The 72,089-nt window shown below is 36.2% G+C and overlaps 3 protein-coding genes and 1 non-coding gene across 4 annotated transcripts; 1 reads left to right on the forward strand and 3 right to left on the reverse strand.

The window, feature by feature from the left end:
• Positions 1 to 8,486: 8,486 nt before the first annotated feature.
• On the forward strand, positions 8,487 to 8,957 carry LOC110903171 (dehydration-responsive element-binding protein 1D). The gene has a single exon (XM_022149310.2). The coding sequence runs from the start codon at positions 8,487 to 8,489 to the stop codon at positions 8,955 to 8,957; it is 471 nt and encodes a 156-aa protein (XP_022005002.1).
• A 6,134-nt stretch (positions 8,958 to 15,091) lies between these two features.
• LOC118490023 lies at positions 15,092 to 15,199 on the reverse strand. Its single transcript, XR_004888033.1, has one exon. It is a non-coding gene; the product is annotated as a small nucleolar RNA R71 (small nucleolar RNA).
• A 21,625-nt stretch (positions 15,200 to 36,824) lies between these two features.
• LOC110888426 lies at positions 36,825 to 37,708 on the reverse strand. Its single transcript, XM_022135952.1, has 3 exons — positions 37,393 to 37,708; positions 37,044 to 37,294; positions 36,825 to 36,974 (listed from the first exon to the last, which is right to left on the reverse strand). The coding sequence occupies exons 1-3, from the start codon at positions 37,706 to 37,708 to the stop codon at positions 36,825 to 36,827; spliced, it is 717 nt and encodes a 238-aa protein (XP_021991644.1).
• A 50-nt stretch (positions 37,709 to 37,758) lies between these two features.
• Positions 37,759 to 42,213, reverse strand: LOC110888417. Its single transcript, XM_022135946.1, has 8 exons — positions 42,141 to 42,213; positions 41,826 to 42,035; positions 41,731 to 41,733; positions 41,426 to 41,680; positions 40,905 to 41,343; positions 39,889 to 40,820; positions 38,572 to 39,789; positions 37,759 to 38,477 (listed from the first exon to the last, which is right to left on the reverse strand). The coding sequence occupies exons 1-8, from the start codon at positions 42,211 to 42,213 to the stop codon at positions 37,759 to 37,761; spliced, it is 3,849 nt and encodes a 1,282-aa protein (XP_021991638.1).
• Positions 42,214 to 72,089: the final 29,876 nt, after the last annotated feature.

Genomic DNA, 72,089 nt, shown 5'->3' on the forward strand with positions numbered 1-72,089 from the left:
TTAACATCAAAATTTTGAACGATTGCTGATCCATGTTGATTATATCTATAAATATGAATCATAGAACTTAATCATGTTTATTCAATTATAATATAAATATAGATACTAAGTTTGAGATACTTATTTGTTGGTATGATTTTCTTTGAGGGTGAAGATAAAGCCATGATTCCCGTTATGGTACCTTGTCTTGATGGATCACACTAGAGAGAATTTTTATTATTGGTGTTCTTCGTCAGTTTTTTATCTTATCATCAATATATATAGATCAATGAATAAAGGTCATTAACAGTGATCCATTATAAAAACTCTATGTATTCACTATTAGTGATACCAAAAGGGAAATCATAATTGCCCCTTGAACTAATCATAATCTTCGTGCAAGATCCGGACGAATCCACCAATTCGGCTTGGTGTTTTGAAACCAACTTGAGCGCCATGGTGTTTAAGCAAAGATGAAGGAGCTGTGTGGTTTTTGTTTGTTAATTTAGGGAATTAGGTATTTAATACTAACACGATAAGGCATATGGTCCAGTAGTTAGACCATGCGTAGTGGTAAGAGTGGATAATACCCCCACCCATCAGCGTTTTCCGCCATGTGTCATCCTAGTCAGCAAATCAGCATTTTTCACAAATGGGCGTAACGGTGATGATGTCCAATAATGCCCCGTCAATCATTATACAATTATTATTTTATTTAATTAAAACTAATAAAATTCATTAATTTAAAACATTATATTCTTAAAAAACCCGAAATAAAAAAAATTAAAATCCTAAAAAAATAAAAAACCGAAACAAATAAATAAAAAACTATTAAGCTGGAATCCGTATTTTTGACGGATTTGTTGTCGATGCATTTGAGCTAGGATCAACGCGTCGCTGGTGAGATGGTCGATGGGTTTAGACAAAAATTCGATATCTTTCTCCATTTGTCTCGATTCTTGTATCGCGGCAAACTTTTTGTTTTCGGCATTTCTTTCCTCCATAGTTTGTAAACGCCTATGACCGAGATCTCGAATGTCCTGAAGGCGTCGATTCATCTCTTCGAAATCTTGCTTCAATATTTCAGGATTAGAAGAAGAGGACTCCGCTTTTTTTCCCTTATTTTTGGCATTTCTTCTATCCGACGGTCGTTCCAATTCCAAATTCTCGTCGTCATCTAAAATAATATTTAAATCGACGTTACGAGCATCTGAGGTAGGTGTGTCCGGGTCAGCCGACGATGATGTTTTGAACAGCTTTGATTTACGTCTAACGCTAGACATCATCGTAGGTACGTTTGAAGATTTGGGACTTCCTCGTAAAAGCTCCCAACATCTTAAATACTTGAAACTGCCTTTTGTAGCATTGTATTCTTCCAACGCTTTTGTTATAATATTACCATCATTTTGGCCGTTTCCTAGTTGTCCCGATTGCGTTGGAAGACCTCTTCAAACTAATGACATTTCCAGTTGATATCGGTCGATTGTATCCATTGAGCAAATATAGGTTCGATTAAGATTTGCTTCTCCGGAGTACCAAAGGCAAGCATGACATCATTATGAACGCTCAAGATAGAATACTTATCTCGATATTCATCTTTCCCCATAGCTTTAAAGAACGTTTCACGAATTTTTTGCCAAAAAACCGGTAATGTTTGATAATTTGCTACAAAGAAAAATAAAAAATTTTATTGTTATATTTTACAAAAAAAAATAATAATAAATGGGCTGATTTATGTAAAAAGATAACTTTTAAAAACACTTACCAACATCAGGGGCCTCCGATATATTTAGCCACGCATGTGCCAACGCGTACTCCTCGTCTTTCATCCATGCTTGGTAGTTTCCTTTTCGACGAGGAACGGTTGGATCTTTCTTTTTGTGAGACCTTTTCCCACGTTTGGATCCCTCGAAAACGGGCTCGGGTTGTGCCTCTAGTAGCGTTTCTCTCTCCGGATCGGTATCTTGAGTAGACGGTTGCGAACCGCCCATAGTTGGAAAGGTTTGCGAAGCTTGAAAGTATGGTTACGAACCGCCCGATGCTAGTATTTGGGCGTACGCAAATACATTAGGATCCATGTCTTGTAGGTTGATGCTCGGTTGCGGTGGCGTGGTGTTCGACCGATATGCATTGGGGTTATCGGGTCTCGATGGCACACCGAATGGGGGTCGAAAGGGATTCATGATTGTGAGTGAAAAGTGGAGAAATTTTTATAAAAATAGAGAATGTGGGTGAAAAGTTTATAAAACATGAGGTGTAAAGTGGGATTTAAATAGGGTAAAAGTTGAAATAAAAAAATTAATTTTTAATGAATTGTACCGTTGTTCAACGGCAAAGTTTTGAAATTCGTGCAGTGCTTGAGCATTTTTAAAACAACGTTTTTGATTTTTTTTTTTTTTGTTCACAAATGCCCCGGGGGCGTATGTGGGCGTGGTTGGGCATGGATTTGTAAAAAAAACGCCCGAAAATTGGACGCTACGATGTGTCATTGTGGGAGGCAGGTTTTTTAACCTGGGCGTGGCGGAGACCTGGTTTCGAGTCTCTTCTCTTGCCCAACACCCCTTTTTTAACTTATTTTCTTTTTACAATATGTTTCACTTCTTTACACATTTGCCCGCTTCACTTTATAACCTAACTTAATCACTTATTCCCTTTACAATATCTAACCGAAACTATCAAAGTTCTTTTAAGAGTTAAATGCAGTTTTAGTCTCTGTTGGGTCATTTTGTCAGTTTAGTCCAAAGGATTCATTTTTCACCTGTGGATCCAAAAAAGGTTTTACCATTGCCATTTTAGTCCACTGGGTTAACTTCATCCATTTTTTTTGTTAACGAGAAGGACAATCCAGTCATTTTATATGTAATTCTGTTAACTAAAAAGACAATTTAGCCATATAAAATGATCGAATTGCACTTCTCGTTAATAGAAAAAATGGATAAAGTTAACCCATTGGACTAAAATGGCAACGATGAAACCTTTTTGGACCCACATGCGAAAAATGAAACCTTTGAACTAAACTGATAAAATAGCCCAAACAATAGGGACTATAATGGCATTTAACTCTTCTATTAATTAATGTTATATAACTTTAAATACATTTAATTTAAAAATGATATTAAATGGAAAAGTTAATAATTAATTAAATCGATTTCTTTATTATAGCTCTTGAAAAATTTTGGTTTACAAGGGTTTGGATCTAATTTTCAAAATGGGTCGGATTTTCCTAGTACCCGTTTTGGTGGATGTTACAATCATGTTGTACGATGAGATCTTAGGAAGCATAACGTTGTAGGATGAGATCTTATCTTGCGATGACAAAGGAGTAGGAAAATTTTGAATGTTAAATCTTTTGGTTTATAAGGGGATTTTGGTTCTCAATGTAGATCGAGGGCGGTTGGTTACTGAAAATAAATGATGTAGTTTGGGTTGGTCTAAGTTGGAGGGTTCAAGAAGCTGTTGGTATGGTGTTAGTTACCATTTTTTGAATAAAGTCGAGAATAACCTCTGGGGTTTTGATTGTTAACTTGGGAAAAACCTTTATTAACATAAATTTATTTCAAAACTATCAAAAAAATATATAAACTCAATGTTTTATAAACTCAAAAATTTTACATTAAAAGAAATTATTTGTGAATACTAGAAATGAGGGGTCACGTTAAAGAAAATGAACATTTGATATTGCAAATAGTTATTGGTTGGTTGTATACGAAAATCATTTTGAGGTTAAAACATTTGATGAAATTAGAAGGAGAAAGACGTAAACATATTGGATAAAGTAGATGTGTAAGGGAAAATACAAACGAATGGTTTTCAAATCTTTGATACAAAATAGAATATGAAATGATGGAAAATGGAACATAAGATACACGATAATAAGTTATTCATTAAATTGAAATGTCTTACAAGAATGTTAAAATAAACAAATAGTGAAATGTAAAGAAGTAGTTGACTAATCAAGACACCGGGTTCGTACCATGCGTGAGAAGACGTGCTTTAGCTTATAAGTGAACACTCAGTCCGAGAATTCACAGGATAGCATGATTGATCTGTTTGTTGATTCAGATTATACTTTCCTAACCAGAAAACCCAGTCTACATGAATTCATCCTTTTAGATTGCACATGCTCTTAACATCGCATGGCCCTTTAATCTTGATTTGAGTTTGGGGATTGGGTTTTGCAACCCAAGAGTTGGATTCCGTAGAACTTATCATCCTTTTTCTCTTCTTGGTAGGTTGTCGAGTCTCACAAGGCTCCGAGTCTCTTGAGATGATGTTGATGTCACGACGTTTGCTAGCAGCGTCTGAAACGAGTTCTGAATCAGTGGTATTCTCCTTGGTATGATGAATGGGGTTGGTATCCGATGAGATCGTGATGATGTCCCCGTTTTACGAATAATCTAATCTTGGGTCTTGGTAGCGTTGACAAACGCTTTCCATTGCTCGTCACTTAAAAGATTATATTCGTACTACATGACATAATTTATGTTTAGAAACAAGTTAAACACAAGAACACATAAGTTGTTTAGGTTAAGGGTCACTTAGGGTTATACTCTAGGTCATGTGTCTAATAACCTAAATCTCTATAATCGTGGCTCTGATACCAATTTGTAACACCCCAACCGATGACGGATAACACCCCAACCGATGGCGGAACCATCATTGCATCACTTTGGTAAATTGTTCAATAGCTCATGGAAACTAAAATTTAAATATTATTAATAACTTGAATTATCCATTACAACGAAAATATAAAAAGTTCAAGCAAGTAAACAAATAAGTCCATATTAAAAATTAAATTAAGTCTAGTAACATCCTTTTTTATAGCAGTCTTATAAATCATCTTCACGAGTTATTTCCTGTAACATGTGCAAAACAAATGTTAACTAGGAAGAGCTGGTGAGCATATAGGGTGAATACATATAGTAAGTAAAATCATAATTCATGGTATAGCAAGTATCATAAAGCAATTGTATAACTCAAACAAGCAAATAAGTTTTACATTTGAATCTTTGTTGACTTGTGTTAAAATCAGTTTCTATCATTATTAAATAACTTGAATTATCCATTACAACGAAAATATAAAGAGTTCAAGCAACTAAATAAATAAGTCCACATTAAAAATTAAATTAAGTTTAGTAATATCCTATTTGATAGCAGTCTTATAAATCATCTTCAAGAGTTATTTCCTGTAATATGCGCAAAATAAATGTTAACTACGAAGAGCTGGTGAGCACATAGGGTGAATACATATAGTAAGTAAATTTATAATTCACGGTATAGCAAGTATCATAAGCAATTGCATAACTCAAATAAGAAAATAAGTTGTACATTCGAACCTTTGTTGACTTGTATTAAAATCAATTTATATCATTCCCAGAGGTCTCCTCGTAAATGGCCAATGATTGAGAATGGGGTGTCAGGTTAATAGATCTATCATATACTCCCGTTCGGCTTATACGTAGTTAATGAATGTATGTTAGTATGTAGGTAGTTAGCAAGGAAGCACACAATAGCACCTAAGATGAAAAATAACCATGAAGTTGGATTATGCAAGTAGGTATGAAAAAATAGTAGTGTGGGTGTTTTGGTATAAGCACATGTAACATCCCAAAAGTATGTAAAAAAACAGTAAAGTGAGAACTATGAACTCACCTGGATAAAGCTTAGAAAATAGAAATAATTTATACGTTGATGCACATGGTTGGAAATTCCAAGATATTATCCTAATCAAATTATGAGATATGATTTTAATAAATGGACTTGGATTGCGTGAAGAGATTTTAGAAATAAGAGGAAATATTAGGAAATTTGGATAATATTTGTGAATTTATATGGAGGTTTAATTAACTAAATAATTGATTAATTGTATTAAGAATTTAAGAAGATAAATAAGACTATAAATTCACCTAATTTTAATTAATCAAATAAATTTAATGGACCAAAATTCAAATAACTATTTAATGGTATAATTTACAAAAGTTTAAATAACTTTTATAGAATAAGTGTAGATTTATAAAAATGTAAGTAGAACTTTATAGAAATAACTTTTATATAGTTAAAATAGTGTTTTCGACTTCTAGGAACAATAAAACACTTTAAAGTTTACTATATATACCTCTTAAATTTACATATAACATAATTGTTTTTAAAACACTTTTAAACTTTAAGTTAGGATTTACAAAAATAAACGAATCAGTATTTTAATTACAGTTTTTATTTAATAAAATAGTTGCGTATTGTTATTAAATGGATTTATAATAAACAAAATACATTCAATTTTTTCGTAGGGGTATTGAAAAGTTACAGGTAAACGATTAGCGTATGATAATGTATTCATGAAACCTTGACCAATATACCTTGCAGCTCGTACTGTTTACAGAGAATTTGTTAACAGAACAAAAAAAAAAAAAACCTTACAACAATACACTACAATAAAACCGAGTAATACCGGCTACGTTACTAGCCGCGACGCCGTGCAATAGTGGCGATTGCTTTACCAGTCGTCGCTATTGCACGGCGTCGCGGCTATTGGCGTTGCCGGTAATAACTTGATTTGTGTACTGCAACAAACATTCTTGGCCCTTGATTGAAACATGATCCAACGGGTGTTGTCTTCCCCCTCAAACAAACATAATTCAAATGCACATCCATCTTCTTTTTCCCCAAACAAACACAAGTGTCGTGGCCATCTGCTTCTTCATCACCGTAGCATCTTCTCCGGCCGCCAAGTTAACGACCAACATTCTTCACTAAAGCACCTTGTTCTACACCGGAGCACCTTGTTCGTCAGCGGTGCACCTTCTCTATAAACCACCACCGTAACTGACCACCTTCTCCGTCAACCACCACCGTAACTGAGCATCTTCTTCGTCACCCGAGTACCTTCTCCGTCACCGGAGCATCTTCTCCGTCACTGGAGCACCATCTCCGTCAACCACCACCGTAATTGAGCACCTTCTTCGTCAAGCTCCGGCTTGTTTTTTAGTTTTATGCAGAAACTGTGTAATGTAATTTTATGTAGAAAGCTTTGTTTGAGTTTTGTTTGAGTTTTTGGATTAAATATATGAGATTTGAATGATCATATAATGCTCCTTTGTCTTCCATCTTTGTTTGAGGTTTTGGATAACCAGTTTATTACTTCCATCTTTCCATGGACGGTAGATAATCGAGCATCAACGACCTGTAAAACTCGTCTCCGGTGAAGCTTTAGGCAAAACTCCGGCTAAAGCATTAGCAGCGACATGTACCAATAGCGGCGACATATGGGGTAATACTGGCCAACCTTTATCGGCGACATAAGGGGTCTTTAGCGACGACATCTATCGCCCCCTATTGCCCCGTATTCTTGTAGTGATAGAAAAGAAAAAAATGGCTAGGAAGATGTACTTTTGAGTTTTGATTATTTGTTCATTATCACGACAGTTAGTTTTAAATAAAACTTTCAATAAAACGTAGATAAAAGTGATCACATCGTTACGGTATGCTCGAAGAAGTTTATAAAACAACAAACTATAAAAAAGTGTTGTTAGTGTGACACATGCTATCTTACAGTTGGTTGGGAAAATGGAAGTGAAAAAACATATAACAGATTAATTGACTACAAAGTTTAAGTGGCATATTTGTTAGGATCGAAATTATTGAGTAAATTGCCATTTTAGTCTAGGAGTTTTTGTCCAAATTGTCATTTTAGTTCAAATAGTTTTTTTTCTCCTTTGGGTCCCTGATTTTTCCTTTTTCTTGACATTTTGATTACATTGTCTAATTTAGTCTAAAAACAAGGTTATAATCAGGGATATTTTTGGCATTAAATTATTATGATGTTTATAAATTATGTTGTAAACTATGTCTAGTTATCTCTACACAAAAGTTATGCACCCTTGTTTATAATTAGATTTTTAGACGGACTTAGGCAATGTGATCAAAATGGCAAGAAAGTAGAAAAGTCAAGGACGCAGGGTAGAAAAAAAAAACTATTTAAACTAAAATGACAATTTATACCAAATCTCAGCGATTAAAATGGCAATTTACATGAAATTATTATAAAAAGTTCATGTGTTGATGATGCTTGTAATCCATGCATTAGCACTTGTTAAAAACCTTAGTGTTTTCTCGAGAGAGTTAAAAAATTAATAACTACCATGCATCATGCATGCACAATGGGAGCTACACGTGTCAGACAGCAACCACTTGGTTATCCACTTATATTTCTCTCTTTCTACTTACCATCCTTATTATTTATTTATTTATTATTTATTTTGAACACTTAAAGCCAAACAGCAACCACTTGGTTATCACTTATCATTCTCTTTTTCTACTTACCATCCTTATTTTGTATCCTACAACCGCACCACAAACACTCTTTAGTCTTTACTGCTGTCCGCACACGCATACAAAAACCTATATATACTTCATCGTTTAGATATTTCACACTTAAATCTAAACCAAAACAATTCACTCACAACTAGCAAACTGTAACTACCAACTGAAAACAAATTAGTAATCAGATTATGGACACCTCTTCAGCTTCTGAATGTAGCAGCAGCACCGGAGAACTAATGCTGGCTTCGCGAACCCCGAAGAAGAGAGCCGGAAGGAAAAAGTTCAAGGAGACTCGACACCCGGTTTGCCATGGAGTGAGGAGAAGAAACCCCGGCAAGTGGGTGTGTGAAGTGAGAGAACCAAATAATCAATCAAGAGTGTGGCTGGGGACATATCCGACAGCAGAAATGGCGGCCCGGGCACACGATGTGGCGGTTTTGGCCATGAGGGGGCGGTCGGCTTGTTTAAATCTTGCCGACTCAGTTTGGCGGCTGCCTGTACCGGAGTCTAACAATGTAAAGGATATACAAAAGGCAGCGGCTGAGGCTGCAGTGGCGTTTAGGCAGACGGAAGACGCCATGGAGTTGTTTAGACAGACGGAGGATGCGGTGGTGGGAGCGAATGAATTGCCGGAAGTAGTGGTCTACGCCGATGTCTAGACTTTTATTGATTAGTTGTTTAAAAAAAGATCTTTGTTAAATGTTTATGATGATTTACCAATTTAGTTATTAGCAAAGAGGCGCCTTTGTTTGTTAGTCAATTAACAAATTCCTACAATGATGGCTTAAAATTCTTAGTTTGTATCTGGTGCAGAGATCATGGCTTAAAAAAGATGGATTTTTTCAAGTGTTTTTTTGGGGTGCCGCTAAATAAACAAAAATGTTTGACGTAATCTGTGTGTGCTGGTGCAAATGAGATCATTACTTTATGAAACATGACATTTATGAACGGTTAGATTGACCGTTGTGGGGTAGCGTCTTGTGCCACATTGACATAAAGTGACCACGATACCGTCCCAAGCTTGCTTAATAGGGCGCTATCAATGGGTTCGTGAGGCTGTTGGCAAGTGCCAACGCATGATGAGAGAATTGAATGTTGTTTTGACCGTTGTTGAACCGTAACATTTAAAAAAATTATTTTTGTTTAATATAAAAAAGATAGGTTTATCTTTTGTTATCATGGGGATGGCTTAAACTTTCTGTATACAAGCCAATCAAGTATATATATCATGTATCAAAGCCAATTCAAATATAAACATATATTCTATATAAAATTAGAATTATGAACGATTGGTGTTCAATGCCTTTAATAATTTACTTTAATGGATTATGTTAAATCAGAGCTGATTTTCCATATTCACGATGAATATGGATTGGATGGGATCTACTTGTTTGCCTAGGTTTGCACCATTTACTCATCTTTGTTAACCGAACTTGAACTTTACTGTTGTGGTTCTTCGAGTGACAGGTTTACTTCAGAACGAGAGATGGTGGGTATAGGTTTACCCAACGTTGTCTTCAATCGTAAACGTATGTGGTCACATTTTGCAATTGGGTTATCCTATGTAACCGTGTATTATTCATTAGTTGTTAAAAAAAATCATCTTTACTAAAAAGTTATGGTGATTTACCAATTAAGCTTATCAACAAGGTGGCGCCTTTGTGTGTCAGTCAATCAACAAATTCCAATTAACTAATTCCAACAACAATGGTTTTAAAATTCTGCTCATTGTATCTGGTGCATACATTAATGCAAGGTAAATGATAACCTCAGAATACAAGATAGATCTTCCTAGTGTTTTTTTCGCATGACGTGACCCCAACACCGTCCCAAGCTTGCTAAAGGGGGCGCTATCAATATGTTCACGTGATGAGAGAATTGAATGTTGTTTTGACCGTTGTTGAATCATACCATTTCAAAAAATGTTTAATATAAAAACATACCACACCATATAAACATATATACCTAACCATGTCACCGCATCTAGCCCTAATCACTTGATTTTTGCTCAACGTCAAGCAATGGACACCTAGAACCCGTACCGAAGGAACCTACAAACGGGTAAAGTAAAGTACCATCCGATCATACCTTCTTCACTATCCCCACAAATGTCGATACCCGGTTTCATGTTTTACTCGCAAATGCCAAATTCGGCTCAAAATTCTCCATGATCCCCGTTTTCGCCACAATCTTCTGTGATGCTTCGTGATTAGGATTAGGATGCGTTCTGATGCAACGCGAAAAAGTAATTGCCTATACATCCAGACAGCTGAAGAAGCACGAGGAGAATTATACAAGAGTTAGGAGCAATAATTTTGCCTTTAAAATTTGGAGACATTATTTGTATGGTAGTAAGTTTACCATGTTTATAGATTATAAGAGCTTAAGGTATATTTTTGGGAAAAAGGAATTAAACATGAGACAAATGAGATAGATGGAAATTCTATGTGACTATGACTGTGATATCCAATATCACGAATGTAAAGTTAAGGTAGTAGCTGATGCCTTAAGTCGTAAGTATCATGATATGCCAAAACGAGTACGTACTCTCAGATTAAATCTGCAGATAGATTTAATAGAACAATTGAAGAATACCCAAGAAACAGCAATCAAGGATGATGTTGGAGGAATGAAAGGAATGATAAAAGAATTAGAACAAGGAACTGATGGAATTTGGAGATTCTATAAGAAAAGAATTTGGGTACCTATATAAGGAAATATATGAGATAGAATTTTAGAGGAATCCCATAAATCTAGGTATACGATGCATCCTGGTAGTAACAAGATGTATCAAGATTTGAGGAATAATTTCTGGTGGATAGGAATGAAAAAGACATAGATAGTTACGTTTCTAAGTGTTTAATTTGTTCACAAGTTAAAACTGAACATCAGAAGCCTTCAGGTTTACTTCAGCAATTAGAAATGCCAGTATAGAAATGAGAATTAATAACAATGGATTTTGTTACTAAGTTACCTAGAACCAGGAAAGGTAACCACATAATCTGGGTGATTGTGGATCCATTAACCAAATCAACTCATTTCCTACCAATGAAGGAAACCTTTAGTATGGAGAGACTAGCAAAGCTATATGTGGATGAGATATTGTCAATACACGGAATTCCGCTATCCATTGTATCTGATAGAGATAGTCGTTTCACTTCTCACTTTTGGAAAAAGTTTCCAAAAAGCTATGGGAACACGATTAAACCTAAGTACATGTTATCACCCACAAACAGACAGATAAAGTGAAAGGACAATCCAAACCTTAGAAGACATGCTAAGGGCATGTGTTATAGATTTTGGAGGAAGTTGGGACGATCATCTACCCTTGATAGAATTCTCTTATAACAATAGTTATCACACAAGCATTAATGTTGCCCATTTGAGGCACTTTATGGACGAAAGTGCCAAACTCTGGTATGTTGGGCAGAAATGGGAGAAAGTCAATTATCAGGTACCGAAATTGTACAAGAAACCACTAACAAAGTGATTCAGGTCAAGGAAAGATTGAAAACAGCCCGAGACCAACAAAAGAGCTATGTCGATCACCGATGAAAGCCACTGGAATTTCAAGTTGGAGACAACGTACTATTAAAAGTTTACCCTTGGAAAGGAGTAGTCTGATTCGGTAAGAAAGGTAAGTTAAACCCAAGGTATGTCGGACCATTTAAAGTTATTCAACGAATAGGACCAGTCGCTTATCAGCTACAACCACCAAAGGAAATGGAAGGTGTACATGATATCTTTCATGTATGTAACCTTAAGAAATGTTTAGCTGATGAATCACTGATAGTACCTCTTTAAGACCTAGAGGTAGATGAAAAGTTGAAGTTTGTTAAGAAACCCTTGCAAATAGAAGATAGAAAGATTAAGAATCTGAAACACAAGATGTTAGTTATGGTTAAAGTGAAATGGAATTCGAAAAGAGGATTAGTATACACATGGGAGCTAGAGTCAGAAATGAAACCAACATATCCTTACTTATTCCAGTAAATCTGGAGGACGACATTTAAGACATGGTGGGAAGGATGTAACAACCATCGAAAAACGACCTAAACAAATCGTAGCCGAAACTTCAAACCAGCATAACTAGAACCAGCACGTAAAATGAGAAATATTAAGTGATGACCAGATCGTGCTACGCGATGGTCCTAATATAATCTGGTCGCGTGACGCGACCAACCTGTGAATTGACCAGGGACTCCTATAACCACGTGGCATGCCCACCTATGCCCTAGACTAGCCCTTTGTACTACGCGAAGGGATTATGCCAATTCGTTCGCGCGACGCGATGAGGTAATTTGCGCCTAGATAAGGGACGTGCATGGGTCACGGGGAGTCCGTAGGAAGACCCTTAAATGGTATAAATGGTAGCTAAATCCCGCATTTAATCAAGTAATTGTCTAGGAATAGATTACTACGATTGCTTGTGTTTCAAGTATGTTCGGGGCTTAAAAAGGAGTGGAATTGCAGCTTTGGAAATCACTTGGTTGGATTGAAGTTGCATGTGTGTAATTGACGAACAAAGGAGAAGAGCCTAGAGTCTACCATAAATTACGGTGGGTACCGTAATTTACGTTAGACCACATAATGAAATCTCAACCGTAAGATAGTAGAGAATGAACGTAAGAGTTTTTGGGCCATAATTTAAGGTGGCTGGCGTAAATTACGGTGGAGCCCAGCCAGAAATGTAACTCCCTCTTTTATTGACAATTATTGGTGCCTTTTCATTATTCCAATCATTGAGTGCGATTTGGGAGCAGCTTTGGGCAAAAATTAGCTTTTTCTTGGTGATTTTGAAGATTCCAAACATTGGGTTTATGTTTTTGATTTCTATTAACAATACTCTTGATGTTATTATGATTCACCACACTATGAGAGGCTAATTTCATTGGTGATCATCCTAAGTGTAAGGTTTGTTTGAGACACTATGTTTATGCTTGAATTTATAGAATAATGAACTTTGCAATGTTTGTTTAGTTTGTTATCGTGTTTGGAAGATAGTTGTAAAGTGTTAATTTGTGTTTGGACAATGGTCTAAACCATACGTTCTTGGTGCCTTTGGCAATCGAGATATCATGGGAGGGATTAGGGTTGGATATTAGTTAATTGGTCATCAGGTATCAACCTCGCGTTCTTGGAATCCGAGTACTTAGTTCCCTTTCATCACAAACGTTTAACCAAAAATGAGCCATGTCTATGTGGTTCTTTCTAGTTGAGCATGAACATTAGTGTCGCTTAAAACCTGAAACTTAGGATGATCGCTACCTTCATAGTTTGTTTTTAAAACTCAACTATGATTTGAAATCTAATTTAGATCAATTTAGATAATTAAAACCAATCAATCAAAATTTCTGAAGTTTGCTTTTTGCACTTAGTTTAATTTAGTCATTTAGGAAAGCTACATAGATAATACATTTCCACAAACTCCCTGTGTTCGATACCCGCATACCGGTAGCTAATTAGTTATAATTGGATTAAATTTGAGTGAGACTTCGACATCACGTCAAATTTTGGCGCCATTGCCAGGGAGTAGTGCGCAACGTGTGTTATCTTTTGTAGTTTTAGTTTCTTATTTTTTTCGGGTTTACGCTGGTTGTGTTTAGTGTGCAGGTATTGACAAGTGCATGCATATGAGAGGCACTCACAAGCTATCACCACTAGCATTTGATCTGGAAATTGAGCGAACTTTGTGACGAAACAGAGTCCTACTTTGAGAAACGAAAGTTATTGGTTCACCTACTACACCAAACAATACAATGGAACCATCACCACCGACTACGGGTCAAACAACACCATCCACACCTCCACCAGTTTCTACTACCAATCCTACACCAATACATGACCTTAAACCAAATAACACCACATTACATACAAGTACCCAAACCGAACATACATTTAGCTACCACCTTTCATCAACCGTTCCACCCTTTTCATCTTTCTTCCAAACCTCTGGCCAATCATCCTTTTCTCAACAAATACCACCACCACCTCAATTTCAACCAAATTCATCCATAGTCCATACTACTTCTACATTCCAACCACCATTACAACCGGGTTTGCAATATCAACAACCTCAATTTTTGCAAACTATGGAAGCGAGAAGAGATGGATATGATGATGGTTATGAGGAAGAGTTTGCGGGATACGAGAAGGAAGGATATGTTTTGGGGGGCAATGGAGATCAAGAAGACTACACTTATGTGCAAGGGCAAAGAATGCAAGGATTTGTTAGACCTCAACAACAACAAGTCATGTAACAAATTGTGCCACAACAATTACCACAACAAGGGCTACAATTTCAAAGGAAAATTCCTCAACACAAGAACAAATGGGTCAAATGTTTCAACCACGACCACAACAATTTGCACCGCAAAGACCGGTCCAAAGACCAATGGGTCCACCAAATCCAAGTGTTCGATTGGGTGTACCAAAAAGATATAATCAGGAGGTAGTGAGGGGTATTGAAGCACACTTTAGATCGATTATCACCAACAATCCTTCACTTGTAGTTATTCCTCAAAATCAACAAGGGATGACATTTAAAGTTAGAATTCTCTCCAAAATTTGCCAAAGTACAAGGGGTTAGCAACGGAAGAACCTTATTTTCACTTGGAGGCATATGATTCTATATGCAACACTATCGGTGGGCTAGTAAGTTGGTATCGTTTCAATTCTCGTTGGAAGATAAGGCGAAGAGAAGGGTTTACACTTTACCATCGGCTTTGATTTACACATGGGAGGAGATGCAACAAAGGTTCTTAGAAGAATTTTTCACCGCCCAAAAGACCAAGGATGCAAGAAGGAGTTTGTGAAGCTTCCAACAATAACAAGGTGAAATGTTTCATGAAGCTTTTGAGCGGTTTAACATGATGATTAAAAATTTCCCTCATCATGGGATTGAGTTGTGGGAATTGTAGAATGCATTTCACGAGGGGCTGAATTCTGAAGATGCTCGTGATATAATGTCAATCACAAATGGTACATTTAGTACCAATTACAACCAAGACGATTGGGCATTTTTGGAGCAAATGGCGGTCACATAAAAAAGGCTCAATCATCTAGGAGAGTGAAACCAGTGGTTATGAGAACCCAAGTGCATGCGGCGGAGGATGGCAATGTGCAAACTACAAATCAAATTTATGATTTTTGTACAATTTTCAATGAGTTGGGTCAAGAAGCTGAAAATTTCCTAGGAGGTGAAGGGCAAGATGAAGATGTGAATGCTATTCAAGGTCAAGGGGGCGGTGGAAGAAATTTCAACATGAACTCGAACACATATCACCCCGGGTTACGAAACTATCCAAATTTTCGATACCGGAATCCATCAAACCAAGCGAATCCGAACTTCCAAGGACATCAAGGAAACTTTGTTCCTCGCCAACCGTTCAACAACCACGGTGCTTATCTGTAACACCCCAAATTCTCGTATGTCCTAAAAGTATAATGTATAGTGATGTTCTAATAGGTTAAAATGGAAAATGTATATATAGAATTATGTCAAAATAAAAGTTAGTAAAAGAAAGATGATTAAATTAGAAGGTAAATTACCAAAGTGAATAGGGATTAAATGATGAGGGACTACATGTGTAAATATTGTTATAAAACATGATAAAAAAAAAAGAAAAAGAAACCAGACTTGAGTCTAGTGTGCGATCGTGAGAAGACCAAGAGGGACTCCTTCCCTCTCAAAACCCTAAATCTCTAAAATTCCATCAATTGAAAGCCAAATTAGTGAAGAATCGAATGCATGAGCTAGGAATTCTGATTATCTAAGTGTTCTTGATCTCAAGTAAATGAAATTTCTTGATTTGATGATGTTTGATTATGTGGGTTTAATGTAATTAGTGAATGTAATGCAAAAATTTAGAATGATTAATGGTTGCTATGAATGTCTAGACATTAATAGATGCTAAATTTCGAATATGAGTATGATTAGGGCAAAACCCACTTATATATCAAGTAATTGTTAGAAGTTGTGAAGTTCTACATGTTAATTTGATTGTTATTGATGAAATTGTTGTGAATAATGGATTTCGAACCATATGTTCAAGGTCAAAATAGTAAATTAAAGATTAGGGTAATGATTTTTATTATGAAAGAATTAGTTGATTTATTTGATGAATTTAGGATGAATGTGTTATAATTACTTGTACATCATGCTTAGAAAGTAGTACGCACACCAAGTGTTCGATGAAATGTCTAAAAGACAATAATACGTGAAATTTCATGCAAGTAATGAGTAAACAGATATAGTTCATGTGAAGATTATGTAGGGATAATGTTGAGTATGCTTTATGCTTGTTTGAATGGATTAACAAAGGTCATATATGAGATGTGAATTTGATATGATTGTTTATATATATAAGCATATATGCTAATAAGAATGCAAATGTAATGACATGAATGTGTTGGAATCATGTCAAAATGGTTGAGAGCATGGAAGGCTAAACGGGCTAAGAAGACTCAAGTAAAGCAAACGCAAATACGAACGCGCAAGGTAAGTGAACTCCAAACTTACCCCTTTTGTTTGGTAGTGTATTTATGATATATGGTAATTGTTGAATGCAATGTAAGAAGATATGAATCGATGTTATTACTAAGTTAAGTTTTAATGGAAATGGGTTGGAAGAGGTTAAGAAAGAGATTTGATTAAGTTTGGGTAAGAAAGGGAACTTACATAATGAATTATGCATAAAGATGAATTAAGGAGTTATACATGTAGGATGTAAATTATAAGTATGTGTACGTATAGAAAGTGAATACATGCTTGAGTGGGTATTTAGTTATATGTTTGAATGAATAAAATGAGTTATGTGTCCTTGAGGACATGTTTCTATGAAGGGAAGCTAATGACACTAACCGTTTTTTCTATTGAGAATTAATGTGAATTACAGGCATGTTAACAAAGGAAGTGAAGGTTGACTCCGCAACCCAATGCGAATGATCGAACTGATGGATGAAGGGGCTTGTATAAGAAAAAGCATGATTGTTGGTGCATGTTTGTGACAACAGCTTAGATTTGGTCTTTGGATATCTTGTAATTAGTTAAACGATAAACAGTTAGCGGGTTTAGCTTTGTAATAGTTAGTTGTAATGTTTGGGCTAACTAAACCCAAAGGATTGGGTGATGGGGGGCGAATTGGGCCTGTCCAATTCGCAACCCAGGAGTCTTTAACCTAGCCAGTTGTGAACCTTGTGTTATATAAACAAGGTTAGACATTAGGGTTAAAGTTAATCAGCCAAAACAGAGTTTGAGAGAGACATAATTTCGTGAGAGCTTGCTTGGACGAAATTAGGGTTTGTGTTTAGGGTTTGATTGATTGTAATCAATCTTGATAGATAATCAATAAAACCCAGTTTGATTGAATTGTTGTTTCTGTTTCCTACACGTTTTCTGTTACAATCTGATCTAGAGGATTCCGCACTCTAGGTTAGATAAACGATTCTGTGAAGATCCATAACATCAAGGGGACCTACAATTGTCCCCTTGATGTTATGGATCTTCACAGAATCGTTTATCTAACCTAGAGTGCGGAATCCTCTAGATCAGATTGTAACAGAAAACGTGTAGGAAACAGAAACAACAATTCAATCAAACCGGGTTTTATTGATTATCTATCAAGATTGATTACAATCAATCAAACCCTAAACACAAACCCTAATTTCGTCCAAGCAAGCTCTCACGAAATTATGTCTCTCTCAAACTCTGTTTTGGCTGATTAACTTTAACCCTAATGTCTAACCTTGTTTATATAACACAAGGTTCACAACTGGCTAGGTTAAAGACTCCTGGGCTGCGAATTGGACAGGCCCAATTCGCCCCCGATCACCCAATCCTTTGGGTTTAGTTAGCCCAAACATTACAACTAACTATTACAAAGCTAAACCCGCTAACTGTTTATCGTTTAACTAATTACAAGATATCCAAAGACCAAATCTAAGCTGTTGTCACAAACATGCACCAACAAACTCCCCCTTGACAATAGCTTCATAAAAACTTTGTCTTTAGTCAAAACTTTGTCTTTAGTCTTCTTGCAATCTTCAAGTAATCTTGCACTGTCTTTGGTCTTTGGATAGCTTCAGCTTTAATAGCTTCTGTCAGCAACAGACTGTCAGCAACAAACTCCCCCTAAGCTGATGCATCCAATCACCAAATCTTCAACACGTTAGCGTTTGAGTAAACTCCAGTTTAGCATTTGCACAGCAATCTTCAAACTCTTCAATCTTTGTCTGCAATATAGAAAGGAGGTTCTACCATGCATCCAATCAAACTCTCATCTTCACACGTTACAGCAACTTCTCAGCAACAAACTGCTTCAATCTGTATACTATAAAACAAACATCTCGAGAAACCATAAGAATTTTTCAACAAAAGTTAAATAAATTATTATTTTTCAAGAGATTAGTTAAACTGTATAACAGATTAAGCATTTTCAATTTCATCACCAACACGCAAAACTTTTTGTTCAACACACAAGAACCTGCCTGATTGAAAATTTTGAACTCACTTTCTAACACCGTCTCCCCCTATCAGTAACAATTCCTCCATGAATAACAGTTTTCCGTACGTTAAGAATTTTAAACAGAAAATGACACTATTTTTGGATTTTTATATTTTTCTGAAAGCAAGTAAATAAACAAAAACAATAAACACTCTATTTTTGTGAGAATCACTGGTAAGAAGATCATATCAGCACAAGCAAACTGTTTCACACAATCATATAATTCTTTATTTAATTTTTCGTGAAAAGCAGTTCAAGACGATTACCAGTATGTTTGTCCTCTTAAACAAAATGCATGAACATTTCAAGTACCATTCATTTTCTGAAATACGAGCGTGTCCCACTTCAGGATATACCCCCACGATCAAGGTATGCACAAAGATTCATCGTAGTAGGTGAGTATACTGAATTCATACTTTAAGATATCCTGACTGTGTCTAGTTCTGCATATAAACTGTTTTATCATGTTTTAATTACTTAACTATGAACACCCAAATAAATACTAATCAAATCCTGGAAATATAAACAGCACACTCTATCATGCAAGTATCCTCCCTACCACATATTTCACAAGTCCAATCCTGATTTCTGAAATCTTAACTGGGAATAGGTTGAGAAGAGAACAAAATAGATCTTTAGTAGAGATGGTATAATATACAGATCAAATGAGATTTTCTCAGTTTGATATAGGTTTCTTGGGTTTCTTTTGGGCACTTGAGGGCCTCTTTCGGGTGTATTAGATCTATAGCGCGACAACGAACAGCTAGGTCAGCATGTATCTGGATGCAGCAGAAGCTGTCGTTGCCTAGCACCTCCAGGTCAGCATATATCTGGATGCAGCAGAGGAGGTACACGACTTTTTTCAGAGAAGATTTCAGAATCAGATCAAAATTGTGTGTATCGGGAAATATACAGACATTCAAATAGAAATGAGCTAATTCCAAGTGACTATCTTTCCTGGGGTCATGTACAATTTTAGTTCTAACAGACAGACAGCCAAGATATCCCTAGTTGAAACAACAGTATAAAGACCCAAAACTTCAGATTTTGGCAATCTATCAACGCAAGAATTAAGGTCATTAAACCATACACCACTAATGTGTTCCCCACTCATATTCAGTTCATTTATGTTTATATCACATTGGTAAGTTGATTATTTCATGCTTTTTGCCTACTGGTACATCATATGATGAAGCTGCTATCACACTTAAACAATTTAGGTTCAACTTCAGTGTGACAGTCTAACTTGCTGATGTACTATCATTTCTCCTTTTTCACACAGTGAAATCTCATTTTTGATTTTCTATTTTTTTTTATGTTTTTGATTTTTCAATTTTTTTTGTGTTTTTGATTTTTTTTTTAGGAAAAGCAGTAAACTATTTACAAAAATTCTTATGAAAAACCAGTTATTCAGGATTCCTCATCCCGTTGAGTTCGACTAAGTGTTCAAAGCGAGCCCTGTCAAATGCTTTAGTATAAAGATCTGCCAGGTTATCCTCTGTGTCGACTCGATGTAATTCAATTAGTCTCTTTTCAGCACAATCCCGTATAAAATGATGACGTATGTCAATATGTTTTGTGCGACTGTGGTTCACGGGATTATTAGTTATTGAAATAGTGGCATTATTGTCTATCATAATAGGAGTACGAGTGAAATCCAAACCGTAATCGCGCATCTGCTGTTGAATCCAGAGAACCTGAGAGCAGCAGCTTCCAGCAGCAATATATTCAGCTTCACACGTAGAGGTAGACACACAGGATTGCTTCTTGCATTGCCAAGACACGATCCTGCCTCCTAAGAACTGACAACCACCTGTTGTAGACTTTCTGTTCGACTTGCATCCTCCAAAGTCTGAGTCAGTGTAAGCAACAAACGTCAAATCACTATCAGCTGGATACCACAACCCAAGTTTAGGTTTCCCTTTCAAGTAACGAAGAATCCGCTTCACTGCTTTCATGTGTGACTCTTTAGGATTCGCCTGATATCTGGCACACAAGCATACGGCAAACATGATGTCAGGTCTTGAAGCAGTCAAGTACATCAGAGAACCAATCATTGCCCTGTATTGAGTAGGATCAACGTCTTCAGTACTTTCATGATCTGGGCCAAGATTGTGATTTTCACATATGGGTGTGTTGGAAGTAGTGCAATCATTCATTTTGAACCGACTCAAAATGTCATACACATACTTTGTTTGATGAATAAACATCCCATCCGCCTTCTGTTCAACTTGTAATCCCAGAAAGTAAGATAGCTCACCCATAGCACTCATTTCAAACTTGCTCTTCATCACCTGCTCGAACTCTTTACACATGCTTTCATCAGATGACCCAAAGATGATGTCATCCACGTACACCTGTACCAGCAGAAAATCTTCCTTCTTCCTCTTGATGAACAGTGTACTGTCAATCTGACCTCTTTCAAAACCATTCTTTATCAGATGTGTAGACAGTGTCTCGTACCACGCCCTGGGAGCTTGATGTAACCCATACAAAGCCTTATCAAGTTTGTACACTCGATCTGGATAATCTGGATCAACGAACCCATCTGGTTGTGAGACATACACCACTTCTTGGACTTTCCCGTAAAGAAACGCACTCTTCACGTCTAGTTGGTAAACTTTGAAGCCCTTGAAAGTTGCGAAAGCCAGAAACAAACGAATTTCCTCCAACCTTGCCACTGGTGCAAACACCTCATTGTAATCTATCCCTTCTTGCTGATTGAAACCTTTGACCACCAATCGAGCCTTGTTTCGCGTGACTATACCTCTTTCATCTTTCTTGCACCTAAATACCCATTTAGTGTCAATCTCTCTTTCACCTTTAGGAAGATCAACCAACTCCCAAACTTTCAACTTAGCAAACTGGGCCAATTCCTCTTGCATAGCTTCAACCCATGAATTGTCTTTAAGAGCCATATGAATGTTCTTCGGCTCCTCTTGGGAAATAAAGCAACTATACAAGCATTTATTCACAATCCCAGTCTTCTCAATCGAAACAAATAACCCAGTATTCGCTGCTATGCTTCTTCTCGTCTGAACACCTGCAGTAGGATCTCCAAGTATCATGTCAACTGGATGATCCCTATTTGCTCGTGTAGTAGCAACCGCATCGACTTCCAAATTGTCACCAAGGTTTGATCCAACCTCCCCCTGAATATGCTGATCCGCAAACGGATTAATGAAATCCTCCCCCTGATTGGGTTCGGGTTCATCGTCACTTGAATCAGTATCAGCAGCATCTTGGGAAGTTTCAGGAGCATCTGTCATATCAACATTTGATCTAGGCATGAACTCGCCTTCATCATCTCCATTTATCACTGTTTGAATCAGCTGAGACTCATCTGCATTGGAAAACTCAGGAATATTAAATGATTTAAAAACACTTTCATAATCATATAATATAGCTGGTCCACTCGTTGACTGTTGAGGTTTGTAAGAAGTAATTTCTACATTAAACACAACCTCAATTTTACCAGTTTTTAGATTAAAAACCCTTTTATTCGGTGCGCCAGGTACGTAACCTAGAAAGTAGCCCTCGTCAGCCACCTCACCGAATTTTTGTTTATCTTTACTTCGCACAATGGTGCAGGGTAATCCAAAAGGTTCAAAGCCTTCTAAGTTTGGTTTCTTGTTAAACATTAATTCATGACAAGTTTTGTTAAAACGTTTAACAGTCAAAACTTTGTTTAGGACATAGCAAGCTGTATTCACAGCTTCTCCCCAGAAAAGAACTGGTAGCTTAGAATCTGAAAGCATTGTCCTAGCGGCTTCAATCAACGTCCTGTTTTTCCTCTCAGCAACTCCATTCTGTTGAGGCGTATAAGGAGCAGAATATTGATGTTCAATTCCCTTGCGAAGACAGTAGAGATCCAGAATACGATTCTTGAACTCCGTGCCATTATCACTCCTTATCCTCTTGATCTTTGCATCATGGACGTTTTCCAATTTTGTAAAAAGATCTATCAACATCTCTGCTGTCTCATCTTTTGTACCTAAAAAGAAAACCCATGAATAACGTGAGTAATCATCAGTGACAACTAAACAATAGTACTTTCCACCTATGCTCCTCACATTCACTGGACCGAATAAATCCATGTGAAGTAATTCGTAAGGGGCATCTATGGAATTTACTGTTTTTGATTTATGAGGTTTCTTATGTTGTTTTCCCTTTTGACATGGAAGACATTTGTCTTCCACTTGAAACCTCCGCAATGGAACCCCTTTCACTAGCTCATTTCTAACAAGATAGTTCATTTTGCGATAGTGAATATGGGCCATGCGTCTGTGCCACAACATCGATTCAGCTTCAGATGCTTTTGATAGTAAACACGCCACCACTGCAGTTGGATCCTTAGCACCCATGTCCATGACATAAGTGTCATTTCTCCTTGCCGCTCGCATCACTATCCAATCGTCCGGTATTTCCAAACCTGGTTTCAACACTAATGCTTCAGTCTTGGTAAAATGGACCGAGTGACCCTTGTCGCAGACTTGTGACACGCTCATAAGATTGTGCTTAAGCTGCTCCACATAGTTCACTTTGTCCAGCGTGATCTTCCCATTGGTCACCTTTCCTCGTCCAGTAATTCTACCACCTTTCGCACCCGCAAAATTTACTTGTCCTCCATCATATTCTTCAAATTCAGTCAACAACCTCGCATCCCCCTCACGTGCCTGGAGCAGCCACTATCAACATACCACAAGTTGATAATCCTCCTTAGCAGCTCCTGCACACACCAACCAAGAAATTAGTTAGATTGGGGGACCCAAGCCTTAATGGTCTTGGGTCGTCCAAATTCACCAACCACCGGAACATCCATCCAATATCCATTACTCCTAACTGGAGTCTTGGATCTTAGACCTGTTGGAATTTGATTTTGACTTCCACTAGGTCTTTGGTCATGAGGGTTCCTATGTGTGTTTGGACTATTTGACCTTTGAAAATTTTGATTTTGATTCCAAGAAGCATTATTATTATAATTTCTAAAGCCATTGTTATAAAAATTTCGACCACCATAATTTTGGTATCGATTTTTATATTGACCTTGACTTCTGAAATTATTTGTATTTTGATTGTTCATTCTTGGTGAACTGCTTCTAGGTCTCTCAAATCTGCCTGGTGGAGATGTAGGCTGAAATCTAGGTTGATTTCTTTGAAAGCGAGGAACTTGTGGAGTTCCTTTTTCAGCCTTATCCACACCAACAGCAACTTTCTCTGGTTGCTTAGGAGCAGATTTCTTTGGAGAGTTGGACTCTCTCTCCTGCTTATCACCATTTATCTCTGGTGACTGCTCTCTCTTCCTCTCATTCACCTGTACTTCATTCTTTTTGTTAGGACAACAGCTAGCTACATGTCCTTTGGTGTGACATTTGAAGCATGACATCCTTTTCGAAGACTTCTTATCTGAAGCCTTTGAACTAGATTCAGGCATTGATGATGATGCTTTAGAAGAATCTGGTTCAGTTTGCTTAATTTCAGAATTTTCGTTGTTTTTATTTTTAGCAAACTCTACGTTCGATTCATTTTCAATAACAGCTGTCTCATTTTTCATGTCACTTCCTTGAACAAAATTTATCTTTTTAGCAAAAGTCGAATTTTTATTCTTAGGTTGTGAAGTGTTCTTTTTCAAAGATGGTTTGCTGTTATTATCCTTCTTAGCATCACCTTTCTCAGACTCATCACCTCGACTTGCTGTGGAACTACTTGGTGCTGTTGACATAAACTTTCTTAGCTCATCTTCATCAGGTAGGAATGAATAATCATGACTAAGAGGAGGTGGGACTTCATTATAGCCTTGGAATCCCACACTAGTCTTGTCATTACTCTTCTTTAACCCACCCATCATATGTTTCATAACAAAAGTAGAATCCCTGAATTGACCCAATTTCTTTTCAAGTTCAACAATTCTGAGTTGAGCATCTGACAACTCTTTGTTTTTATCAGAAATCTCTTTTGTTTTTTCAGCCATCATGTCATGAGCTAAGTCTATGACTTGAAGTTTTTCATTTAATTTGCAGGTTACGGCTTCAATTTCACTTTCATAACCTTTTATTTTCTTCAAGTATGACGTTTCATTTCTTTTAGCAAAAAAGTTTGATTCTTTAATGTTAGACATTTCGCTTACCAAACTTTTGTTTTGTGCAGACAACCTGTCAACCTCACCCTGCAGTTCACGACATTTTAAACACACAGAATTAGATTTTACCTCTCCTGTTTGTTTGTCAAGGTTGGCCATTAGAGCAGCAAGCTGAGCTTCCAATTGTTTATACTTAGCATCCTTTTCCTCAGCTTCTCTTTCATATTCGGACTTTTGTTTTTCATCTTCAGCACCTGTTGTCTGATCAACTTTCTTTTCTTCAGCTCTATTCTCTACCTTCACCTCAGCATCCTCTTTCACTTCAGCATCATCTACTTTAGCTTCACCATCATCGACTGGAGTAATCTCTGCCATGAATGCTTGAGTGACATCCCCATCATTTTCTAAGTGAATGCTCCAATCATATGAACCCTCTCTTGCAGTAGAGATCAACGCCTTTGAGCTAGAGTTGTTTGATGCATTCCTGTTGTTTGAACTCTGGCTCGAATTATCTTGCTTTTGTTTCTGACATTCCCTAGCAAAGTGCCCATAACTTTGACAATTAAAGCACCTCACTTTGGTCTTGTCGAAACCAACACTCCTTCCCACAAACTTTCTTCCTGTTCTGTTCATGAACCTTTTCACACGCCTAGAAATCATGGCCATTTGCCATTGCAAATCCATCTCTTCAAGATCATCAGGGTCAATCTGATCATAGCCTTCATCTAAAGTAGCAGGATCAGAAATCTTTCCCTGAATATAGTTTTCATAGGAAGCAACAAACGAAGCAAGTAGAGCCAGATGCTCTTCAGCAGACTTCACACTCATTGGCATTGACTTAGCACTAGTACTCTGCTTAGAAGCTGACGATTTCTTAACTCCTGATGATCCTCCTGAAGCAGCAACAAAACACACATCACCATCCTGATTCACCATAACCTGCTCATTCTCACATGATAAAAACGCAGTAGCAGAGTCGCTAGAAGCGTTGTGAGATGAAGAAGATGTAAGCCCATTGTACACTGCCGGATCTTGAACCTGATCATATCCAGTATCTTTCTTCTTCATGCTGAGCTCATAAGCTCTCAACTTTCCTACAACGTCTTCAAGCTCTTTTGTTTCATAATCTGCTTCCCCCTTGATCATTAAAATGTAGATATCCCACTTAGTAGGCAAAGCATCTAGCAGCTTGTCATTCTTCTCTACATCAGAATAGCAATCGATCTCATAATTGTCCATTTCTGACATCAGATGGTAGTAACGAGTGATGACGTCTTCAAGTGACTCATGCTTCATGTACTTGAAAACAACAAACTGCTTCTTCAGTAGATCAATCTTGTTCTTCTTGACATCAGCATTACCAGCGTATCTTTTCTCCAAAGCATCCCACATATCCTTTGAGTTAGTGTACTTTTTGAAGGTATGTTTGATGCTATCAGGTAACGACATTTTGATTGCAGCCAAGGCTCTCTTTTCAGCCTCATACATCTTTTTATCATTATCTTGCATGTTTACATATTCTGTTCGACGTGGTCTGCCCTCAAAGTCGTGTGTAGGATTCACGTAACCATCTTCGATGCATATCCACATGCGCGTATCCTAATATTCAATGAAGGACTGAAAACGATCCTTCCATGTTAGATAATTTTCCACCTTCATCATCTTAGGTGGTTTGTTGGTAGTACCAACCTCATGCTCCATCTTCAACAGCTCGTTCAAAGTAGACATGTTTGACATTTTAACGTTAACAGACTGAGAAAACCGTACAAAAGTCGTCCGAAAACAGTGGTTACCAAATTACACCGTTAGAATCGTCTCAAAAAGACGAATCCAATGATATATAATGTCAAAAACCGAAATCGGGATTTTCCAGACTTTTTTTTTTGTCCTAAAAATCACACGAGTTCAACGGTGCAAACGCTTCTGTCTAACGAGTTACGGATCAATTTCTATTTGCAAAACACCGAAAAATTTCCGACACTTGCCAACTGAAATTCCACCACTTAAATTCTCTCCTAAATTCGCTGGTTTTAGTTAAATTCGCTGGTTCAATAGTCTATTTCGCTGGTTGATCTGTTAAATATGCTGGTCTTGTTCGCTGAGATGTTCAAGTTCGCTGGACAGTTAATTCTGCTGGTCAAGTCAAATTCGCTGGTAAATTCGTTATAACGACGACTGGTAAATTCGTCGAAAATCGTAATAACTTCGCTGTGGAAAGTTATACGATCACCAAAGTCGCCTTTGGATTTACTTCGCCGGTAAGTTTGCTGGTTTAAGTTCGCAGATCAGTCAAAATCGCCAAAAGCAGTTAATTTCGCTGGTCAGTCAGCAAAATTAATCAAATTCGCCAAAAACAGCCAAATTCGCCCGGTAACTTTGGAAACTCAATCTGATCAAAATACTTGATGATTTTCTGATTCTTCTAACAACTTTCTGCAAAATCAAAACAAGCAAATTATCAGTGATTTTCGAAAATCAACAAGAAACAGAACGAAGAACGCGAAGAACACGAAGAACAGTCTTCGAATCTTCAAGTGTTTCCAGCCAAAATCCTTCAAACAATCAACTAAAAACAGTCCTGCAAACCCTAAAACCTGCAAAACAGCAATCAAGCAAACCAGAATATCAAAACAGCCAACAAAAATCAAAAATCAAAATCAAACACACCAAAATTTTCGAAAATTTTTAAAACCCTAATTATCAGGTTTCAAAAATTTCGAAATTTTACTCCCTGTTTCTGCAGCAAACAATTCTGAACCGAGCAATCAAGAGCCTAAGGCTCTGATACCAATTGTTAGAAGATTTTTTTCGAAATGTTGGCACTCCATTATGCATGTGTTAAGATTTTTTTTGTACTATGTCACTGGTTGCTAATGACGTGATTAAATGTGGTGACTGCAGGCTGTACAGGGTTATGGATATTTCATCAAGAAGTGTACGCGGTTGAAGATCGAGTCAAGACATGGATTGTACGTGGGTGTGTATATGGTCACTTAATTTGATATATGTATGTTAGTTTTTGATTAATTTATAAAAAGGGATTAATGTATTTAAGTGAAAGAAAGAATATCATGAAAGAAATATTAGGTATGTATTTTCCGCTGCGAATCTTAGGTTGAAACATGTTAGGGCGTTACATTATCAAGGCGGGAACAATCAAGGATTCCAAAGGCAATATCAAACGGGTAATGAACACGGTGGGTCTTTGGGTCAAAGCTTTTTTTGTGGAAAAGAAGTCATGGAGATGTTGAAGGTGATGCAATTGGAGATGCAAATGAGGAACCAAATGGATGATGCTCGCATTCAAAAAGACGAAACCCGAGATAAAGCAATTCAATCTTTGACCATCCAAATAGGTCAACTTGCAACCGAAGTGGAAGATTTGAAAAAAAGGTAAAGGTCAATTTCCAAGTGACATTAAGGTAAATCCTTCTCATAGTTCATCTCATAATATAACATTAATCATCTAAGTGTTTTGAGAAGTGGTAAAGAGTACAAAACTAACCCATCACCGGGTTTGGTTGATGGGGTGGTTGAGGATATTACGGGTATGGAGAGTGAGGAAGGGAATGACACACCCATAAATTTTTCTAAAAAAACCAATTTTGAAAAACCGGTAACAAATAAAGAAGTAAAAGATAAAAACGAGGAAGGGGGACCGAGTCAAGTTCCATTTCCTTCGGCTTTAATCGACCCGGGTAAAAAGAACTTTATTTCAAAATAGGGTCCACAAAAAGAGAGGAAATGTGGGAATTGTTCAAACAAGTTAAAGTTAATCTCCCATTACTCGAAGAGATAAAACATGTATCCACTTATGCCAAATTTTTAAAAGAACTATGTACTCAAAAGAGGAAACAAAAAGTGACTAAACGGGTTGATTTAATGGAATGGGTAAGTGCGGTATTAAAAGGGGATCTTCCTCCTAAGCTCCAAGATCCAGGAACGCCTCTAACAAATATTCCAGTTGGAAATTTTCAAATGTCGAGGGCGTTGCTAGATCTCGGAGCTGGAGTTAGTATTTTACTGGGGGTTATATAAACAATATGATTTTAGTCCATTGAAGCGGGTTGAGACAATGGTTGTTATAGCTGATTTGTCCCATAAGCATCCCCGAGGGATTTTGTGGGATGTCATAGTAAAAGTTGATGAATTTTTTTATCCTGATAATTTTCAAGTCCTAGATTACTCATCTGCTGACCAAATTCAACAACAAAATGTTATTTTGGGTTAGCCATTTTTGAACACCGCTCATGCCGTAATTGGTTGTCGATATGGTACGGTCGACATGAAATTCGATAATACAAAGATGAGACTGAATGTTTTTACAAATGTTTCTAACTCTTTGGGTGGTGATGAGTGTTTTATGGCAGATTTAGTCGACAGGTGCGACCCGCACGAGTATGAGGAAGATACTTTGGAGACGTGTGTTTGTGATTTCTCTAAACAGGTACACACATGTGCTTTGAGGATGGAGGAGCAAACACAAGAGGCTCTAGCGGTCAAAGAGGGGCGACCACCATGGACCCACCAAATCGAAAGTTTACCGATGGAGATAAATTCGGATACAAAGCCCTCATTGGAGTGTCCACCACAAGTGGAGTTGAAAGAATTGCCGAGTCATCTAAAGTATGCATATTTGGGGGACAATGACACTTTACCGGTGATCATTGCTTCCAATTTGGAGGCGGCTCAAGAGGAGGGGTTGTTGAGAGTGTTGAAGGCTCACAGGGCAGCTATAGGGTGGATGATAGCCGATTTGAAAGGTATTAGTCCATCCATAGTCATGCACAATATTATCACTACCGAGGATGCAAAACCAACCCACAAGACACAAAGGAGGTTGAATCCCAACTTGAGGGAAGTCGTGAAAAAGGAGGTAATAAAATGGTTGGATGCGGGGGTTATCTATCCTATCTCCGATAGTGCATGGGTGAGTCCTACACAGGTAGTGCCGAAAAAAGCCGGCATTCAGGTAATTAAAGATGAACAAGGAGAACAAATTGCCACCCGACCGATCACCGGGAGGCGAGTGTGTATAGATTACTGTAAATTGAATGCCGCTACCTCCAAAGACCATTTCACGATACTGTTTATTGACCAAATTATTGAAAAACTTTCCGGTCAAAAATATTATTGCTTTTTAGATGGGTATTCGGGATATAACCAAATTGCAATCCACCCGGATGACCAACACAAAACCACTTTTACATGTCCGTATGGAACTTTTGGTTTTCGACGAATGCCATTCATATTATGTAATGCCCCAACCACTTTTCAACGATGTATGATGAGCATTTTTTCAGACATGGTACAAGAGGGTATTGTGTTGGGTCATGTAATTTCTGACCGGGGGATGGAGGTAGACAAGGAAAAAATACGGGTTATTTCATCTTTGCCTCCACCGGAAAATATCAAGGGGTAAGATCATTTTTGGGACATGCTGGTTTTTACAGATGATTTATTAAAGCTTTTATTGTAATTACCAAACCTTTATGTAATTTGTTATTAAAAGATGTTCCTTTTGATTTTACTAAGGAATGTTTGCAAGGGTTTAATGTTTTGAAGGAACAATTGGTGAAAGCTCCTATCCTGCAACCGCCGGATTGGTCAAAGCCGTTTGAGATCATGTGCGATGCTAGTGATACGACTATTGGAGCCGTTTTGGGTCAAAGGGTTGATAAAAAGCCGGTGGTGATTTATTATGCAAGCAAGACGTTATCCGAGGCGCAACTGAATTACACCACAACTGGAAAGAAATTGCTTGCGGTTGTGTTTGCCTTGGATATGTTCAGGTCTTATATTTGGGGGAGCAAGGTGACTGTGTATTCGGACCATAGTGCGGTTCGATACTTGATGGAAAAGATGGATGCAAAGCCCCGTTTGATTCGTTGGTGCTATTGTTGCAAGAATTTGATTTGGAAATTCGGGACAAAAAGATATGTGAAAATGTAGTGGCGGATCACTTATCCTGAATTCCATTAGAAGGCATTGATGATGCAAATGAGATCAACGAACGGTTCCCCGATGAACAACTATTAGCCGTGTCGACCGCACCATGGTATGCTCACTATGTTAATTATGTAGCCACGGGTGCAATTCCGAGTCATTGGACCAAGAAGAGAAAGCAACAATTTATGGTCCAAGTAAAGTAATACATATGGGATGAACCGGACCTTTTTAAGATTGGACCAGATCAAGTGATTCGGAGGTGCATTCCTGAGACGGAAATGTTGGAGATATTGAGTGCTTAAATGTGAGTTTTATTGGCCTACAATGTTTAAAGATGAGTGTGGGTATGCCCATAATTGCCTAAATTGCCAAAAAGTGGGTAGTATTTCGAAAAGGGGTGAAATGCCCTTACAACCCATTTTGGTAGTTGAGGTTTTTGATGTATGGGGCATAGACTTTATGGTCATTTTCCAAGCTCGAATGGGTTTTTATACATATTGTTTGCAGTGGATTATGTCTCAAAGTGGATTGAAGACACAGCTATAAGAACTAATGATCATTCGGTGCTTTGTAAGCTTGTGCAATCAAATATCTTTGCTCGTTTTGGGATTCCAACGGTCATAATTAGTGATGGTGGTTCACACTTTAAAAGCTTTAACTTTGGGAAGTTGTTGAAACGCTACAACGTGAACCACCGAATCGCTACTCCATATCACCCGCAAACTACTGGACAAGTTGAAGTGTCCAACCGACAAATTAAAGAGATTTTGATGAAAACGGTGCGGGTGGATTGAAAAGATTGGTCGAGCAAGTTGGACGACACGGTATGGGCATACCAAACGGTCTATAAAACTCCAATTTGTACAACCCCTTATCGGTTGGTATATAGGATGGGCTGTCACCTAACGCGGATTATAATGAAGCAGGGAAGATACAGAAGCTTCAATTGAGTGAGGTTGAAGAGATTAGAGATGAGGCATATGAATGTGCATCCACATATAAAGACAAACATAAAAAGGTTCATGATGCAAAGTTACGTAAACGAACTTTTGAAGTTGGTCAAAAGGTGTGGTTGTACAACTATAGGTTGAAGTTTTTTGTGGGAAATTGAAAAGTAAATGGATGGGGGCCCTACGTGATCACAAGAGTGGGTCAATTTGGTGATATAGAGATTGAAGATGTTCACACTCAAACGAAGCAAGTGGTGAACGGTCATCGGCTCAAACCGTACTTAGAGGGAAACGACATCAACAATCTCGAGCTTGACAAAGTGGGTTACATTCTACGCCCATTGGATGAAGAAGAAACTTGAGAGGCCCAGGTTTGGTAGTGTAAATATCTCGTTTAGTGTAGTTTAGTTTCATTGTTTTTAAGCAATTGTCGTACTCGTCTAGAAATGTGTTTGAAACAAGTGTGGGAAAATTCTTGAGAATTTACTTTAACACGGTGTTGAGGACAACACGAGTTTTTTTCATGGGGGGTAGGGTAATTTCCCAGTTTTTGATAAAATTTATATACCATAAAAATTACAAAATCTAAAAAAAACATCAAAACTTGAAAAAATGGCCAAGTATTTTTGCCCAGAAGCCACCGTACCTTAGGGTGATCCCGTAATTTACGGTGGGCCTGGGGCAAATAAAACCATTACGCTCAAAACCTTTCCTTATGGTGTGAATTTTGATCCAGAAGCTACAGTAGCTTACGCTGCCCAGCGTAGCTTACGGTAGCCTCTGGCTACCTGAAGGGTCGCTGTCGGCAAGTTTAGTAATATAATAACGTAACAACACCCTAGCCACACGAATTCTGCAAGTCCCCATCCACATATTCTCATCTCCTTTCTCTTTCTTTCACTATCATAAGAACCATAAAGCTCCTAACTTCCAACCTCCATTAATCCTTCAATATTTAACGAAAACTTGTGATTCTTGGGTCAATTTTGATTAAAAATTCGCAAGCATTCTGATTTTGGTCGTGGAATTGGGAGAAAACCACGTATTAGCAGTCAATTTTGAGTTCTTAAGTCTGAAAATTTTAGGGTTATTGTGGGATTCTTGGTTTTCTTGGGAGTTCTTTGTGTTCTCACCTTCAATAAACTTAAGGTATGCAAATTTCTCACCCTTTTTCTTAGTGCATTATGGAATTGTAAGTTGTTGTTGATATATGTTCTTACACACACATGCTTTTATGAGTTTGATGATATGAACTTGTTAATTTACAAGGAACTATGGTTGTTAGATGTGAGATAACTTGTTAAAAATCTGATTTTTTGGGAAAATCTCACCAAGGTAGGAGACATCATGCCCAAGTGTGGGGATATTGTTAGGGGGATGAGAATACTGATAGTGGTTGTTTGTTGTTTGTTCATGTGTTCTTTTCAGGATATGGGTAGAAAGGGAAAAGAACTGGTGGGGTCTTCAAGTTAACTTGAGAACCTACCACGAAAAAGAAGATTAGTCCTACATGCTGATGTGAATGAAGAAGAACAACAACAACAACAAGTGGATGTTAGTCCCAAACCAAGATGGGATTCTGGTCCATTAGATGATCAGCCGGAGTATTGGCAGCCGATTTTGTTCCACGAGCAAATGAACAAGTTAAAGGATAGGGTTGCGGCGTTCATCTGCGAGAAGGAGGTTAGAGAAGCTGACTTTGGGCCATTTAATGTCGTAGATCGGTTCAAAACTTTGGGTTGGGAGGTTGCATTTAATTGTTACGACCGTGATAACAAAAATTTGTTCAAACAGGAAATACAAAAGTGGATGGCCACTCTTAGATCTCCCAAGTATAACGAGCCGCAACAGATGAAGTTAACTGGGACAATGAACAATGTTGATATGGAGATGTCTTTTGAGAGTTTGAGGAGGTTGGTGAAGTTTGATAGCAATGCAGCAAGATAGTACATGTTCCCAAGTCTTGACGATTTGTACCATAAGCCTGAAGCCCACCCCCGTTGGAATTCTATGTTGGAGGCTTTATTTTTACCTGGTACATGGAGTGGCACCCTATATAGGAGGAATTTAATAATTGAAGCGAAATTGCTGTTGATGATATGTGTGTGCAACCCACGAAATGGTGACAAGGTGGAATTCTGATATCCTGAGGTGCCCATTCTTTACACACTACTTCACGGGGCACCGCTGTTTCCACCCCGTTTCTTGGTACTCAATAACATTTGGATATGCCGAAACAAAGTGGGACGGAGAATCATTCCCCAATGTAGATTAATCACGACATTGTTAATGATGTATGGAGCTATTGGGTTAGATGATAAGGGTGTATGAAAAGGCATAAGCCTTTTGATCTGAAAAAGTTGGGTATGGGGTGGAAATATCAGGAATCGGAGCGGTACCACAAGTTGAAATGCGAAGGTCAACGATGGAGAGAGTTGAAAGTGGATGCACGGGAATTAAATCCGGGCGAGGCAGATGGGCCCGAGAGTTCCGATGATCCCTAAAGTGAGGATGACGACTACGCCGATGAACCGGATGCTGAGGCAATGGAGTGGAAACAAGGGGGTTCAACCCGAGGCGGAAGGAGACGTGGTAGGCCTAGTGTGTTCGATTATACTCAAAGACAAATGGATCCGAACTGGGCTCACTATGGTACAATGCAAGAAGTGATAGGAAATGCACGACCTCCGACGTATACGGATTGGGAAGAATCGACCCAAAGCATTTTCAATCATGCAAGCATGGATAGGTTGATGAAACAGAACTATGACCGCTAGGAACAATGGAACAAAACCAATGCTTATGCCTTCGAACAGGGTATGAACAATCGGTATCTCGATGAACGAAACCGGCATATGCATGATGATTGGCATGCGGGCCGACCAGTTGTAGCAGATCCCCCGATTGTGGATTATTCAATGCTACCACCATATGACGGTAGTGTGTCTTATCCCACCCCACATTTACACCATTCCATGTGGGTGGATCCACATCAAAGCGAGGGGAGGCAATTGCCAAGTCAGCAAGCCGAAGAAGGAGGAGGTAAAGGTAGTAGTGGTACCGGTCCATTTGGATTCGGAAAGTTTTTAAAGATGATGACGTCTATCTTTGCACTTCCTCAGCCGCGTTACTATTGATCAGGTTGTGCTTTATCCTATCGTACATTTTTGTATATATTTGTGGGTTATGTTTATAGTTGGGTGGTTAGGGTGGTGTTTTGATGTTGATGTTTTCGGGTTGTGAAAGTTTTGGTGATTTTTAGTAGTTTGAATATAAAAAAGAAAAAAAAAACAAAAACAGATTTGTGGTTTGAGTGGAGAAGCAAAATTTGATGTTGGTATGTTTTATAGCGATCTTTCCCTTCCAAAACCATACATTGGGGTCAATGTATCCCAACTATGGGGATGGGGGGAATTTTTTAAACTTTTGAAAAATTTTGAAATCAAGCGAAAAATGGTCTAAAATTGAACACTTAGTACTAAAACCGCGTGACACACCGACAACCCCGTACACCCTTTCTTGGTGACAGTCTGAGCCACTTATTTGATTTATTAAAGACTAGTCATTTACCCGCGCGATGCGGCGGGAAACATATCACTTAGATTGGTGTGTTTAGGGCTATGTACGGGACGGTTCGGTTTTGAGCCATAACCAAAACTAAATTCGTGATGCAACGGAAAACACAACACTTGTTAGTAATTCTAAGGGTGTGCATGAGAAGGTTTAATTCATTTGGGTCATAACTAAAATCTAAATTTTCGGTTAAGGTACTTTAAAAAGGGTCATGGCGATTTAAAGAGTTTTAAAAGGACGTAAGCAAACCGAACTGTGCGAAGCCAACAAAAGCACAACCATAAGCTCAAAACTAATCAAACCAATCCGTTAGTTTATCAGTCGTCCCGTGATATATTGTATAGTACTTAAATTAGTTTTCTTATTTGTTGGCACTCGTTTTTTCTGTTGATGAAAACCGACCTGAAGTTGAAATGTTAATAAGCTAATAAACTCAATATTTTTAAATTATGAACTTTATATTACACAATACGGGTCAAGTTATTCTACAAAGGCTTCTAATTGTAAGAAGTGTAAGAAGGATTTATAGAGTGACAAGTGTCCAATGACCTAACACTAAACTCACTACATCACCACCAAAAAACCTAAACACCCACCCCCACCCCACCCCACCACCACCCAAAAACCTAACCCCCCCCCCCCAAAACCTAAACCCCCACCCCCCACCCGGCAAAAAAAAACAAAAAAAAAAACTATACCTCACAAAAAAACCCCCAAAAACCTAAACCCCCCCCCACCCCCACCCCCCAAAAACCTAAAAAAAAACCTAACCCCCCCCCCCAAAAAAAAAAAAACCTAAAAAAAAAACTAAAAAAAACTAAACACCCACCCCCACCAAAAAACCTAAACCCCCACCCCCACCCCCTCGGCAAAAAAAAAAAAAAAAAATTTTAGGGTGGGTGATGTGGGGGGAGGGGGGGGTTTAGGTTTTTGGTGGTGGTGGATGTTTAAGGTTTTTTTTTTTTTTTTTTTGTAGTGGGGTTTTTTTGTGTAGTGGGTTTTTTTAGGTTATTGGACACTTGTCACTCTATAAATCCTTCTTACACTTCTTACAATTAGAATCCTTTGTATTTGATCCTAATCCTACACAATACATCTGAAACAGATATTCACCACCCCGCCCCCACCCAAAAAAAAGAACTGGACGTTATAGATGTGTTTTGTGCTATCGCGTTTTGATAGAATCACAATTAGACAACTGACTTTCAATTTATCCAATCATTTATTTAATTTACTTGCCACATGCAATTCAAGAAACAAATCAAACAAACAAGCAGCAAGTTATATATAAAACACTAGGTTATCAGCCGTGGTAACCACGGGTTGATTTATTTTTAGGATATTATTAATTATTTATTATTATTTGTCGGGATGGTTAAATAAAATTGAAGAGGATATACATACATTGATTCAATTAAATCACATGCTACCAAATATCTACTATATTAAAAAAATGTAATTAAAATTACATCACAAGTTACCAAATATCTCCTTGTAAACAACATTTGATGTCTGCTTCGAAGGTTTACCATCAGCATCGTACGCTAAAATTTTGACACCTTCTCTTGTCTTCACTCTCGATAAAGCAACGTACAACTGGCCATGACTAAAAACTGGATCCTTTAAATATAGCCCAACTCTTGATAAAGACTACCCTTGACTTTTGTTAATTGTCATAGCAAAACATACTGATAACGGAAATTGCCTTCTTTGAAACTGAAACGGTATCTTCTTGTCAGAAGGAATCATTGAAATCCTAGGAATATAAACTCTAGTACCAATATTCCCACCTGATATTACTTCAGCTTCAATAACTCGTTTACCGAGAAAGGTTATTTGAAGTCTAGTTCCATTACATAGACCACTTTGTTGATCAATGTTTCGAAGAAGCATTACCGGAACACCAACTTTAAGAACCAACTTATGATTAGGTAAACCGGCTATTTTGAGAGCATTCAAATTATCAGCCGAATACAAATCTTGTTGGAAAGAATCAAGTACTTGCTCAGTTTGACAGATACTGTCAGAGCTCAAATACTCTTTTTCTTCACCGGAAATAACGAAAGTAAACGATCATTAATTTCATGAACAACTTCATTTTTTGGTGCTAAAATAGCTCTCTCAGAAAAGAATCCAGATTTTTTGTAATTTTCTAAAATTGAAGGATACACAAAGTCGATTAAACTTTGTATTGGATCGTCCAAATCAGTGATTGCTAAGTCATCCGGTATCTCTATAAGTGCTTCACCATCATTTTCTGAACCAACGTTTCCTTCACCAATATCAAGTAGCCATCTTGTAAATTTCTCAATAGACTCAACGTTAGATGTTTGAGCTCCAACTGTCAACCTCATGTTTTTTGTTAATTTTAACACCTTACATTCTGACCATATATATGAAGAACTCAAAGATGCATTGACAGTTTGTTGTCTAGTACCATTAGGAATGACCGGGAGGATTTGTCTAAAGTCCCCACCAAAAACAATAACTTTACCGCCAAATGGTTGTTCAGACTGGTGACCCATAGAACGTCTTTCATTGTTTTATCTAGTGCCTCAAAAGCATGCTTGTGGACCATAGGGGCTTCGTCCCATATAATCAACTTTGCCTCTTTTAGTAGGTCAGCAACATCGTCGTTTGGCTTAATGTGGCACATGGAGTCTTCTGTCAAGTTAATGGGGATTTTAAACCTAGAATGTGCCGTCCTTCCTTTAGATAGCAATAACGAAGCAATACCACTCGAAGCAACATTCAACACAATCTGTCCTTTAGATCTAATTGCAGAAGCCAATGGCTTCCACAAAAAAGTCTTCCCAGTTCCACCATAACCATATACAAAAAACAACCCTCCATTTTGGCTATTGATTGCATGCATAATCTCATTAAAAACCTTCGACTGCTCTTCAGTTAGATATTCTTTCATTCGACAAAACTCAGTTTGCAACTGATTTGTGTCTTGGGATAATTCATCGTTGATTAGACGGTTGGTAATTTGACGTAAAGAGTGATGATCAGGATAAGGCATTGTAGTAAACTTACTTAAAGATGAACCATTGGAAATTAAATAATTCTCAATTTCAAACAAAATCTGATTCTTCAGTTGATCTTCAGGAAGCGTTAAATCTAGAAAAAGCAAAAAAAAAATTTGGAAAAATTAGAAAAAATTATATATAATAATGTAAAACATATAGGTGACAAAATAAAATAACTCATTTACCAGGGATATGTGTCTCTTTCCGACGTCTGTACAAAATATCGTCTCCTAATAAATGCCACGTTTTATCCCAAACAAATTCAGGTCTTGTTATAGTATTTGTTAACAGCATTGTGGCAAATAATGCTCTTAAATACCGACAATGACCATCAAAACTTGCTTCTTTAATTGCTTCAACATATTCGTTGTCATCATCTAGAAGACCCATTGCATAGCATGCGTCTTTAAAAGTGGGGAATAACTCTCCATTAACTGTTCGAATATCTTCGAATGATTTGGGACCCCTGACTTTGTTTAGTAGAATCCTTAAATAATAAGGTTCACCAGAAGCAATTGAAACGGAATGAATTCTACCAACAGTTTGATACCTTTTTCGTATTTGCCAGCGTCTATCTTTTACATTCCAAACATACTTTTGTGGGAACTCGACATAGGTCAATTTACATGCTTCGTCATCACGTTGATTTAATTCAAACCATTTCAAAAACATCGAAGAAGCAACAGATGGTTTGCTCAAGACATCTTCAATATCATCATCTGCACCATATACAACATTATGCTGACCAGGTAAATGAAAAGGAAGCCTCATTACAGCAGGATATCTATAATGCACTTCGTTGGAGAAAATTCTCCAAGAAGCTTCACAAGCAGATATGTATCTACAATCGTAGTACTCTTTTATTTCGTCTTTTGGTTTCTGAATGCTAGTCCCTTCTGCTTCGCAAAACACAACGGCGGTAGCCCGGTCAGGACCTTTGTTAATGTACTTGAAAAGGTACTTTATGGAGCCTGCTTGGTTACACCATTCAACGTTAATATGAGCTTGGTATCGTCTTAAAAGACTTTTGTTATACGGTACAACACTTCGATTGTCAAGTTGAACACCTTTCTTTATAACAGTAATGCCACAATCTCTTCTTCGATAAACCGGAAAACCACTTGAGTCAATAATAGTTTGAGCAGAAAACTTTTTAGGAAATCGTTTAGAACATCTTTTGTCAACCATGCAAGGACAGCTCAAGTTAGCATTCCCACAAGGACCGTGAATCATATACTCAGACACAAGTGAGTATAACTGCGGATCTTCGGATTTGTCTAGAATTTCAGCTGAAATAAAAGGATCTATGTGATCTACGGTGGGAAGTTTATGATCCACTTTCATGAATAAACAAATGTGTGCATGAGGTAGGCCACGTTTTTGAAATTCAACGGTATAAACAACTGCATAAGTTGAAAAGTGTATGTGTTAGCAATTACAGATATCTAATTTATGTGCAATTAATAAGATATTCTAAAAAAAATATAACATAAAATACACACCTGCGTTTATTTCACCAAAAAAATTGTTATCCTTTAAATCTTTAATCATTGAATCCAACTTCATCTTGAACAATCGACATAGTATATCTGGTCTGTCTTCTTGTTTAATTGAAGTATCTTTAAGAAATCTTGAAATTTCAGGCCATTTAGGATTGCATGTAATGGTTATGAAAAAATCTGGGTATCCAAACCATTTACATAAAGCCATAGCATCAAGGTAGTTTTGTTGCATGAACCGAGCCCCTCCAGTAAAGGAAGAAGGCAGAATTACCTTTTGACCGGTGTTCGATAAATTTTCTTGACCTGTGTGCTTATACTTTTGTAACTTTTCAAATGTCTCGGATCGTAGATTCTTATGCTTACCACGTATGAAATTTAACCTTTCACTTTCAACCATAGTGTAAGTGTCAACCAAAAACTGTTGGAACAGTCTTCTTCCGTTTAAAACCAAAGAATAACCACTAATGCGATCCTGTATTCGATATGCAAAGAATTCACGCATTGTGCATTTTGGTCGTATTTTTTTCTTGGTTGTTACACCATCCCTATGAGGAATATCAATTCTATATCCATCATCACCAAACGGGAAAAAAATAGGATATTGGAGAGCAAGGTAGGATGGGTGTAACTCACTAATACGTTTAAGCATACCAGCTTGAGTTTCAACAACAATGTCACGACGATCAACAGAAGCATCTAAATCGTCGACAATCAAAGCAGCTACTTCAGTCGAGGATGGCAGATTATAAGTTCTTCCATCTTTGTCTCTGTTGTAAATAAGTCGGAGCTTAAGGTTTGCTCCAGGATTTTGTTGAAAATGGTTTCGTACCATTCTGTAAGATTTAACCAACTCATTATGGGAATCTAAAAAATCTTTAAGGTATTCAATTATTTCGACGTCCAACTCCTGTTCATGTAAAGTTACATGTTGCCTGTTATGAAAGTCAAAATAATAAATTAACTATATTTATATAAATGTAATAACCGAAAAAAAGCAATTTACAGAATTAACTTACCCCAATACACTTTGTCTGTTATATACCTCGTTCTCAGTATCGTATATGTATAGTTGAGAAAACTTAGCTTGCTTGCCATTAGCTGGTTTTAGACTACCTAAGCTATGAAAATTTTGACCACCAATTCGATATATGAATGGAGCATTTCCCTTGTTTATTTTCGAATCAACCTTTCCACCCATTGATGTAAAAGAGAACATACAATTATATCGTCGGATATTCTTTAAGAAGAACTTGCTTCTTTGATCTGACATGTGGAACAAATTTTGATACGACGGATTTGCCTCCTTTAAATTTGGTAACTCAACTTTCCCATATCCACAACATAAACCATAACATAACTTGCCCAATGTCAATCGACCTTTTCCACCTTCGGAAGTCCATAACTTGGCATGACAAATATCACATATTAGAACTTGATCACCATGATCGACGTAATCTGTATAAATTTAAAAATAGATTAACAAAATTATTAAGTATTTGTAATTTACAGTGAGTATTAAATAATAACAAAAATATACCATTTGAAATTCCTTTATAAGGATCTGGAACAAAAATTTCAGCATTGCTAGGATCACCCGATTCCAAGCTTTGCATAACTACTGGGGATAAATCACGTGACTTGTGCTTCAGTTTGCGCTTTCCGGCTGACAACTTAGTAAGTGATGTTCTGTTTGATGTTGAAGTCGAATTGGTATACGTCAAGATATTTGAGTTAATCGAATATACGCCAGGGGTACATACGGAAACATCGTTGTTTTGCAAATTATCATTACCTGGAGAATACATTAAAAAGGATATTAAAAATTATATCCTAATTACTAACTGGCTACATTCAACAAAAAATAATTAAAACTTAAACTATACAGTATTAGTATTACGTGTACAACCTAATATAAATTATTAAAAAGTATCATGTACATAAGTTTGTATCAAGTAAAGCAGGCATACCATTCAGAGTTCCATGTAACGGGATTGTCGTATTTATATTATATGTAACATTAGAGACTTGAGATACGTTTTCTTTCCCACGTATGCCGACATCAACGTTTGTAGTACAAGTTTTTTTCTTTCCCTTCTTTTTGTCAATTATTGCTTTTCGGATACTTCGTCTTTGTCCACTATCAATAACTGAATAATCTCCAACAAATAGATAAATAAATAAATTACTACTCATTTAAAAAAGGAAGTTAACATATAAAATGATTTTTCATTAACACACATAGAAATTCATACCAGTAGAAATGGCTGAAAGAGGAATTCTGTCAAAATCACCTATATCTATAATTGGATTATTAAAAATACCCATAGTTATTAGTGGTTTAAATAATTTATTTACACTTACTATTAGTATATGAAGATAGCGTAGCATCTACACTGCTCTGATAAGGGATTGTCATATCTATCTGATTTGTAACATTAGATACGTGACATGAGTTTTCTTTATCACTGTTTTGGTCAAAAATTACCGAAGCAATTAAGTGATCAAATTAGTTAAGTGAGGTAGTGTGCTAAACAGTGTGTTGAAAATATGCTTGTTAGGTTCTTTGGAAAAACAGTGTTCAGGATACGGCTCAGGATATTGAGCTGTATCTACGATCAAACAATGAGCAAAAAAGTAAAGTAAATGACACGAGATGTACGAGGAAAGCCCTTGACCAATCTAGATCGCCGGCATAAAACCTCGGGAGCTGACAATCGCAGCTGCCTAGTTCTTCTTATTGCTTTAAACTTCAGGATACAGTGCAGGATATAGATCAGATCGCTAAGTGTTACAATGAATTTTGTGAAAGTTGCGAGAGAGCAAGTGTTGAGAGTGTAGAGAGTGTGATTGTGATGTCCTAGTTGATCTGATATACCAACTATTTATAGTAACGAATTACAAACTAAAATTCCTATAAACATGGGATGCTCCGAATATTCCAATGTGAACGTTGTAGACCGAGTAATGCGGCTTCAACGGCTTCTTGTGAACGACTTGGACCGAGTCTTCAGTAGAAAAGGTCTTCATGAACGTTGCTAGCTTCTAACCCACGTACCTGCATTTAATCCGTTAGTAATCCTGAGGATACCATTCAGGATGTTACCAATATCCTGAGTCAGCATCCCGGATGTAAACAGATACAATAAACAAGATATATATCAAGATATTTTCCAGGATATGGGCTCAGAATTTCACCCATAACAATTGTCCCCAAAAAATGTTACCGTTAAGTATCCTGGCCACTAACGGTTATATTTTTTTCCCGAAGAACGAGGCAATTAAGTGATAAGACCCATGATGTGACTACTTGTAACCAATCAGCCTATATTTACTCATTGCTCCCTATATCTTCTCATGTATATCCCCATTTAGCTTTTACCAAAGAGAAAAAGGTAAAGACTTCTCTCTCAACTTCTTTTCTCATTCTCTCTAATATTCCGGCCACAATATGACAAGGCAGACCAGGTCTAGTTCCGGCGACTCCGCTCCCACGTTCATCCACCAAAATATTCTCCAGGATCTGGAGAAAGAAATTTGCACCTTCGATGGTGCACACTTATCGGCCCTAAAAACCTCTGGCATTTTCCCAAAAGGGACAGTGTTCCGGCCGTTTGATCGGGAAATCCGATCAGACATGGTTTCCGACGAGTGGTTGTGTTTCAATGCTTTCCCCTTTACTCTAGGGCTACAATTTCCTTTTTCTGAATTTATCACCGAGTTCTTTGACGTCACAAAAATTTGTTTTAGTCAAACAATGCCAATGCTTTGGCGAGTCTTGTCCGTTCTTGATCAAATCAAGAACAATCATATCCCTGATCTTTCTGTTCATGATCTCCCATTAGCATACCGACTTAGGTGCCACGGTTCTTGTCGATTCTTGTTTTATTCTACTTCCAGTGACCCACTAATCCTCCGAGCCACCAGGAATGAAGAGGAATGGAAATCCAAATTCTTTTTCGTAAAAAGAGATTCAATCCCTGGTGGAGCGGATTATCCGGTGCATTGGTTGAAGAAGGGTAGGATTTAGGGTTTAAAGATGATCCTGCTTGTTATCCTGCTTTATATCCTGAACAGACTTTGTCGTTTTCTTGTACAGCTGATTTTAGGAAGCTAGCACCTCCCCTTGCAGATTCTCAAAAAAGAATAGACGCTATCAGGCTCCTTCCGGAAGCAGAGAGAAGTTTCAACCCATCTCCAGCAACTCCAAGCCCTCTTTCAAGCGCAACCATGTCTGGTAAGGATCCTGCAAGATATCCTGTAGACACATGTTTTTTATTTGATATCTCTAGGAAAGGTTTAGAATTTTACTCCCTGTGTGCAGATTCCAGCAAAGTTCCAGTCTATCTAGACCTTGACGAACTCGACAGCTATCCAACTCCAACCTTAGTCAAGAAGGAGGCTCCTACTACCACCAGCTCCAAGCCACTTCCAGCTCCCAAGGCCAACCCAAGGACTCGTGCTACCACAGCGAAAAAGAGGAAGGGCCTTGAGGTCAGTGCTCCAAGCTCAGGAGGGTTCTCCTATGACGATCTTAGCTTTACCGATTCCTTAGAGCCGATGACATCCTTCCTTAACAAGGTAATATCCTGACGCATACCCTGCATATATATCCTGCACACATATCCTGCCTGGATATCCTAACAGGATATCCTGATAGGATATCTTGGTCATTATAGATATATAGATTCTAACTCGTACCTGTTATTGATGCACAGGGCCTCCAGCATTTGCTCCACTTGTACAACGATGCATGTGGTACTATCGCCCTCCATGAAGCCAGGATTAAGCAGCTCGAAACCACTGTTGCCGACCAAGGTGCCATTGCCGAGGCAAAGAGCCGGCACTATGAGGATAAGCTGAAAAAGGTCACCCAGGATGCTGAGCTCAAATTGGCCACCATGCAAATGGATCACGACCAGGCCATGATCAATTTCCGGGAAGGAATCAAGACTTCCGCTATTGTCTCCCTGCTACAAGCACGCATCAAGATGGCCTATTAGGCCAAGGAGACAGGTCTTGTTTGTCCATCCTGGCCAATTGAATCCTGGGTAGCCAAGCTGAAGGAGCTCGGAGGCAAGGCTGTGCCACTCCCATCTGAAGCCGGTGAATCTTCCAAGTCAGCAGAGGTGGCGGATCAGGCTGGAGACAAGAAGGATGCTGGAGCGGATGCTGGTGAGGATGCTGGACAGGATGCTGGAGAGGATGCTGGTGCTGAGAAGCCGGGGAAAGCAGGAGAGGATGCCGCTGTGTGAGGGCAGCTGAGTGGGCGATGATGGATATTGATGCCTAGGCCGGAGCCCACTTTTTTTTTTTAGGTTTGATGGTTGATGTCTCGAACAATTTACTTTTCTTGTCTGTTGAACAATTTTAATTTCCTGCACGTAGACAATATGATGGCCAAAGGTGGAGGGATCCTGAGTTTCAGGACGAAGCCCTTGGTCATCAGTTAGTATGGTTTGTTTTGAACGCTTTTAACAAGTGAAGGTAGAGGTATCTTGGGTTCCAAGACGAAGCCTTCATTTGTTAAGTAAATATGTTAGGAAACTAATTATGCTTTTGGTGGATGGGTCTCGGTTTGAGACGAAGCCAATTGCATAATCTTTTGCCATGTTAATAATATAACCCTTTTTTAGCTTTATCATTGTCATCGTCGATATATAAATTTCACTTGTGAAAATTGTTTTGTTTGAACATTTTTCGGAACACATTATAAATGTATCCTGGTAAATATCCTGAAAAATATTCTGATTAAAATACAACCTATTAGTTGTCTAAATAAAAAGGAAAGATCATACCAGAGATTCTTAGTGAATCAATTTCAATTCCTCATTATAGGCTTGTCCCCAGTGCACACTTATAAACTCGAATCCATCCTCATAATAGTATGACGTATGTCCCCTGTACTTAACATATAAACACAAATGTATTCATATTTTTGACTCGAATAAATTCCACATACCTCAGGGCAAAACTCTTGGTATCCTGAAATGAACCCTTAGTATACTGGGGATAAACCCTGAGTTTCATGCGCTACAGGCGGGAGTGTATAAACTCCAAGACTTAGAAAGGTGAAAACCTTTAAACCTTAGAGAGTATGAAAATACCCTTTCGTGAGAGAGGGTGATCAATCCTCATATACCTTTAGAATTCAGGATATAGCCAACAGTAATGAAATTGTCAGCCACGTTTACATGGACTGGTCCCGCCACCTTGAACTATCCCTGAATAACTTGCGCTCCAGGCGGGGTGTTTAAACCCAATTCGGGAGAAAGGTGAATACCTTTAAACCTGTGAAGGGATCAGTATCCCTTAAACGTGAGAGAGGGGGCCAATCCTCTAATCTTCTGAGTTATCCTGAGTACACATCCTGGAGCTATATCCTGGAGCATATGCTGCAAAACAATTGTAAACTAAGGTGGGTGTTAGCTTGGCTAACACCCCTCCGATGCCTAAGTCAGTATCGGGTTCAAGATAATAAACATATATATTTAAAAGAGATAGGATACATACCATTCTGAGATAGAAATTAAATTCTATTCTTACTTGAAATAGAGCTTTAAGTGTACAGCATTCCAAGACCTTGGTAGCATATCCCCTTCCATATTCTTGAGTCTATATGCTCCTTTCCCTGCTTCTGATTCAACTTCGTATGGTCCTTCCCATTTTGGAGCTAACTTGCCATCGGCAGGATTAGTAGTATTCTGAAAAGCCTTCCTTAGCACCCAATCACCCACTTGAAATCTCCTAGTCCTTATATTCTTGTTATATGCTCTGGATATTCTTTGTTGATATGCTGCCATCCTTAGCCTTGCTGCGTCTCTTCTTTCGTCTGGTATCCAAATCTTGACATAAGGCTTCAGGATTCTGTTCAGGATTCTGTAGGATAGATCTTGCAGTAGGTATCACCATTTCCGTTGGAATTACTGCTTCTGCTCCGAATACTAAGGAGAATGGGGTTTGGCCGGTTGCATTTTTTACCGTTGTCCTGTCAGCCCATAACACAAAGGGTAATTCCTCTGCCCATCTTCCTTTTTTGGCTCCAAGTCTCTTCTTTAAGTTGTTCACTATTATCTTGTTTGAAGACTCAGCTTGCCCATTCGCTTGAGGATGCACCGGAGTAGACGTTATCATCTTGATTCCCCAACTTTTGCAAAAGTCAGTAGTCCTTTTGCTTATAAACTGGGACCCATTATCACAAATTATTTCAGCTGGTACTCCAAACCTGGTCAGGATATTCCTCTTTATGAAGGATACCACTTCTTGGTCACTAACTTGCACAAATGCTTCAGCTTCAACCCACTTAGAGAAATAATCCGTCATTGCCAGCATAAAGACTTTTCCTCCCGGAGCTTTTGGTAACTTCCCTACTATATCCATCCCCCATTTCATGAACGGCCAAGGGGATGCTACAGGATATAGTGGTTCAGCTGGTTGATGCAATATGTTACTATGCCTCTGACATGCATCACATCTTCGAGCATATTCTGCAGCATCTTTTCTCATTGTTGGCCAATAATAACCTGTCCTCAGCACTTTCGAAAATAATGACCTGCCCCCGGTATGGTTACCACAATCCCCTTCATGTATATCCTGAAGTACTTCTTTGGCTTCAGGATCCTCCAAGCATCTCAAGTATGGCCCTGCAAGAGATTTTTTATATAGAATATTATTTATGATAGTGAATCGTGATACCTTCATCCTAAATGCCTTAGGATTTTCGTCTTCGGGAATATGTCCTTCCTTGAGATATCTCATAATTGGGGTTGTCCAGGATTTAGGATCCTTTCCAGGATACACCACTTCAGGATCTTGGATACTTGCTACTTCCTTATGCTGAGGATCCGTTGCAGGATACAGGATATGTAATATCGGTATTGGGATTCCTTCTGGTATCCTGATTGATGATCCCAAGTTTTCCAATGCGTCTGCTTCGGCGTTATCCTCTCTTGGTACCTGTTCAAGTGTAAAAACATCGAAATATCCTGCTAATTTTTTAAGAATACCGAGGTATTCCATTAGTTTCTCACCCTTGACTGCATAGGATCCATTAAAATGATTAGTAATTAACAGGGAATCAACATATACTTGCAAATTCTTAATATTCATACTCTTAGCCAATTCTAATCCTGCAATTAAAGCTTCATATTCTGCCTCATTGTTAGTAGCAGGAAATTCGCATCTAACAGCCTGGGGTATTATGTCCCCCTGTTGCGATTTTAGTAGTATTCCTAATCCTACTCCTCTTACATTAGATGCACCATCGGTATATAATGTCCAGGATCCTGGGGATTCTCCTAACTGTTGAACTTCTAGGTCTACCTCATCCTGAATGTCACTACTAAAATCAGCCACAAAGTCAACTAGAGCCTGAGACTTTATGGCATTTCTAGGTTCATATACTAAATCATAAGCACTCAACTTTACTGACCACTTGGCCATCCTGCCCGACATTTCTGGTTTCCTAAGCACATTCTTAACAGGATAATTAGTTTTAACATGAATCCTATGTGTTTCAAAATAATGTCTAAGCTTTGTTGATGCCATTACTAGAGCCAGTATTAATTTTTCTAAGTGAGAGTACCTAGTTTCAGCATCTAATAAACTTTTGCTAACATAATAAACAGGATACTGCTGACCTTCGTGATCCTTTACGAGTACTGCACTTACTGCATTCCCTGATACTGCCAGATACAAGGATAATGGTTCACCATCCTCAGGCTTCATCAATAGAGGTGCGGTTGAGAGATACTGCTTCAAATCCTGCAGGGCTGCTTCATGCTTCTCACCCCATTCAGATTTCTTGTTCTTCTTCAGGATATCATAAAAGTCTTTGCATTTTTCTGAGGATCTTGAGATAAATCTATTTAATGCTGCCACTCGCCCTGTTAATCGTTGAACATCCTTCATATTTGAGGGCGGTTTAATATCCAAGATGGCTTTAATTTGCTCTGGGCTAGCTTCTATTCCTCTTTTGGTTACCATATATCCTAGAAATTTTCCTGCCCCCACTCCAAAATGGCACTTAGCAGGGTTCAGCTTCATGTTATACTTGTCCAGGATATCAAATGCTCCCTTAATATCCTGGAGCTAATCCTGAGCTTTCTTTGATTTTACCACCATATCGTCAATGTACACCTCCATGGTGTCCCCCAGTTTGTCTTTGAACATCATGTTTACCAATCTTTGGTATGTTGCACCTGCATTTTTCAAACCAAAAGGCATAGCTGTATAACAATAAATACCTGTTGGTGTCATAAAGGCAGTATCCTCCTGGTCAGAAGGCTCCATTTGGATCTGTTGAAATCCTGAGGATGCGTCCATGAAGGTCAGCATTTCATGCCCGGCAGTGGCATCTACCATTGCATCAATGTGGGGGAGAGGAAATGGGTCTTTAGGACAAGCTTTGTTCAAGTCTGTGTAGTCTACACAAACTCTCCATTTCCCATTTTTCTTCTGTACCACAACCACGTTTGCTAGCCACCTCGGGAACTTAACTTCTCTGATCATCCTGGACTTCAATAATCTCTCAACTTCCTCTTGGATAATTGCATTCCGCTCAGGGGCGAATTTTCTTCTCTTCTGTTGTATAGGCTTGAATGACCTGTCAATTCCAAGCTTGTGAGTAATAATGTCTTTAGATATACCTGTCATATCCTCATGCTTCCATGCAAACGTTGACATCCTGCATTTCAAAAAGTTAATTAATTGTTCTTCAATATCCTGAGGGATATTGGTTCCCACGAGCACCGAAATATCGGGATTATCCTGGTCCAGGATAATTTTCTTCACATCCTGCTCCGGATCCTCCACGATATCCTGGGCCCGCGTCTTTAATTGCTATGCTGCACTAGGTTTGGTTGAGGATTTCATCGAGGATGAGTAGCATTCTTTCGCCTCCTGCTGATCACTGTCGATCTTGACAACCCCCCAAGGGGTAGGGATCTTGATGCATTGGTGATACGTTGATGGAGCGGCCTTCATATCGTGGATCCAAGGTCTTCCTAGGATGATGTTATAGCATGATAGAGAATCCATCACACAAAAACGTTGCATCTTGTTGACTCCTTCAACATATACTGGCAGCCTTATCTCTCCCACTGTGTTCCTAGCTTCTCCACTGAAACCAACGAGCACAGTAGACTTCGAAGTGATATTCATCGGAGACACATTCATCCTCTTCAGAGTCTCCAGTTGTATTATGTTGACGGAGCTGCCATTATCAACTAATATCCTGCGTGCAAAATGGTTAGCCACATATAATGTTATTACCAGAGCATCATGGTGAGGATCCTGGACAGTATCCCTATCATCTGCATCAAAAGTGATCACTTTGTCAGTTGTGAGCGTAGTCATCCTGATAGGTTTGTCTCCCCTCTCGGCCTTAGCTTCCTTTGCATGTCTCTTGGCCGCCGAATACGAAGTTCCGCAAATGTCGGATCCTCCTGAAATGAAGTTGATTATCTTGGCATCGGCGGGAGGTGATGCCGGTCGCTCAGGATCCTTCTCAGTATCCTGGCCCTTATTCTTCTTCTTCCCTAAGAGATCTTTCAAATATCCCTTGCTTAGAAGGTAGCTGATTTCTTTCCTCAGAGCGATGCAGTCCTCAGTCATATGTCCAAAATCTTCATGGAAAGCACACCATTTTGACTTGTCTTTCCAATCTGCTTTTTGTTGATTCTTCCGAGGCCACCTGGCTTTATCTCCCAAACCCTGCATAGCATACATTAGTTCAGGTATATTAACAGAAAAACAATATTCAGATAATTCAGGATATTCTTCAGGATCCTCGTCTTCAACAGCATTCACTCTCTTGTTATCATTTCTGCCATATGGCTTAGAGCGATATGGTCTATATGAGAATTCTGATTTCCTGTTAGTCGATTCATATGTCGAGGATGCATTCATCTTTTCTTGCATTTTTCTGTCATCCTCTAACCGAATATATCTTAGAGCCCTGTTCCGGGCTTCATCCAGGTTCCTGCATGGGTTCATTACAAGGTCTTGATAGAATTGAGAATCCTTTTGCAGCCCCATCTTGAAAGCTTGCACAGCCGTTGCAACATCAAGATGAGGAATGTCTAGTGATTCCCGGCTGAACTTGTTCACATAATCCCTAAGGGATTCCTGAGGCCCTTGTGTTATCCTGTAGAGATCACTTGTTAATTTTTCAAAGCTTCTACTACAAGAAAATTGACTATTAAATAAATTTACTAAGTGAGCAAAAGATGTAATCGAATGTGGAGGAACATTTAGGAGCCATTTCAAAGTCGATCCTGTCAAGGTTGAACCAAAACCCTTGCACAAGCAGGCTTCCTTGAGATCTGGAGGGATAGGGTTGATCTCCATCCTTTCCCTATACTGGGCAATATGCTCTTCAGGATCCGTGGTTCCGTCGTAGAGTTTCATGTTCGGAGTCTGAAATCTTTTTGGGATTTCAGCATCACATATAGGATGCACGAACCGAGATACCCTGTGGCTATCCTGGGACACTTCAGGAATTGGCTGCACAACCCCAGGTACACTGGATATCATATCCTTTAATTTCTGAAGTTCCCTGGATAATTCCGACGCTACAGTTGTATCCTGCAAAGATCCAACACTGTTAGCGGTAATAGCATTATTATTATTTGATATGTTACCCGTTAGAGGATTTTGCCCATATCCTGATGCATATCCTGAGCTCCTCACAGTCGATATCCTGACCGAGGAGGGTATTTCAGGAGTATGATTCTGAGGAAGGCTGGGCACGATATTCCCCCTGTTATCCTCAGCATACACAGCTGAACTAAAGTTCAACACTCTGGGATGTAATGGAATGACATTATCCTCAGCAGATCTGCTCGAGCCAGACTTCAGGAGTTGTATTTCCCTTAAAAGCATTTGGTTTGTTTCCTGTTGCTGCCTCATTTGTTCCTGCACACTTCCAAACAAGGTTAGAATTTCATCGTTAGAAGCTAAAACAGGGGCAGATCCCTGGACACTCCGAGTAGGGATAACATCTTGAGATTGTGTAGAGGCTGGCATCCTTGGAGGAGGCGGTGGAAGCACCGAACCAACTGTTGCAGAAGTTGTAGCAGACACAGTAGAAGAGCTCATGTTTGATCTTGAGGCCATTGTAAACAATGTGGCAAAAAGTTTTGAAAACAGAAAACCGATTAACGATTTCACAAAGATTTTTAGTAAAAAGAGCACCACTTGCCCCACGGTGGGCGCCAAATTGTTTTGGTCAAAAATTACCGAAGCAATTAAGTGATCAAATTAGTTAAGTGAGGTAGTGTGCTAAACAGTGTGTTGAAAATATGCTTGTTAGGTTCTTTGGAAAAACAGTGTTCAGGATACGGCTCAGGATATTGAGCTGTATCTACGATCAAACAATGAGCAAAAAAGAAGTAAATGACACGAGATGTACGAGGAAAGCCCTTGACCAATCTAGATCGCCGGCATAAAACCTCGGGAGCTGACAATCGCAGCTGCCTAGTTCTTCTTATTGCTTTAAACTTCAGGATACAGTGCAGGATATAGATCAGATCGCTAAGTGTTACAATGAATTTTGTGAAAGTTGCGAGAGAGCAAGTGTTGAGAGTGTAGAGAGTGTGATTGTGATGTCCTAGTTGATCTGATATACCCACTACTTATAGTAACGAATTACAAACTAAAATTCCTATAAACATGGGATGCTCCGAATATTCCAATGTGAACGTTGTAGACCGAGTAATGCGGCTTCAACGACTTCTTGTGAACGACTTGGACCGAGTCTTCAGTAGAAAAGGTCTTCATGAACGTTGCTAGCTTCTAACCCATGTACCTGCATTTAATCCGTTAGTAATCCTGAGGATACCATTCAGGATGTTACCAATATCCTGAGTCAGCATCCCGGATGTAAACAGATACAATAAACAAGATATATATCAAGATATTTTCCAGGATATGGGCTCAGAATTTCACCCATAATAATCACGTCCTGTCACACCAACATTTGAAGAAGAACTTTTATTCTTCGACCTCTTACTCTCAAGTATTCTTTTTCTGATTCTTCGCCTTTCACCGGTATCAATAACTTAAAATTGAACAAACCACATAAAGAAAAATATTAAACGTTTCATAATAAACAAAAATATACAAAAAACTACCTTTTATGTTATATTTAAACACGACTCACTTACCATTCGAAATGTTTGATAGAGGAGTTCTATCCAAAACACCTATATGTATATATGATTATTAAAATTAAAACTAAACACGCAGTATAGTGTTGTTAAAAATTATAAAACTTTCATAATAGACACTTACTGTTAACATCAAACGGTTTAGATTTACCAGATGATGATGTTGATGAACGAAAATTATAGGTTCTCTTTGGCATCTTGTATTAATAACAATATCTGCAGCGGATTAACAAAGTAGTATATAAAACATATAATAAAGTATAAACTGTGATAATATAGAAAATGGATAACAATTATACATTCATTCATTTGTGAAAATGAATATCATACAAAACAATACATAGATCCATATATAGAAAATAAACGATTACCTTGAATTTGTTATTGAATTCTTGTGATAGATTGGTAATATAATTGAAAATTGATCACAAGTAATTTGTATCCTACACATATATAGGGTAGAAAACATAAGTCATTATGTAAACGTTGTGTCAATATGGAATGTAATTAAATATATTGTTAGGCAGACTAAACTTACCATAAAATTTATTCTTAAAAAAATGTAAAAATAATAATTACTCATTTGAAAAAGAAAACATCGAATATGTTAACAGTAAGTTTCCAAAATATGGAAACATATGTTTGGAAATTCTAAAATATCATTACTACCTTAATTATTATAAAAGAAATTTTAACCGAAATTGACAATTTGATTAGGTTGAGCATAATGATTTACCATTAATAAGATAACTACCTTGTGGACATTTAACGATTTTTCAAAAATCTGTATAACAATTTTTTTAATTATTAATGTTAATAATCTTTATTTGATACTTTAATGTAATGTTTACTTATAGGAATTAAAAAAATAAGCAATTTACTTCTAATTTACTCGCCAATTTATTAGTTAATCAGGGTGGACATACTTTAAGAATAGATGTTAGTTGTTTGATAATATAATTACTTTTCCATAGATCACATTCAATAGTAGTTAAATTTGGCAATGATTGATCCTTAACTTTACAATCGGACTTTACAAAATCATCAATATTAAAAACTTCGATTTTAATCATGTGAATATGGAAATAAAATTCAGCTATCATTATACATTTTCATTACTCAGTAGTATAAGAAAATGATAGAACAACATAACGAAAACAACATAACAAAAATTCCAATAATTGGTCAATATTAAAAAATAGTACGTCAAAAAACACTCATAGTAATAACTGAAAAAACATAAACGCAATAAATTTCATAACTAAAACTGATAGACATTGGACATGGTAATCTCAACCGATGGTCTTGCGCTTTGTTGAAACAGAGTGTTCAATCACATGAATGTCTTTAACTTCATTAACACATCGTTTGCCATTGACATTTTTCTGATCCTGCAAAACGTAATACAAACATATTCTCAGTTATATGAAATATTCTCGGAACTTCAATTTTAAAAATGTATTCAAAACCTGTAGAGAAGGAAACTTGTTCTTAATCTCAACAATAAGGTTTGCATCATCGCTTATATGGGTAATTCCATAAACCTCGTCATAATGAACCAAATTGTACTCAGTGACTTCTATCTTGAAAGCGAAAACTTTCCCAACAATTAACTTTATTTCTTCTGGAAGCTTCATAACATCGTCACACTGTGAGTGTTGTAAAATTTTGGTTTAATTAATAGAATTTCTCAAATGTTATATTAAACAAAATATGGTGTTTTATATATGATATAATTTTAATACCAACCATTGTGTTCTCTTCAATCAACAGTTTTGGCGACTTATTAAAAAGCTGAACGGCCTGGTCGTGAAACAAAATCAGCTCAACATCATCCGACTCATCTGCAACTTCAAGATTAATTTTGAACTTCGGAACAGGTTCAACTGTATTCTCAGAACATTGATAATTGGAGCAGTAATAAACATCAAATTGTTGAAAATCATCAAAACAATCAGGTGCAAAAAGTTCCTCGACCTCCAAAGTGGCTTCGTGTGAACACTTAGGGCATGTCATATGGTACCAACATTTGTTAACACTAATAACAGTGCCAACAATAACAACACTTTTTGGCTGGATATATGTAACACAACATATCAGTTATTAATTATAAAACAAAAAAATATACTACTTTAAGAAGATACACATATACCTTTGATATTTCCCATACGGCACCAACAGACAATTTCGCTTGGTGAACACCTATGTTAATAAAGGATTTGGAAATTAATAAAGAATATTTTTATACAATCATACATATACTTTCTAGCAGACAATTTCGCTTGGTGAACACCTATGTTAGTCCGAATTTAAAGTTTTAACAAAGTTACCTATTAAATTAAAATCAAACTATTTTTATAATCATGCCATATGAGACATTTATTTTTAATACGTACCTTAAATAATTCACTTGCAATACAACCTCCCAATTAAGATGTAATCAACATTAAATTACGAATTATTTTTAAGTTTGATAGAAAAATTATTGCAATAAAACAAATTTTAGTTCGAATAGAAATATCTTATAATAGTTGACCATAATATAACATGATGTCAGTTTAATTACGTGCTTTAAATAACGTAATTGCAAAAAAACAGACCAATAAAGCGGCTATGAACACTAACTTATTATATTTTTTTAAGTTTGAAATATAAAATATTTAACATAAGATTTCTGCAACAACATGAAAAAAGTTTCACATTGTATATTTTAAGATTTGTAATCAAATTTAATTGCATTAAAATAAGAGTAGGATGCTTTACAAAAGGATTATTTATACGTAAATACCTAAGAAAATATTAACTGACATAAATTTTATACCGTAAGAGATATAACATTACAAAAAAATAATTAACATCTACTGGAATATACTAAGAAAAAATAACATTACAAATAAAGAATTAACATCTAGTGGAATATACTTAGAGACGTATAAGAGCATTCACACCCAAATAAGTAAATAATAATCGTTAATGTTCTACTTTGAAAATACAAAATTAATATTTATATCTGAATCAACAATAGAGATATAACACACTTACTAATAAAAATCAAACACGTCTATAATAAAATATTTTAAATGGATACAAGTATTCTAAATATGAAAGTTAGTAAACAAAATAATATAACAATACACGTAATTGATAAAACCGACACATAATAACTTCAAAATGTAATAACAAAATAATACAAATGCAATTGACAGATATCTTTACTTAAATAAAATAGTAGGATTTAATAAAATATAAAAAATTGAAATTGTCTCAAAATTATTCAGAATACCATTAAAAAAACCCCATAATGTCATGACCATAAAAAAAACAAATTGTCTCATCAAATTTCAACACCATAAAACGATAAATCTAACGACACCGACTACTTCTCGATTTTTGGAATCAACATGTTACCACCTTCAGAATATAGGCATTCATCTTTCCCATCATTAACACGACGTTTTGTTGACGAAGATCCAAGTGTATCATCAGCATCATAAACATCATGGAGATTACGTTTCACCTCACCAGAAGATGTTGTCTTTGCATCCTTCTCCAAACCTTTGGACAATGGTGTTTCATTATCACCAGTGAACGACACCTCATCCTGAAAAATATAATATTATTGGTAAGAATACAATAATTCAAAAAATTTAACGTATTTAATTATAATTAGAATTAATAAATAATTTATATGTAAACAATAGAAACCTTTGAAACATCACAAGCAACAGATTGAATTCCAGACGGTTGAGCCCCGGTTGATTCAGGATTCTCATACTGTATCAATTCAAAATAAATATGAATTGAAACTTTAATACAATTTCAACATTTAACGAAAAACCAACTTCTACTAATGCCACAAGGTTTTATACCTCATGTATTTTAAATTTAGCGTAGAGTCCAGCAAGAATATTCGGATCAGACGTGAGCATTGAGATTCCGTAGTTCTCAACTTGGTGTATAATGTTAAACTCTAAAACATTGATGATAAAACCAAGTTTTTGCCCAACTAAAATGTCAAACAGTTCCGGATAAGGTTTGGGAACGCCTCCAGAAGCCAACTCCTATCACGTACAATAATCATTTACGATTTTAGTAAATACTTGGTCCAACTAAATACAGTATTCATAAATATTATTAATAAAAACAAAATTGCTAGGCTAAAATACCTCATCATGCACTTCAACCAACTCTTTTGCAGTTTTTTTGAAAAGCTTAAAAGCCTCAAAATCAAATAGTGTAAGAGTCACGGTACCGTACGAGTCTTGCACGCGAATAGGAATCTTGTATCTATTTTATTTTAATCAGAAGATAATATGAATTTTTAGGTTTTGTAACCTACTAATTAAAAACAATTAAAACACTTTTTTTCTAAAAAGCTTTATAAAAACATACCGAGGAAAGGACACAATATCAACTCCTTTACATTTAACGTTTGTACACATGACAATCCTTTTCTCATCCAAACCACCAGAACCATCGTCATTGTCAACAGTAACATATGTTTCTTCAACACTGGATTTGCAGTGGTTGCAAGCATTATAGTACCAGATTTTATCAGTGCATATCCCGATTACTGTACCAACTAATATGACCTTTTTGGGCTAATGAATTAAAGAAAAAATACATTAATTTTAATGAAACTTTTATTTGTTATCATGATAAAATAAATAATCAATAAAGTGGATATAACCTTTTGAATGGTACTGAGATAAGCTGACAAAATAAACCCAGTGTTGTTAAGAAACTCATCCTCAGCAGATGATATCATATATGAGCCAACATTGTCACTTTCTGTTGGTGTTGATGCAAACTTGTCAACAACGCTATAAACATTCAACAAATGAAAACGTATTAGGTAGCTAAGGTTGTTGTTACGGAAATTATAAAATTAATCAAACATCTAATACTAAAGTTTGATAAATGCTAACTTAAAATATTCTTTCTTACCACTTCTTGAATGATGTTATTTCATCAAGATCAGAGTTGATGAACATTCTACTGATATCAAAGGAAGTTGACAAACCTTTTTTATCTACAAAAAAAAATGAATAAATTATATGCGATGTTACTAAACTTGATTGACAAAACCAATTTTAACAATAAACTTTTCAATCAAAATGATGTTGATTAATACCTCTGTAAAGATTGACGACACCAAAGTGAATCACCATAACGACATGCTTCTCTCTATTAGGATTATTAAAGTAAGCATGCATTTCTATGGCAAACGAATCCCACAATGTAGCAATAACTTGATGACCCCTACATGTAAAATAATAAATCTATATAAACAACCTTAATAAAAAAAATCTAGATTGGATGTTATAGGTATGAAGTAAAATACTCACTCAATATCCTTAACTCTTATGTTCAATCTCTTGCCTTTGGAACCATCTTTTATCCGTGTCTTCCATATTGAAGCAGACTTCAACATACCCTATGAAATCTAAATACAAGGCAATAATGGTAAAATTGAATAAACAACCAAAACGAAACATACTTCAAACATAATTATAAATGTTGAGTTAAAATCTTTACCAACAGTTGTACCAACTTCAACTTTATTTTCAACAACATCTTTGAAATTCACAAAAGAGAAAGAATACTTGGGACCACACCAATCAACACTTTTTTCAATCTGACTGAAAAGACTAAATGTTAACTTCCGCTTATCAATGGTGTAATTGATAGCTGCATTGTTTGGTGCAATAGATGCCCTGCTGATGAGAAGACATTCGTCGAGTTTAAAGTGATGTTCAAATCTTGGCAATATTTTATGAAGACAATTTGCCAATATCATATCACCCTGAAATTAAATAAATAATTATAAAAATTTATGTCCAAACATATTAATAAGCACATCGGACGTAAATAATACATGTAATAATTTGAATAAAAATAACAAAATTCAGTCAACACCTGTTCATCCATGCATATCATGTCAACGCGATAGGTTACATTGGGACGTCCATGCAACATCTTTCTCCATAACGAAACTATCTTCAACTTCAATGTATAGTTATTCGACATGGCATTAACGTTAGACAACATGGTTACTTTTTTATGTTCCATGGCGAAATAAGTGAATCAAAAGCGATTGAGAGAAAGAAAATGAAATAATGTGGTGATAATGAAAGATTAAAACAGTGTATTTATATTTGATCCAGACAAGTATAAATCATTTATTTTAAGCAAGTGTATTGAAAGGTAAAATAAATTTCATGTCTAATAAGTTAAGAATGTCTGTAAAAAAATATTTAAAACTATGATTGGAATTTTCTAAAAATAAGAAATCTTTAACATATTAAGTAAGTAATCTAAAAAAAATGTACTAAATTTTGAAATTGACGATTTATTTAGTTTCCGTAAATAAAAAAACTACCTTGGATAATTTTAAAACTTTACCAAAAAAAATGTACAATACCTATGGAATCATACTTAAATTTGGAAGTGGTTAAAATTAACATTTTAATTATGGATGTTACGAAAAATTTAAAAGTGTATCCTTGATTTGGTAATTTAAATAATTGTTTATTAAAACTTATTTATAAAAATACGGCAGCACAAATATTTAATAGTATGGAATTATAAAATTAGGTGTAACACATTATGAAATTTAAACTGCTCAATTACTCCACAATTTTCGGGAAAAAGATTGTAGACTTATTGAAATAATCTCTGTGGAATCAAATATATTATTTTTCCACATATGGAAATTTAATAATTTAAAAAAAAATGCACAATAACTTTTGAAAATATATATAGATTTGGCGGTGATTGAGCATACATCTTAAATTTGGAAGTTAGAACAACATCAATATTTTATAATTGATATTGATATTCGATAAATATAACAACCTACATGTTCATGAAGTTAATAGTAACCCATTATAACTTTAAAATTGATATTTTACACCACAATTAAAGCATTATAATATACTTTGTTTTTAATGTTACTTTTGGTAAATAAGATGGTCAAAGAAATTAAGTAGCATAAAAATGTCAATAGAAAGATTCACATCAAATAGTATAATTAAAAGTAACGCCTACCAAAATTTTGATGTAATTTTTTTGTTATAGAAAAACACATAAAGATAAACATTCAACATATACACAAGAGTTAGGTACCTTACAAAAGTCTATTAAGAAAAAAGTCCATACAGGTACATATTCAAAAGATAGATACCAAAAGAAAGAGCAAACAGTTGTTCCTAAAACAGTTTATAAAAGATAGGTGCACTTTTGCTTATACATATCGGACATTTTTTAAGATGAGGGTTTTCTTTGAAGTCACATAAGTGAAATCAAGCATGTCGCCATCATTCAAATTATTTTCCGCCATAAATACAGGCCAGTTTATGACTGAATAGCGTAATCCACTGCCGTTTTTTTCCGGTTTCACTTCATAAATACTAACATGCCCCTGCAAGTTTTCGATCTTCAGTGTGTGAAGCTTCTTTGTAAAACCAGCGCGGTTTGATACCCCGACTGGAAGACGCTGCATGAAACAACGTGTATTCAACAGTTTAAACTTTAAACATGTTATTGTAACGAAAAATTATGTAAAAATTAACTTCTTATTCAGCAAAAATAATACCAGCCTGTATTCCCCTTTACGTGTAAAGTTCAGCAACTCCGGATCTTCATTAATAGTGTCTTTTCCAGATTTGGTCCCATGTAGAGTCTTCTTAGACTTGGAACTACCAACATTCTTAGACTTGGAACTACCAACAGAGCTTAAATTTTCCTTTACGTTTATGATTAAAAACTTGTTACCTTCTAAAGGATACCATATTATAACCAGCAAAGGCATATTATTTGTATAGATCTCAGTACTTACATCATTTTTGAGAGACAGCGATCCTCCAGCTATAATTCCCTTGGAAGTACAATCAACGTCATGTTCTTTACCCTTACTTGCTTTCCCAAATCCCTCCTTCATGTTGATACCATCTTCTTCCTGAATTAAAAGATCCGGTTATAATGTAACATTTTAAATTAACATACTTAATGTAAATGACTACATGTTATTGCTAAGTATCAGATTAATTTTTTTAAAAAATATACATTTATAAAAATTTAAGATTACCTGGTGGACATGGGGTACTTCATGTGAAAAAAAAAAAGCGATAATCTTTACGTAAACCCTAAAAAATTATCATTATGCAAAATAATTAGTGCCATATAACAATTAATCAAAAACGGGTTTATAGATATTAGTAGGTTACCTCGTCTACTTTCTGAACGAACTGATCACGAGAAATTTCAAGAACCTCATCATCGGAATTGTCTCCCATTATCTATAGATTACATATATAGTTTCCGTAAAACAAAAATATAACAATTAATACAAACAATAAACTATGAAAACAATCATTTAAGATCGAACATCTAGCATTTTATATAGAACGATGCATATTTCCGAGAGCACATTAGAAACTATAACTTGTGGTTATTCGGGATAAAATCCATTGTTAAAAAGAACAAAGCTTGTAATAAGTTTATGTCATACCAATATATCTTTTGAATGGAATACCGAATAACATCATAAGTGTATACGATATAAGAAAAAAACATAGATTCGGAATCAGTTTTTTAGAATCTTATAGAACAATATGTAGACATGCGTAATAAGAAAAAAAATTCGGTCACAAATATTATCAAGAAATTAATAAATAAAGTACAAAAACTCTCAAATGAATAGAAAGTTGTATAAGATCCAAGACATACATGAGCACACCAAAGACGATAACCAGAATATACCTAAAAAAAGTTCATCTTAAACAACTAAGATCAAAATTCATGAAAAAACATAGAAGAAAGTATGTAGATAATGTTTCGAGTTTCAAGCGTAATCAAAACTAAAATATCAAAACAAAAAATTAAAATAACAAACCCAGATCCTTGTATAAGATATAATAAAGATAAACAACATACAGAGACGGAATCAAAATTCCGAACAAACTTGATGAACAAACTAAACAAAAAACAGAGATTGTAACAAAAAAATTAGAAATTACCGAATACAATTTTGATGAAGATTCGATGTATCAGTTGAAGAGAAAAGGGTTTCTTGGGTTAAGTGTAGTTTCAAGAGAAAGAAGAAAGGAGAAGAACTTTATAAAATAAAAAATGGGTCGGATCTTTTCGTAAACCGGTTAAAAAGTTTATTAAAAAAATAATAATTACAAAAAAGAGGTTTGATAAGATGGTGTAGGGGTAATGATCAATTTATCTTACCAATGTTAGATTACCCATTTTCAAGAATTTATATAATCAATAATACAAAATCTACTTAAAATACAAATAAATAGTTAATGATAATGTTGATGTTACAATATAATCTATATTAAAATTAAAAACAACAAATATATAATTTTTGAATTATAAGTTTTGTATTTATTTTTGGATGGATGTTAATCAATTATGGTTATTGTTAATAAAAAAATCATGTCACCACAATGAATGTTAACGATATGTAATTTACGATAGCAATTTATTTGACATAAGAAAAAATTAAAGATAATAATAAACTATTTTTTTATTAAAGTTACGAAAATAAAAAATGAGAATACTTGAAACAAATTAGATAGTTCGACAAAAACAAATAATGAAATAGTATCAAATTAATTGATAATTTCTATTAGAAAGGCGAAACGATTGTCTCCAAAAATAATACGCCTTTAGGTCCGTTAAAGCTGTCAACATGTTGAATGTAGTTAAAAGAATCGTTGCACAGTATAACTTCAACAGTATCTCCCCAAATACTTGTTATCAACCACTTATTGTCTTGAATTATATTTGTCCTTTGCTGCGGCTCCAAATGTTGAACTATGCGAGCATTGCTGAAAGAAAATACCGTTATCCAATCATCATGTTCATATTTGACCAATTCTGCATTAGTTCACCAGAATATTGAACAACAATGCCATGGAGCTTGTTCGAAATTGTTAGAAAATGCACTTGGCAAGGATTGACTTGAATACGCTCGGGAAAACGAAGTATACTGAACGATTCAGATATAACATCAAAAGCAACAATGTTCCTTTCACCGGGTGGAACCCAGTAATTGGAAACAGTGAAATAAATTGTTTTGCCGGAATAAATTCCAGAAGACCATGAATAAAAGTTTGAACCTAACATAGATCCGTTCAAGAAATTCAATTTTCTCCATGAGTCATTATGTCGTGAATATACACGAGCAGTAACTGCCCCTCAGTAACAGTTAATATGAAGCACTTTCAGATCGTTGTGCTCGTCAACGTACATAGCACCCGTATCGTTGTGTCGACCAAAATAACGACTAAAATAGTCGTCCGATATCAACTTAAAACGCCTCGTCGTTGGATTCCAAAGGACGAGCTCATTGGAATCACTCCTCTTAATGCAAAGTAAAATCAGTCCGTTAAACGAACCTATAATGCTTAATAAGGATGGCTCGACATCGTATGGAAAAGTGACGATTTTTCTAGTATCGACTTCCAAGTTGCCAGATACTATGTCGTCAACGACAATGGAATTTTCATTCAAGGAGAGCAGCTTTTTTTGTAGTAAGTTTGAAACTCGGCGAGTATGTATTAAAACAAACTTTGCTGTAGATAACTCATAACACCATTGTTTGCAAACACACTTGAATCGACAAACTACCTTTGCAGGTAGTCTCGATAAGACCTCTTCAAACATCATGTCATCACCAATACGTTCCATGATTCTTAATACTCTGAAAACAAAAGAAAGAAACAAAAAACGATTGTATAAAAACTTATTGTATAAACACTTGAGAACTATCAATTGAATATCAAAAATTTTATAATATAGTATACAATAACTAACCGGGTTAGTGGAGGTGTTATGTGTAAGAATTTAAGAATGAGAAAGAATGAAACGAAATATGGGTATTTATAGGACTTTCATCCTAAATACTGGAAATCGGTTATTAATACTAAATTGACGTAAATTTGTTAATAAATACCGTCAAATCTCTTTTAATATTTCATATATATAAAAGTTGCTAAAAAAATAAGAAGTTTTAAAAAAATTAGATTTGTTCTCATTAATTGCTAAATGTGTATACAACTATTTCCATAGCATTCACCAATCTATTTATGTTTCGGTAGTAATAAATCTATATATTTGGAAAAATTCGTTTTAAATATAAGATTTATTACATATCATTATTATAGTCAACTAAAAAGATCCCATCATTATTACATATCGTTTTAAATATAAGAATTATTACATATCATTATTACATATCATAATACCAAACAACAGCATATAATTATTTGATAAAGGTTGGATGGTTCTCAATAAATAATTGAAAAAAGATATATATTCAATAACATGAAAACGATAAAACAAATGAAGCGTCGTTCGTATCATCAAATGAGTTAAGGATCCGGAAAAATCCCTTCTTCAAGAAGTTCATCCAATCTACTACTAACGCGCTCTGAATGCTTCATGAGAAACTCATAACTTTTTAGTGCTTCATACCAATCCTTACATACAGTTCTGAATCGACCAACAGATTTGAGAGGAAGCCTAAAAAAAATTTCCATGAGCACCAAATCGAACGGGATATTCTCCATAGTACGAACAAACCTATGAGCCAAAACCACATATAATTACAACATATAATTAGTTATTTTACACAAATCAAAAGTGAGTGAGTATTACATAAGATATTTAGATACAACCTTCTTGAAGAAACACAAAAAAGATTTGATAATAGGATATGTATTGTAGGGAAATGTTATTGTTTATTATATGTATACATCATTAATAAATGGAATGAATAATCTTCAATAAGTTCACGATTATGTATAGATATCATCGAAAATTATATTTGGAAGTTTTAAAAAATAGATAGTCTCTTAATGATTGGTAAAATACAACTGATCAAATTGTGAATTTAATTAGCGTAATGATAAAGAAATTCCATGCATATAACGACTAACTTACCAAAAATCAAAACCTTACTATAACGTGTGTACATTAATTATGGAATACAAAGTTAAATTTGGCAGTTATTAACTTTAAATTTTAATTTGAACAACTACAAACAACTTTATATTACACATTTTTTAATAATTACATTTATTAAAATGAATACGTTCAAGAATGGATGTTTTATACATTTATTGATGAATTTTAATGATGAATTTTCTCGGTATTCAATATCAAATTATTTAAAAGAATGGATGTTTTTTAGATTTATTATATTAATTATTACAACTTTAGAAATAACAATTAAATTACTTAAACTTTGATAAAAAAATGGAAAATGACATTACTTAAAATTTGGTACAAAAATTTCCAACATATCAGTTAATTAACAATTACTACAAAATCATACCATTATCATTGAAATATACAAATTAGTAAGCGATGATAAAAAAAGCATGTACATCACATGAACAAGTTAGTAAACTAACGTATCCTTAATAAAAATAAAGTCTTGGATTAACATAATCAAACATAGTTAACAAAATAAAATAAAACCAAAACATAATACCATTGTTTGGTAACCACAAAATTGCATTATACGGTTTTTAACCAACTAACACATCCCATCTAACTTCACCGCCTCAACGGTAAATCAACATACCTTTACTTTTGACATAAACCATATGAAACTCGGAATCCCATACCAACTGTTTGTCTCGAACAAAATTATTCATGCCAGAAACGTTGTACCTCGGAATTCCTTGAGAGTGCTCGACACCAATGGAGACGTTCCAAGTCAAACCAGCGGAGTCCTGGATAATCAATTCCATCTTACGATCCAAACCGTGCGCTTGTGCCCACTTCTTTTTCAGACGCTACGAATACCAATATAAAAAATAAACATTAAAGTAATTAAAAGGGATTCATCAAATTATAAAATATACAAAACACAACATAAATTAGTACTATGCAAATGTAAAAATATAAAACTTACATAATGATTGTCCACACGAAATACAACCGGTACTTCGTCATCCATATTTTCTTCAGCACCAACTACATGACTGGGTTTAGGCATATCATCATCTGAAAGTTCAATCAACTCATCTATAGGTTCTTTTTTTGTATCATGTAGTTCTGGTGGTAGAGTTAATAGGGTAGGCTTGCAACAGAAAACACTCAATTCATAGTTCCTCAAATCAACCATCTCAAAAACAACCAAATGATGATCAGTAATACACATTTCCTTTTTGATGCGACTCCAACCAGTTGTAATATAAACTTCATCGTCAAAAACCTCCATACGGACGAACCATTTACGATTACCTGACGACCGGACCACAGCAGGATATCTCGGAAAAATATTGAGCATTTTGTGATGAACAAACATCCTATCCACATACTACACGTGATATGCAAAACACATAAAGAAAGACAAATGTTAGTTATACATAACTAAAAATGAGAAACAAATGTTGTTTAAATTGGAAAAGTACCATGCAATTATCTCGGTCCTTTAGATTTCCTGGTTGGTAATAGAAATACTCAGACGGCGCAAGAGATATATCTTGATAAAAGTAGATGAGACGAAAAGAAGATAAAGCTTCTTCAAATTGGAAAACCAACCAGGAATTGCATGGTAACTTCAAAGAAGTTACCATATCAAACCAACCGTTGTACAGATAGTAGTTGCACGCGAGCTTAATAATTTTTACTTTAAAAATCCTCCCATCTACAGTGCGTATAGAAGCTTCCTTATCTGGGTAGTCAAATTTTTTTATCCATTCCCCATACAATGCCGGAAGTGTCTACACACAAAGATAGAAGCTATTGTTAAAATTCATTATAAGATGTATAATCACAGACAACATTTTTTAAAAATAATTATCCAGGTCAAAGATTGTTATAGGATTAACACTAACCAACGATTTCCTGAGGTTGTCACGCATACAAGCAGCGAATCCATTAACCATTTGAGCTTTCTACGGATACCTGAAACATGACACGATAAGAGTTATAATTAGATCATCAAAACATAAGGAGTACAACAATGATAGTTCAAATAAGATATTCAAATAAGAAAAATTTGAATATATTAACAAAAGTAACATTCTTCCAATACAGTATGCAACCAACATTAAAATTCAATCAAATCAAAACACAATCCATTACTACGAAATCAACAAATATTAAAATAAGTTTATTTCTTACCCGATAATATCAACAATAAACATCAAAAAGTCTCAACAATGGTAGCCCTATCCATTTGAATAATAAATAAAGGATCAAGAAAAAAAAACAGATCGTCGTATAAGATTGAATATATATAAAGTAAATCGGAACGGAATCAAACATTGAAAGTAAATTCGTGAAACACAAAACTTTTCAAATAGAATCCAGTCATACATATTAAGCAACAATATAGATAATGAATAAAGAATATCTGAAACAGAAACAAAAGATCAAGAACATGGTTTGAGTTTCCGGTTTAAACAAAAACAAAAGATCAAGTAAAACAACAAAAACTCATAATAATATTGATAATCAATAAAGTATATATGAAACGGAAACAAAATCATTGTAAATACATTACTTAAACAACAAAGAGAAGAATCAGATTACCGATGAAGATTTCTGAACAACAATGGATGAACTGGATGAAGAAGAAAGGGTTTCTTGGTTGGCGTGTAGGAGAAATAGAAAGAAGTGATATTTTAAGTGAATATTATGAAACAAATCTGTAATATATATGGATCCGGATTATTTGCGTATCGGGTCGTAAAATCGTTTTCGGATCCCGCCTAACCCGGTGTAATAAGGAGTATTTTTTTTGGAGCCAAAACCATTTTCAAGAAGCCATATGGTGATGCCACATCATCTCTCAAGCCCTTATAACATGACACCTAAGCCCTTATTTATCATGTTTATATATATATATATATATATATATATTTTACCACGAATCTAAATCCGCAGTTTAGTTACATTGCAAAAAGTTTCATAAAAACCTCAGTTTAGGCATGGGCGAGTTGGATTGTTGTTGATGATGAGGGCCGAGTTTTTAAATCCAATGACGAAGCCCCTTTCTATGATCTGAACATGTCGGGTATTGTAAAAGATCCAAATTTCCTTCGCGAGCGACTAATGTTTCAAATTCCTCTAACACCTTCGCCACCTGCCAGAATTCGGGCCTTTTCTCGGGGTGTGATGACCAACATTGCTCGATTAATGCTCTCTCGGAATAGTCGATCGTAGATTCTGAAAACGCGAATGTAAAAAATTTTAAGAGCTGATATATGATGATGAAAAGTCAAAATTAAGTTATAATAGACCGTTGGAGATCATGCTTATTAGATCTTCTGTAATTCGAAGTTGTAATAATCTGGACAATAGGTTGTGTCGTGTGCATTGGGTGGTGGTGGTGGTGGGGTGTGTGTGTGGGGGGGGGGTAAATTTATAATACCACACGAACCTAATATGATATTCATAGGTTTGGGTTTAGTCAAAATGTTTTAGGGCCAGCTTCGGCCGAACCCAAGAGCACGTTTAGATAAACAGGCTGGGTTTGGTTGACCTGCGGGTTCATGGGTTGACTCTTGTAACCCGTTTATATTTTCTTAATAGTGTTTCTTATGTCATAACTGAAGGTTGGCAATTTTGCGGCAACATTTAAATATTATAAGAGATTGTAATTTTAGAGCAATTATGCAAAACATAAAAAAATCGGGTTAAACGGGAGTGGTTGTGTCAACCTGAGAATACTCGTGCCGTGTCCAGGTTCACCTGCCAGACACAATTTTTAGGTTCATGCAGTGTTTCGGGTTCGTGCCGTGTTCAACCCACGACCCGTTTAGCACACCAATGTATATATGTGACAAATGAAGACGATATACCTTATGGACTCCGGCAAATGCAGCTTTTATTGGAGTCGTATCTTTATATCTTTATATGGGATAGTCCCGGCCACCATCTCCCATAAAATGAGCCCAAATCCGTACACATCAACTTTCCAACCATAGGATTTCCGTTTAATCATCTCGGGAGCCATCCAACGGTAAGTTCCAGGATCATCTGCAAAAAAATCGCAATACGCCTCCTCACAACCGATGCCAAAATCGGCAATTTTAAGCTGGAAATCCTCGCTTATTAGCATATTTTCAGGCTTCAGATCCCTGTGAATAATGCCTAGCAAATGAAACATCACGTTAAAGGAAGCAAAACATATGTGATTTACAGCAGCACGAAAATAGAAGGTGAAAATGGAGACATCTATTATATTATATAAGATTGGAAGTGTGCAGAGGATTGATATAGATATATCAGTTAAGAAAAAAGCAACATAAAATATACCTACAACTTATGTGTTGGCAAAAGGAAGCCCAGCACCGAAGTGGTTTGCCGCTGCTGATAACGAATGGAAAAAAAATCTCAAAATTAGGGCCTCACGTCGGATTTCGCATCTTCCTGAATTACACAAATTCATAGTCAGAAACAATAACATCGGATCTAGATAAACAAACGTGTTACCTCATCGGGGACCTCTGAGAGAACCTCGGATTCTAGGAATTGAGCCAGATGCTCGTCTTCGTCTTCCGAAACACCAGAAAATTAGAGAGAAAATAATGTGGTTCGTTTTGAAACCGGTAAATGCGGGTTTTTCTCAAATAGTGTGTTTTTTGAAAAAAAGTCCTCGAGTTTTTAGTTCACTTTAGACCACCAAATTGGTTGAGCCGGCCCTCTCACATAGCAATCAGTTTCACCCAAGCAGCTCTTGGAATGGTTTGTATCAGTTTTTGAATAAGGATCCAGCTTGGAGGTGCAAATCTACAATAGAATAATGTGTAAATATGAATAAACTCTACAATGACCCACGAAAGCATCAAAAAACCCAAATGAATCTAGCTCTATAATACCAGAAACACCCTAAAAGAGGAAAATAAGCAGGACTTGGTAAATATTGTTTAATATATGCTAATAACTTCATCAATAACGGTAAGAAAGGTGAATTAATGGACGGTTAAAAAGTATGCTTTCTTTAATGAACGACCAACAATAAAAAATGTATTTGCTAATCATTCTATCCAGTAACATCACAATACGCAAAGCTAACACATTCTACCTGACGTATAAAAAAACAAAAAACCACAAACAAATATCAAAATGAACGCAGCTTATAAAGATTATATAATTAAGCTCTAATACTTCTAGATTTATGAAAGCACTAACGCAAAAATTTGACAGCATGAAGATTCTTTTAAAAGAGAATTCCTTAGATTTCTAAAAGATCTTTCAACGACTTAGTATGAAACTAAAATCCTCAAAGAACTATAACCTAATCGATGTACTTAAATTGAAATTATAAACTCTCCTCATAGGACCCAGGGCAACAACATCATACACAGCTTCGCTAGGTAAAGACGACTATAAAACAAATCACACCACAAAAAGTCAAAAATTAAGAACGGAAACAGGCCACCTATGGCTGCCATTGGATGTTCTCAAGCAAAAAAAGAAAAAGAAATGCATGTTCTAAAGGGATAATTTTGATTGCTTCACCGTATTTTTACTATTTATTACCTCCTGGAAGTAAAGCTAATCTCCAAAAGGCTGTTAAAAGCATTGAAGCTTGAAGAGCCATTAACTGGTTAACAAATTAAGAGTGGCGTAAATGGGTAGACACGTTTTTATCTTTTGATTTTAATCTCAAATTGATTGTCAAAGCAACTTATTATTTACCACCAAACTTGAAGACTACATGCTTATTATAATATAAAAGTTAATTTTGATGAACTGAATAAAAAGGGTAATCATAATCAAACATAGTTCATATATATAAATAAAAAAGTTACCATTATGAGAAACACAGAGCACGTTTTCATTTAGTATTTGGAAATTGCAAAAGACATTTAGGAGACCTTGTAGGCATGTTACCATCAACTCGATTTTCTTAAGAAAAATGAATCGGGCTTACACCAGCTAGCAAGCTGCAATAACAGCCAAAACTAAATACACTCAGCCAGCAATTTTTCAAAAAAATATATATAAAAATGTGCAGGATGCTATAAACCTTCTCAACTGGAATACCATCATAAATAGTCACCTGAGCACTGTAAAAAACTCAAATCTGATAAACTAGTAAAGTAACCCTGAAACATAAAAGCAAAAAAATTAATATATCGAAGGAACAAAAGAACCACAACCGCTAACAAGTCAAAGATGATGTAGTGCTAAGATAATATGCAATTTTTTCATGAAGGTTATTAAGCATGCTCCAACCTTTGAATTTAATCAAAATAAAATAAACAAAACTTAATATAATACAACACAATTCCAATCAGACAATCGAACAGTTAGTAGACATCCCTATATCTAGGTATTTTCATTAGGTGGAACGGGTCTGATCAATATGGGCCAGGTCACTCAAACATTACACCTTTCAACAATCATTTTCATAGATACAAAAAATGAAGAACCATTTTAACTTGATTGAACAGAAAGATACAGAAACTTAATCAGCAAGAAAACTAAACACACAAGACACAAAAGTTTTCAAACAGGTTCCAATATTTGCCATTAGACGCATCTTGAAACCGTAATGCCACCTCAAGGTTTCTGAAGTTCACAAATGCAAATACAGTGATCATTATGTGATCGTAAAACACAAAGTTACACCAACACAAAGTAAGTTTAATATAGGATAATTAACTTACTTGAAATCAATTAGCAGGTAAACAAAACATGAACAGACACAAATCCCCCTTTGTTGATCTTCTTGTTCAAAAGTTCACAATTATCGTCAAGAGTCTGGATAATAAACTTCTGGCTGCAAAGAAAGAAACTTATTTAAATCAAAACATTCCCATTTCAAGAAAACAAGGAACATTAACAGTAACCGAACCAAATGATGCTTCTTGTAGTCTAAACCAATAAATACAAAAAGAGGCGAGTCCTAGTCAACTATATAAATCAACCTCAGCACAAAAATTTACCGTTCCTAATGTTAAACGAAAACCAAAACCGCATCTGACAATCATTAACACAAACCAACAAATCCAATATCATCAATCATCAGGAATCATCATCAGAAGC

This window comes from Helianthus annuus, chromosome 2 (genome assembly GCF_002127325.2).
Source record: "Helianthus annuus cultivar XRQ/B chromosome 2, HanXRQr2.0-SUNRISE, whole genome shotgun sequence".
Classification (NCBI taxonomy): domain Eukaryota; kingdom Viridiplantae; phylum Streptophyta; class Magnoliopsida; order Asterales; family Asteraceae; genus Helianthus; species Helianthus annuus.

Bases quoted from the DNA above. Each gene is read 5' to 3' on its own strand.
- LOC110903171 (XM_022149310.2), top strand. From the start codon at position 8,487: ATGGACACCTCTTCAGCTTCTGAATGTAGCAGCAGCACCGGAGAACTA.
- LOC110888426 (XM_022135952.1), bottom strand. From the start codon at position 37,708: ATGAGGTTGACAGTTGGAGCTCAAACATCTAACGTTGAGTCTATTGAG. The intron at 37,295-37,392 runs GTATTTGAGCTC...CTCTCAAAATAG, and splicing joins ATTTCCGGTGAAGAAAAAGA to CCGGTTTACCTAATCATAAG. The intron at 36,975-37,043 runs GTATGTTTTGCT...CTATATTTAAAG, and splicing joins GAAGGCAATTTCCGTTATCA to GATCCAGTTTTTAGTCATGG.
- LOC110888417 (XM_022135946.1), bottom strand. From the start codon at position 42,213: ATGGGTATTTTTAATAATCCAATTATAGATATAGGTGATTTTGACAGA. The intron at 42,036-42,140 runs GTATGAATTTCT...GAGATTATTCAG, and splicing joins TCTTTCAGCCATTTCTACTG to TTATTGATAGTGGACAAAGA. The intron at 41,344-41,425 runs GTATATTTTTGT...AAATTTATACAG, and splicing joins TTATAAAGGAATTTCAAATG to ATTACGTCGATCATGGTGAT.